Raw genomic sequence first — 70,806 nt, forward strand, 5'->3', positions numbered from 1 at the left:
CTGATCAAGTCATGGGCACCAAGCATGTCTTGCAGAATGGGCACTATGTATAACTCTGCCTGTCCCCAGGAGACCCCTGGCTCTCAAGGGCTAGGTGCACTCACGAGTGCTTGAATTTGGGGGATTTGAGAGAAATGCTTCTTCATGACACTGGTGAGGCCATCTGTCTGATTTCAGATGTGATCGGGTAGCATTGCTCGTCGATACAGGTGTATCTTGAGGAGCCAGAACTGATGACTTGAGGGGTTAAATATGTGACGTTATTTTTGAGACCATCAGTGTGACAAGATAATATTTTTGGAATAATAACGACCCTTTTATGTTGTTCCTGGATCTCCCCTTACCCTTTGGCTCAAGCCTGGTCATTGTGTGCTGATGACAGCAAACAGCAGAGTATGTTTTGCCTTTTGAGATTCAAAAACCCGGGTCATAGGGTGAACAGAAGCGACTTGACCTGGTCTGTCAGTATAAGATCAGAGGTTCTCCGTAGACAGGGGATGTGTTGGTGACTCAAGAAATGGACAAGAAGGTCAGCAGGGCTCAGAGTGGCCTGGCTGGGCCTGAAGGGACGTTACGAGAAGTTGAGAGGAAGCCTGATGCAGCCCTGGGGAGCTCTCCAGGACCCTGTTTGAGTTGAGTTTCTGGAGCTACCAATGTTTGCTCCTGTTCCTGATACTCTATGAGTCAAAATTTTATGTCTTTTTTTTTTTTAAGACTTAGGTCCTCTAGTGATTTCATATAAATGTACAGTAAAAAAAAAGGTGCAACAAATCTGAATAATTTTAATTTGTGTATTAAAAATCATGTCAATTAAAGCATGCTTACTTTATATTGAACTTTATTTCAATATATCTGTTCTCTAGTCTTGGGATTTTATGACAATCTGCTTAGTCCTGGCAATTTAAAAGCTTTGGTTACTTAGATTTTAAATTACTTTGTATTAGATACTGCATACTTTTTAAGGAACTCAGCATCTTTCCATTTATGAGTAATCTGATTTAATTAAGAAATATAACTGAACTGGTGTGTTCTATATTGATTATAAGCATTTATATTCTTCATTTTAAAGGCTTTATTGATAATAGCCTAAATAATTGGTTCATTAATAGTGCTGAACTATTTTTTAAGCTATAATATTTGCTGGGAGAAAAACCAATACACTAACTTTCAAAAATTTGTTATACAGGATTAGCTGAACCATCCATTCTTGCAAAATATGAAGATAATTTGTTTAAGGATTTATTTCAAAACTATGAAAGATGGGTTCGTCCTGTGGAACACCTTAATGACAAGATAAAAATAAAGTTTGGTCTTGCAATATCTCAGTTAGTGGATGTGGTAAGTGTGCTTAACATTAATATTCAATTTCACAAGGATTTATTTATTTAATTTTTAAAGTTTTATTTATTTTTTTATGCATAGAATAACTGGGATATAGGCCAGAGGTGCAGGGGGTTAGAGGATTCACCAGAAACATAGTGGGGAGCAGAACAGGCAGATTTACTGATACACACTGCTGAGGAGAGCAGCGTGTGAGACAAGAAAGGTCTGCTGCACCATGTGGGTTAGGTCTCTGGCCTGGGATTGAACTCAGGCCGGCCGCAGGGGTGATAGCATGATAGCACTGAGACTTAACCTGTAGGCCACCAGGGAGGCCCCCATGGATTTATTGAGAGTATATTAAATGTGCCAAAGATTACAAAAATGAATGAGACACAGCTCTTTACTCAAAGAATTCACCAGAGAAAATTGATTATTATGCCACAGGCAGGAATATACCATGTTTACATATAGTATCATGTAGTTTACAAATGCTTTTATCTGGTAATTATAATAGGTCTATCTATTTTTACCAAATTCAAAGATATTAAACATTCTATAAGGAAATTTCTTCTTAAATGTGTAAAAAATACAATCAAGATTTTTAAAAAATTAAGATTAAAGAGTTCAAGAATAGAGTCATAGATTATTGGGACGAAAAAGTTTCTCAACAGATCACTGCCCAGTATGACACTTAAAATATTTCAGCTGTTTGTTCATATGACATTCACCAGGGAGTATAAATCCCCATGATAACTCATGCAAAAGAATATTTATATTTAAACTAAGAAGTTCACACTCATTTTCAAACCCAGTTTCTTCTTGTTCTAATCATGTCAATCAATAATTAATTCTTTGCTATGTTCCCAGAAGAGTTGAGAATACGAAGAGTGGGTGTGTATTTATATATACATATATTTAAATAACATCTATAGACATGCTTGATTAGAGAAGTAATGAATATTTTTATAGAGAATTTAGAAAGTACAAAAAAATTTCAACTAGGAAAGTAAATTTTATTACACTTATACCACCCGGAGATGACCAATAATAACAATGTTATATTTCTTACAATTTTTTCTTTGCGTGTATATTACAAAATTTTAAACATAATTTTGATTACTGCTTATTTTCCTACTGTTACATGATGAACACTTTCCTATGTCATTAATAATCTTCAAATGTAATTATTAATGGCTATATAATAGTCCATTTATAATTTATTTAAACCCTCTTCTACTGTTGGCAGTTGTCCCAGTATTTTTCTTATTATAAATGGCAGTGATGAATGTATTTGTCTACAGATGTCTGAATTTCTTCATTCCTAAAGAAAGGCAGTTATCAAAAGACACACTTTTTTTTAAAAGTCTATTGATATGTCATGTAATTGCTTCCACAAAGGTCAATGAATATAGACCATGAACTGGTTCTTTTCTAGAAAAAAAAAGAGAGATTTGAAATATAAATAAAAATGGCAAAGTGGGAAATAAGTGGCGCTTGCTCTCAAAGACCTTTCTTTGTAGTTGGAAATATTGGCACATGAGTGGAACAGCCACGGAACAATGTGGCACTAAATGTGATTCTACAAAGATCTGGGAATTGAGATTATCAAAGAAGGCAGGAGAGGTGAAACTTGAGCCAGTTTTTTTTTTTTTTTCATGTCTGTGATATATTTTTTCAGACAAAACCTCACTATTTACAAACTGGCATTTCCTATTTAATTGTCAAAACTAAGATAGTCATAATGAAACATAATGTTCAGTCCTCATATCAACATCATCCCAATCTTCTTGAAATATTGACTTCTTTGATTTTTTTCCCACTAGAATATTATTATTTAATATTATAACCTATTCTTTTAAACCATAATTGGAGTACAACACTTTTCAGTTAATTTATGATTAATATTTGAAGCAGCCTGACATGTATTCCTAATTTAAAGGGTGCTGGGAAAACTGGGTCGCTACATGCAAAAGAGTGAAGCTTGACGACTACCTCACACTATGCACAAAAACCAACTCAAAATGGATTAAAGAACTAGACATAAAACCTGAAACCATAAAATATATTGAGCAGGTTTTTGAGTGTAAGAACTGACATTCAGACAGGAAAATAATGAATAATGCAAACATAGTGCATGAGTGTTGGGTACAGAAGCTACTGAGCTTTTCATTCAGCTGTTTAGGCCAAAGGCTAAGGGCAGACGCCCCACTGCACAGCAGGGGTACAACCGGGTGGTGGAGGAGGGATTGGTGAGAAGGGAGCCTGTGAACCACTGTGCCTTTTTCCTGCTGTGCCTTCTACTTGGAGAACTTTCCTTCTCAGCACAGGCTGTTTATCCATTGAGACCCACTTCATTTGTCAGACAGACCCTTTGTGAAATCGTTTTGGATTTCCTCAGCCAGCCTGTTGCCTGCTCCAACAGCTTTTGCACTTTAACATGGTGTCCCTCACACTGGCACTGGTGCTCTGCTGTGGCTTCAGCAGAGCTGGGTTAGCTCATGTGTGCCTGTCCTGGAGCCTAGCGTGGTATCTGGCACAGAGTGATGCCAGTAGGTTCTGAGGAGTGAAGGAGAATGGAAATCTGAGAGGCAAGGCAGAAGACAACAGAGAGAAAGGAGCAGAACTTGAATACCCCATATAAAGGGGGCGTCAAATTTTGGTGCCTCGGTGATGAGGAGTAACACATTTGAAAGATAAAATTAGTTGTTACAGAAGAAGAGCAGAAAGAAGAAGCCAAGCAGACAGCTGGGGAAGAGCTGCTTCTTCAGGAAATGTGATGTCAGTGACTCTGGGAGGGCAGAGGCCTGGAGTGGAGGGAGGTGAGGCCATGGACACTGGACACTGAGAACAGAAGTCTCGCTGACTTGCTTCTAAGCTCCTATGTTCCTTTGATTGCTGAGTTCCTTCCCCCTGCATGAGTTCCCCCAACATGAGTTTGACAGCTCTTCTTGAAGTTTTGTCATATTTTTACCTTATTTCCTATTGTCTCTCTTTAAAAATCAGAGGATTGCCTTTTTGTTTTGATTTTATTTTTCACACCAGATTAAAAAAGTTAATGCCCCTAAAACTTTCCTGTGCTATTGTGCGTTGTTGTTAACATTTCTCCACTATTTGTGCTTCCTCTTGCTCAGTTTGCTTTTGTTTTCCCGCATTATGCACCTCACAGATTCCCAGGAGATACTTGAGGTCATCTTCAGTTAGGCAGTACACCTAAGGTAATGCCTGACCCCCACATTTTGGGGCCTAGCTGTGAGTTTATGGATTACTCTTTCGTGTATGTTACTATTTAAGATGCTAAGTATTGGGTATGTGTGTTCACATTTTCTGGGGAAAAGATTTTTAATTTTTATTAGATTTGCAAAGATGACCTGCCATACAACATCACAGGTAGTATGTTTGCCAGAACCTTCCCAATAGTTTCGAACTTTTGCCTAATAAGCATATTCTGTTACAGGATCTGCAGTTACTCTGAGTTGTATGTCACTTTGGGGTGGATAGTGGAGCTGGTGGGATAAGAGTGATATTTCACAGTTTTGTGTTATAATTGGTAGTACGATTTTAGGCAGGTTGCCCATTGGGCCAGTTTCTGTAACTGCAGAGTAGAGGGAATACAGTAGAGAATATATCAAGGCCCTTTCCAGCATGACTGTAAAATTTAATGGAAGAGATGTCACTTTAATTAGGCCACGATAATTCAATGAAAGGCTGGCAAAGCAAAGCTATTACAACAGGAAGGTCATGTAAATGGAAAGTACCAAGAATCCCTGATTTTCTAGAAAAGGAGGATATTAAAGCTCTATGAAATTACTATTTAAAGTTATGACCACAGTTTTTATTTTTTTTCCTTTACATAGCAACTCCACAGAGAGATGCAAATTCTTGCCTCAGTGAAGGAAAATGACTAGAAGTTATAGTCCCTCAGGGATACACGGGGACAATAATGTCCCTGGTTCTAAATGTTCACTTCATCACATTTTTGCACTTCTAAAATCAAGATGTATCTTGCAATTAACAGCAGCTTACAATTCATTGTCATCCTTTTCCTTTAAATCTTAGTACCAAGTACATAAAATAGTGCTGCTTATTTCTTAAATTGCATCTTAGACTTGAGAAAACATAGTACATAAAACTATCAATATTAATTCTTAAAAATAACATACTCTGTATTTCTAAACTGCTGTATTTTTTCATATTTTTCATATGCCTGTTGGCCATTTGAATTTCCTCTTTGGAGAAGTATCTTTTAAGTTCTTCTGCCCATTTCTTGACTGGATATTTACTTTGTTTTTGTTGAGCCGTGTGAGTTGAGCACAGTGCTGTGAAGCTTTCGCAGCCTCTGCAGCATGGATTTGATTGTATTTCAGGTTAGAAATACAGAGTATGTTGTAAGGGATAATGTAAAATCAGGCTGGAATAAAGATGTGCCCTTCTAGAGAACTGGACAGATCAGCAGAATACAGGTACTATATATGGAGAGAAGTATTTGCATAAAAATGAGAAAATTCTTTTGAATCAATGTTTTTGTGTGCTTTGGGTAGATCCCTACGAGTGGAATTGCCAGGTCTCATGGTAGCTCCATTTTTAGTAGACTGAGGAACCTCCAGACAGCTCTCCACAGTGGTGGGACCAGTTTGCACTCCCACCAGCAGTGCAGGAGAGTTCCTTTTTCACCGCATCCTCTCCAACATTTGTTGTTGCTTGTTTTTTTGATATGTGCCATTCTTACTGGTGGTAACCTTACAGTGTGGTTTTGATTTGCATTTCCCTGATTATCAGGGATGTTGAACATTTTTTAATATGCTTGTTGCCATTTGCATTTCCTCTTTGGAGAAGTATCTTTTAAGTTCTTCTGCCCATTTCTTGACTGGATGTTTACTTTGTTTTTGTTGAGTAGTGTGAGTTCTTTGTATATCTTTGTGATCAGTCCCTTATCAGTTGTATGGAGTGCAAAGATTTTTCCCAATCAGTAGGGTGTCTCTTTGTTTTGCTTATGTTTATTGCAGCACTATTTACAATAGGTAAAACTTGGAAACAACCCAAATGCCCAAAAATAGATGACTGGATCAAGAAGATGTGGTGTATATATATATATATACACACACATACATACACACACAATGGAATATTACTCAGCATTCAAAAAAGATAAACTCATGACATTTGCAGCAACGTGGATGGAGCTAGAAGGAATTATGCTCAGTGAAATGTCAGAAGGGAAAAGAAAAATATTGCATGGTTTTACTTATAGCAGGAATATAGGGGAACCCAATAAGACATCAGTGTAAAAAAATAATCACAGTACAAAACACAACAAAGCAAAAACAGACAATTATAAATCAGAGACATCCTGCAGGGGAGGAGGAGGGAGAGGGATCAGAGGGAGAGAGGGAGGAACACAGGGACTGAGGTGATGGTGCACGGGTGCCTTGGAGAAGGAAACTCTATGGGGGCTACACCTGAGGGGGTGGGGGGAAGCAAATATTGTTTAAAATGAACAATGATGTGGGCCTCCCCACTGGCGCAGCAGGTTGAGCACAGCGCTGTGAAGCTGTCCGCAGCCTCTGCAGTGTGGGTTCGATTCCCACATGGCGTGGCAGACCTCTCCTGTCTTGCCCACTGCTCCCCTCAGCAGTGTATTTCTATCGTCTGCCTGTTCTGTTCCCCACTCTGTCTCTGGTGAATCCTCTCACCTTCCTGCGCCTCTGGCCTGTGCCCCAGCTTTTGTATAAATCTATAAAGAAAAAAAGAAAACAAAAGGACAATGATATAAAAAATTTTTAAAATTATAAATTTAAAAAAAGAAAAAAATGAGAAAACTCTTATCTCAAGAAATCAGTTTCTGCAAAGGAAATAATCAGTCTTAACTTTTAATTTTATAGGACGAGAAAAATCAGTTAATGACTACAAATGTCTGGTTGAAACAGGTATGTATAAATTTCAAAGGCCACCCTACTGGTGACTGGTACCACTCTATTATAAGGTTTGTAGCACAAAGGAACATAAGTATGCAGTCTCGATGGATGGGATGGATGCAGAATGCTGAGGGCAGGTGGAGTTCTCGTGTTCATTCAGTGAATGTTACTTGGGCGCCTGCTCTATTACTGGGAGAGAGCAGTGAACAGTCAAAAGGCCCTGTCAGCAAGGAACTTTATTCTAGTGGAGAAAAGTGAACAACATGTGTGTGCTGTTCCTTAGAAGTACTTAAATTGGGAAGTTGGTAGGGAGCATTGGGGCTTGTGCTTTTAAATTGAATGGTTGGGGAATTCATCACTGAGGAGGTAATGTTTGAACAGAGACGTGAAGAAGGCAGGCCTGTGAGTATCTAGGGGGAGAAGTATTTTAGGCAGCAGAATCTGAAAGTGCAAAGTCCCTGAGGCGGGGGTGCACCTGGCAGCAAGGAAGCCGGTGTGGCCAGAGGTGAGTAAGCACAGGAGGGGTGCAGGAGATGAGTTCAACAAAGAAACAGGAGGCCAGTGGTTGACGTTGCATATACCAGTGGTGGCTCACAGGTCACTGTGAGGATTCTGACTTTCATTCTGAGATAATGATGGGCAGGAATATAATAACTTCTTTTTATGTACATAAAGGAGTTCCTTTTTTTCTGGGCCATCATACATAAGTCCTCACCTCTTGTTGTTTCCTCTTGTTCTTTCTTAGCCCTAAATTTTAATGTCTATGACATTAAACTCCTAAAGGGTGTTTATGCTTTTTTGTTGGGGTACAAGGCATCATAGAACTGCTACTCTATAGAGGTTGGACAAGATGTTTAAATATGGGGCACGTGTGTTAAATCCAACTCCCCCTGGGATAAGCCAGTGTGGCCCGTGACAACAACACCTGGGAAACTGTTTTCTTTGTGTCTGGGTCTTAGAGGCCCATGGCTGCAGCTCCTGGGCCCAGTCACTTGGTGGGGGAAGAAGTGCTGGGCTGCTGTGGTCATGCCCAGTTCTGGTGTTCACCTGTTGGGCACAGGCCCTTGGCTAGTGCCCTTCCCAGGGACAGAGCTCTGCTGTAGTAGCCATAGGAAGGCCTTGGAGGTGAGTTTTCTCTGCCAGGAGTAGAGATGATTTCATGCTTAAAGTTTCTAGGTTTGTACAACAGAGTACAGTTTTCACTATTAATTTTATTGAAACTGAGGCATATTTCTTTGTTTTCAAGGAATGGGTAGATGTAAAGTTAAGATGGAATCCTGATGACTATGGTGGAATAAAAGTCATCCGTGTCCCTTCAGACTCTCTCTGGACCCCAGATATTGTTTTGTTCGATAAGTAAGTTCTATTTGAAGCACCGTTTTATGTTTTCAAAAGAAAGTACTTGTTTGATTACTATTGACACTAGTAATTTTTTCTCCCTTTTGGGAATTATTTAGCTATAAAATCAAATGTCTTCATCATACGCTCTTTTGCTTCATGAAACTACAGGTAGGTAGGTTCTGTGGATCTTCTTCCTTTGTTGGTGTATTGTCTTCTCATCACAAAAGTCCTTGATTTCTAAGATTTGTATGACTTTTGGGAAATCAGAAATGTGTAAGGAGGGGGAGAGGCATTGCCAATAATCAGTCCCATTATCCAGTCACTTAGAGGCAGCCACGTTATCAGCTCGCACCCGTGAGGCTGCTCTGCACAGCCATGCGCTCAGCACCTTCTGGATGTCATGCTATTTGGCTTTCAGGATAAGCTCATGACCTTGTGACCTCAGCCTAACGGATGAGGAGACAGAGGCTGAAGGAGGGTATACCTGGTCCAAGAGGACACAGCTCACTAGGTCACATATATGAGGGGGGATTCACACCAAGGCCGCCCGCACGCCTCATTCCCCTCTCACTTACTAGGCTGCATATTTAGTAGACCGCCTTCCAGATTTTGGTTTTGGTGTGTTTTTTAAATAGTTGAGGTCATTATACTTTATGTTCAAATGTGCATCCTTCTAATTGGCAACAATACTGGCAACACTTTTCCCACAATGAGGAACATTGGGTCAATAATGAACTCATACCATGTGTCTCTATCACACATATATTGTGTTGAAGATGGTTTTTAACTTTCAGGAAGAATAATTCTAGATATGACATTCATTTTTTTCTAGGACCACTTCGGGGCACGTGTGGGAATTTTTATTTATCCTGAAGCACTTTGTGTTACTTGCAAGAAGGCACTCGGCTTGAGAAAAGAGCAAATATTAAGCAAAAATGCCTTATTCTTTTAAAATCTTTGCCTCCGTACTTCTCCATGTGTGAGGAGTAAGCCAAGCTGTAAGGGGCACGATGCAGCTTCCTGGAGCATCATCACTCTTAAGTCATTAGAAATGATTTTCATGTTAGACTTGGATATACTACAAAGTAGTGTGCAAAGTTCACATAAATCTTAAGAACAGTATTTCAGAGAACTCTGAATTCTCAGGATTCTGTAAAATTGGGAGCAGAAGTGAAAAACAGGTTCAGTTTTACTGGAGTTAGATATTCAGTGAGTCTCCTATGGGGTCAAGTATAAACATTCCAAAGGTATTTCACATTCTAGGAAAGGCTTTCTTTCATACTAGACTTATAGAACGCACGTTTGGGCCGTTTAATCTCTGCATTGCTATTTCAGTGCTGATGGACATTTTGAGGGCGCCGGTACAAAAACAGTCGTCCGGTTCGACGGCTCTGTGACCTGGACTCCGCCGGCAAACTACAAAAGTTCCTGCACCATAGATGTCACGTTCTTCCCATTCGATCTCCAAAACTGTTCCATGAAATTTGGCTCTTGGACTTACGATGGGTCCCAGGTTGACATCATTTTAGAGGACCAAGATGTAGACAAGAGAGATTTTTTTGATAACGGAGAGTGGGAAATTGTGAGTGCAACTGGAAGCAAAGGAAACAGAACCGACAGCTGCTGCTGGTATCCGCATGTCACTTACTCCTTTGTCATCAAGCGCCTGCCCCTGTTCTACACCTTGTTCCTTATCGTGCCCTGCATCGGCCTCTCACTGTTGACTGTCCTCGTGTTCTATCTTCCTTCAAGTGAAGGCGAAAAGATTTGTCTCTGCACTTCAGTCCTTGTGTCCTTGACTGTATTCCTTCTTGTCATTGAAGAGATCATACCCTCATCCTCCAAGGTGATCCCGCTGATCGGAGAGTATCTGGTGTTCACCATGATCTTCGTGACCCTGTCCATTATGGTGACTGTCTTCGCCATCAACATCCACCATCGCTCTTCTTCAACACACAACGCCATGGCTCCATGGGTTCGCAGGATATTTCTCCACAAGCTTCCAAAATTGCTCTGCATGAGAAGTCATGTCGACAGGTACTTCCCTGAGGAAGAGGAAACTGAGAGCAACAGTCGGCCAGAATCTTCGAGAAACACTTTGGAAGCTGCACTTGATTCTATTCGTTACATCACCAGCCATGTCAGGAAGGAGAGCGATGTCCGTGAGGTGTGTGTGTGTGTTATAGACGCTGGCTGGCTCGATGCACCTAGGCAGACAGCACTGCCCTTCTGCGCATGCATAGATTAAGGGCCAGAAATGTTGACATATTGCTCTATAAAAGATCTTTACTGCAAGTTGATGCAGTTAAAATGTCTGTAAAATGGGGCTCCTACACAAATCTTACTTCTCTGTTTCCTGATGGTGTCTTGGATAACTTTTTTTTAAATTTTATTTTATATATTTTTTACATCATTTTTCATTTTTGCACAATATATGCATTTTCATCTTGGTTATAGTCCCCGTACAATTCCCACCACCTTTGTTTTGATCCTACTCCCCGCGCCCCCCTAGTGTGTCCCTGGTTCATAGTTGCTTGTTGATTTTGATTTTTACTTTATTATAATTAGTCTTCTTCCTAGTCCTTTATTTAGGTTTTCTAAATTCCTGCTATGAATGAGACCATCCAGTATTTTTCTTTTTCTTTCTGGCTTATTTCACTGAGCACAATCCCTTCTAGCTCCATCCATGTTGCTGCAAATGGCATGAGTTTATCTTTTTTGATTGCTGAGTAATATTCCATTGTGTATACATGCTACATCTTCTTGATCCAGTCATCTATTTTTGGGCATTGGGGTTGTTTCCATAGCTTAGCTATTGTAAATAGTGCTGCTATAAGAAAATGTAGTGTTATGCTGACTGGTCTCTTTTAAGGAATGGTAATTCTGACGTGTGGTTTTTGACTCGGACATGATTAACTTTTATCTTCAGCGACTTTGTTTCTGAGTTCTGTGGTGATCTACTGGCACAACTGCATTATCATTTAGCAGATGATAAAAGATTTAACATTTATCTTTTATTTTTTAAAGAATGAATCTAATGCAAACTTTATAAGCAGAGCCAAAATATTTGTCTATGTTTTTGTTCACTTATTTACAAGAGAATGTTAGTCAAATTAAAGACAGTGAGACCTTCTCATATCTTATATATCAAAGTAGTCATATAATGCTTAGTAATGGTGCTTAATGATATGATTGATTTGCATAAAATATGTTTAAGATTTTATTATAGAAAAGTAACTTTCATTGACTCCTTATCTAAGTTTAATAGTTAAAAATGCAAGAATTGAATATGAGCACACATTATGTGATCATACTGGACCAGGTTTTCTTTCAAAACAAAATTTCAATCTTGTCACTATTTTATTGTGTAATATTTTTAAATATTTATAGTATTAATCTAGTAATATCTTTAGAATGGAATTTAATTTGAATAGTTTAATTAAAATTATATGAATTTCTAGAGCTTTTTTAAAATAGAAACATTTCCAGGAGATGTCATAGCAGATGAAATGAATCTAGTAAATTAACAGAACTTCCACCAACATATTTGTATATAGGAAAAATAAAAGACTTTAAAAGGTTTATTATAGGGCCTCCCTGGTGGCACAGAGGTTAAGACACAACCTGTGATGCTATCTGCAGCCTCTGCAGCACGAGTTCAGTCCCCTGGCCAGGGAGATACCCACATGGTGCAGCAGACCTCTCCTGTCTCGCCTGCTGCTCCTCAGCAGTGTACTTCGGTCAATCTGCCTGTTCTGCTCCCCACTCTGTCTCCAGTGAATCCTCTCACCCCCCTACACCTCTGGCCTATACCCCAGCTCTTGTATGCATAAATAATCTTTTTAAAAAGGTTTATTATAAAATATCCAAGCACTATATTTTTTAATTTTATGAAAAACCTATTAAAATAAACCTCTTGTTATGTATTACAAATCAATGGTGTATAAATTGTGTAGTGTGTTTAACAGCTGGAAGGAGACTACCTTGGAGGTCATCAGGGTTGTCCCTAGCCCTGAGCTGAGAGTATAGGGTCACTTACTGCTTCAAGGCAGTGATGGGAGACTGAAACTGATGTAGCCGCTGTCTGTGTTATATCTTAATTACATAATTTTTCATTATGTGTTCAATGCCTTTTTATTAATTTTTTTCTTTTTTTTTGTAACAGGTTGTTGAAGATTGGAAATTCATAGCCCAGGTTCTTGATCGCATGTTTCTGTGGACTTTTCTTCTGGTGTCAGTTATTGGATCTCTTGGGCTTTTTGTTCCTGTGATTTATAAATGGGCAAGTATAATAGTACCCGTTCATATTGGAAATGCAAATAAATGATATAAAGATATATATTTTATGGCACCAGTAAAATTATGAAAATGTAAACTGTGTTTAAAATTTGACACAATCGGGCCTCCCCGGTGGCGCAGCGGTTGAGCGCTGGGTTGCGAAGCTGCCCGCGGCCTCTGCGGCGCCGGTTCGATCCCCGGCTGCTCCCCGGCCACCGGAGGAGGATCCCACATGGTGCGCAGACCTCTCCTGCCACCCGCTGCTCCCCTCAGCAGTGTACTTCAGTCCTTCTGCCTGCTCTGCTCCCCGCTCTGGCTCTGGTGAATTCTCTCACCCTCCCGCGCTTCTGACTGTACCCAGTGCATGTATAAACAAAACAAACAAATATAATAAATAAATAAATAAAAACATGCCTCTATAAAAAAAAAAAAAATAAAAAAATAAAATTTGACACAATCTTTAACAGATTAACAGCTGCTGGCACTCGTTTATCTGAACGAATTACCCATTAGAACCTCTTACCTGCATGACCAAAGTAGTGACCGTAAGTTGATCTTCTAATAATAGCAAAATATTAACTCTACTAGTAAATATCGAATGTTTGTATCTTGGCAAATACTACTAATTTGTAATCAACAGTGAAGTTCATCTTTTGATTGGGCTGGAAAATTAGTATTGTATTTGAAAACTGATTTCAACTTTTTCTGCATTTGGTAAAAGTACATTTTAAAATTCGGTCATGTATTCACTGGGAATCTTGAGTCTGTTATACTGCTGTATTAAATAAGCTGACTACTTGGTATGATAACAATTTAATGTGAGGCTGCTTATTTATAACTGACACTTAAAAAATGGAAAGTGGAAATTGGGGATCCTTTAAGGCTTACTTTTTTCTTTAGATGCTTAAACAATTATTGTATTAACTGTTTTAACTGTTTTTAACCGTTTTAGCTTACTTTCCATTATAAAGCCATGTAATAGGTAAGTCCTAGGGGCATTTAATAGCATATCTTTAACATTAACTTCAACCTCCCTTTCTACAATAGAACCACCGTCTATATAATTTATGGTAGCAGCTCTTTTTCCTTTATCTTAGAAGAGTCCACAACAATCAAGTGAATATCATTTTTAAAACATGTCTACGGATTCTTTGAGAAAACCATCTTCCAAGACTGAAGATGGTATTCTCATTAGGTATAAGCACATTGTTACCTACCTGTAATGTTTCCATGTTTCTTTCTCTCATTCCAGCAATCAGAATATAAGAATCTTAGAAATGCAAGGGACTTTAGACATACTTATCTGCAGTTTGACTTTCCATGGTTTCAGTTACCTATGATCAATCATGGTCTGAAAATACTCTGCAGAGTAATATATTTTAAGAGGGAGATCACTGTCACATAACTTTTATTATAGCATTTTGTTATAGTTGTTCTATTTTATTATTAGTTATTGTTAATCTCCTATTGTGCCAAATTTTTAACTTTATCATAGGTATGTATGTATAGGAAAAAATGTAATACTGTGTTTGGTACTATTCACAGTTTCAGGCATCCACTTGGAGTCATAGAACATACCCCTGATGAATAGAGGGGATGAGGAGACTACTGTCATCTAGTTTTAGCCTATTTTTACTTTTTCAGTGGAGTACCATGTATGAAAGGGAAATAAGTTAAAATTTATCTCTACATTTTCCTGATTCAGGTATGACCAAAAAAAAAGCACTGATAGAAATCTTGCGTTTAATTTAGAACTGTTAGCTCTTGTAAGAACACATGCCTTATTTATTTACAGTAAACAGTCCATGTAAGTTCAAGTCAAAACTCTGGTAGGCAAAGAGGATCCTTTCTAATTTGCATTTTATTGTAGGTCAGTGTTTAATGCTATTTAATGAGTGGAAGTCTGGCTTGAGAATCTAAATTGCCTATAAGCAACCTTAATGTGTATATATCCCCATCCTTCTTATATCTCTATTACTGTTAAAATTTTTACATGTAAATAATTTTTATTGAAATCTTCCTTTTGATTTATTGAAACATGACTTACATTGGGCCGCAATTTTATTAGTTTTATTTTTGCATAGGGAAATATCTTTGACTAGTGAGAAGACTGAAAAGGTCTCTGTAAGTCATCCCTTGCCAGTGGTTATTTAGACTCAGGAGTGTAGTATGGGATACTCTCTTCTTGAAAAATTTTCTAAAGCACTGGTTCTCAGCAAGGGGAAGTTTTGCTTCTCGGGGAACATTTAAAAATTTTTAGATACAATCTTGCTTTTCATAATTGACAGAGCTATAGGCATATAGTGGGTAGAGGCCAGGGTGTTTATAAAGTCTCCTAACACAGAATTATCATCCTCTCCAAAACGCTAGTAGTGCTAAGCTTGAGAAACCTTATTCTAGATGTTCATGAACAGTGTGTGACTAGGCATAATGCTGATTGTATAATAATTTAGAGTTATACAAAATAAATATTTGCATGGTCCTTAGACTCTTGAAAATGGTAAAGAACAAGAATTACATGGGAAGAAATGGTAGTAATAGAATATTGCAGAAACAGCATAAAACTTCAAGGAAATTTTTGACTAAATATGAAAAACTGTTGGGAAATCTGTTGTGATACTGAACCAAGGGGATGTTCACATTTCTGAAGAGCAAGTTTTTCTATCCAGCAATTCAACCATTGAAAAAAAAAGAAACAGTTTCCTTAGTTAACCCATTTTTACACACTGTTTTTCATAGCATACTACTTATCACAATAGAAAAATTATATTTTGACATTTTTTTAACCTTACCAAAAAGGCTAGTTAAATGTTCATTTATTCATGATAAATGCTCTTGAAATTTTCTTGCATGAATATTTTTTGACAAAATCAAACAACTAGAAAATAAGTAAACTTTAAAATGCCCAAAAAAAGCCCAAACTTGATGATATAAGGTGCATTACAGTTTATTAGTAATGAGTCTAGATGTTTAAGATCTAGAACAATAAAACTCTTAGAATAAAATGACAAAATCTTCATGACATCAGGTGTGACAGTGATTTCTGGGATATGACACAAAAGAAACAGGTTCCAAAATGACAAAATGGACCTCAATGATTTTGCTTTTTAAGTTTGTGCCTCTAATGACACTAGCAACAGAATAAAAAGGCAACCCACAAAATGGGATAAAATGTAACTCATGTATCTGATAAAGGATTAATATTTACATTATATAGAAACCCCTTAATTCATCAACAACAAAAATAATCTGATTCAACAAATGGGCAAGGCAGGAAAAACAAAATTCACAAACCTTTAGCTAGACTCACCAAGAAAAAGAAGACTGAAATAAATCAGAAATGAAAGGAGATGTCACAACTGATACTACAGAAATACAAAAGATCATAAAAGACTACTATGAAAATTTATATCATAACAATTGGACAACCTCAAAGGAATAAATTTCTAGAAACATATAATGTGCCAAGACTGAGTCATGAAGAAATGAAAAATCTAAACAGACCAATTATTAGCAAGGAGATTGAGTCAGTAATCAAAAATCTCCCAACAAACAAAAGTCCAGGACCAGATGGCTTCACTGGTGAATTCTGTTAATATTCAAAGAAGAATTAATATCTATCCTTTTAAAACTCTTCCCTAAATACAAGAGGGAAACTTCCAAGCTCATTATATGAGGTCAGCATTACCCTGACACAAAAGCCATATGACACCATGCATAAAAAAATAAATTACAGACCTGATGAATGTAAATGCAAAAATTCTGAACAAATTTATTAGCAATATTGCAAAACAAATTCCAGAATACATTAAAAGAGTTACATACCATGGCCAAGAGGGTTTTATTCCTGGCATGCAAGAATGGCTCAACATGTAAACACCACAAATGTAACCACCACATCAAGAAAATGAAGGATGAAAATAAAACAATCATCTCAATAGATGCAAAAAAGCATACGAAAAAATTCAAAACCCATTTAAGATAAAAACAGTGAATAAAGTAGGAACAGAAGAAAGATACCCCAAGTAATGACAAACCCACAGCTAACATGGTACTCAGCAGTAAAAAGCTTTCATGTTTGCTTTAAGATCAGGAATAGGACAAGGATGCCAAGTCTTGCTACTGATTTATGCAACATAGTTTTGTAAGCCCTAGCCAAACAGAACAAGGAGGTAAGAAAAAGAAATTAAAGGCATCTAATTGTATAGGAAGAACTAAAACTTGTAAAGAACTAAAACTTGTAGATAACATGATATTATACATATAGAAAACCCAAAAGACTCTATTAAAAAAAAATTGGAATCAATAGATGAATTCAGTAAAGTTGCTGGACACAAAATCAACACACAAAAACCTGTTTCATATTTATACACTAAGAATGAACCATCAGAAAGTAAAATTAAGAAAACAATCTCATTTACAATTCCACGTAAAGTGCACGATACTTACAATGCAGTGTATACCTAGGAACAGATGTAATCAAGAAGGTGAAAGACTTGTACAATGAAAACTCTATGCCATAGATGAGAGAAACGGAAAACACAGATAAATGGAAAGAGATTGCATGCTCATAGACTGAAGAATTCAAATTGTTAAATGTCAATAATAGCCAAAACATCTACAGACTTATTGGAACCTCTATCAAATGACCAGTGGCATTTTGCACAGAAATAAAACAACCCAAAAGTTTGTATGAAGTCACAAAAGACCTCCAATAACCAAAGCAATCTTGAGAAAGAAGACAAAGCTAGAGGTATCATATGGCCTGAATACAAGCTGTATTACAAAGCCAAAGTAATCAAAACAATATGGTACTGGTATTAAAACAGACACATAGATCAAAGGGATGGGATGGAGAGCCCAGAAATATACCCATACTATATGGTCAATTTATGACAAAGAGCTAAGAATATATAATGGAGAAAGGACAGTTTCTTAATAAATGGTGTTGAAAAAACTGGACTGTACATGCAAAAATGTGGGCCACATAAAAGTGGGCCCTACACACCAAGCACAAAAATTAACTTAAAATGTATTAAAGACTTGATTGTAAGACCTGAAGTCATATCACTTCTTGAAGAAAACAGGTGTTAAGTTTCTTGACATTAGTCTTGGTTATGAGGCTTCTGACATGACATCAAAACATAGGCAACAAAAGCAAAGAAAAACATGTCAGACTACAGCTAACTAAGGAGCTCTACATAGCAAAGGAAACCATCTCTAAAATGAAAAGGAAGAAAATATTTGCAAACCATATATCTGATAAGGGTAGTGAGAACTGAAAAGACATTTTTCCAAAGATGGCTAACAGGTACATGAAAAGATCAACATCACTAAAAATCAGGGCAATATAAATCAAAAACCACAATGAAGATAGCTAGTATCAAAAAAAAAAAAAAAAAAAAAAACAAAAACAAAAACAAATAAGTGTTGGCCAGAATATGGAGAAGCGGGAACTCTTGTGCAGTGTTAGTGGGAATGTAAATTGGTGCAGCCACTGTGGAAAACAGCAAAAATTAAAAGTACAATTACCATATAATCCAGAAATTCCATTTCTAGGTATTTACTCAAAAGAATGGACAGCAAGAGATATTTGAAGAGATATTTGCATACACATGTTCATAGCAGCATTATTCACAATAGCTAAAAGCATGAAAGCAAACCAGGGGTTCATTGAAGGATTAATAGTTGGCAAAGAGTCATCTAGACATACAATAGGATATTATTCTGCCTTAAGAAGAAAGAAAACTCTGCAACCTGGATGAACCTTGAACATGTGCTAAATGAAACACAAAAAACAAACATATAAATCCACTTACATGAGGTACATAGAGTCAAAATTATAAAGACAGAAAGTAGAAAAAGGGTTGCCAATGGCTGGGTGGAAAGGAGTAATGGATAGTTATTCTTTAATGAGTATACAATTTTATAAGATTTACAAGAGTTATGAGAATGGATGGTAGTGATAGTTAAAATAACAATTAAGCTTATTTAAACCATTGCATTGTGCACTTAAAAATGGTTTGGATGATACATTTTTTTGCTCAGTGAATTAATACAATAAAAAAATAATTAAAAGAAACAGCCCCCTCCTTCCACACACACACAAGTACCCCTCAGAAAAACACACTGTGAAGTGCTTATGCATCATCCCTGGCCATTAGGGGTTGGAGAAACAGTCCTGTTGTTCCCAAAATGCACACCAGGATGAAAACCCACAAAAAAATACGATCAATAACCATGGCAACATACTTCCAATCGTCTTGAATCTGAAAAACAAACAAAAAAAAAATCGTGAAAAAAGGAAACACAAAATATGAAGGAAAAGCAGAGCGAACACAAGTTTGATATTGAATATTCATAAAAATGTTGCAAGTAATAAAAGACACGACATTCTATCTCCATAATAAGACATCTCTTTTCCCTAATTGTTGTAATCTGAGAAAATCTACATTCTTTTTGTTTTTTAATGGGAAGGAACTTTAATACAATCAGGAAATAATACACAAAAGGCAAAGAATATAGTTCCTAAATCAACCACCCAAAGTTACCCGTCCCCTCGTGGGTAAAAGTCCACCCAAGCAGGATTGGCCCCAGAGCCTGTCACAACAAGGCCCCAAAGCCTGTCACAAGTCAAAAGCATCTACATTCTTAAATTTATCTTTATGCACTAGAGAAATAAGTGTATTTGTCATGTTAAATGTCATAAATCAGAAATTTCTCAATGTGTGTATAATCTATATTTCCTAATTGAATTCCAGTTCAGAAAGTTAGTAACCATTTCTTTGACTTACACATCTGTGGGAGGATGTAAAATGTAGGCCACTGTTAGAAAAATGAGTACAATTCAACATCATTTAGCATTACTCTTTCTTATACAGCTTTAGATACTAATTTCCTTTTAACATCTGTTTCCAAAATGAAATAAGCACATCAGAGAAAGCCCCTGACTATTTTCTTTCCCACTACCCCTTTCCACAATGTCCAAAATATCATGCAATAAGTACTGTACCATTATTGAAAAGGTTGAAAATAAGAAATAATTGCTAACAAAATAAAAGGTGGAAGAAGGAACAAGAATAATTGTATACTAATACAGCTTCAATGCAGGCTTAAAATAGGAAGGAGGATTATATGTTAATTATACCCCTAGACAACTCTGAAAGCAAGGAAACCATAATTGAATTGAAAAAGAGAGAACCCATGAATCAACTGGTTTTGATGAAATAATCCCATAATAAAGGGCAGCATGTGATTTGGTAATTTAATGCAGTGCATTGAAAAGGGACTGGGAGACAAGGATTTTATTTCATCAATATGAGCTTGAGTAAATGTGATTTCTTGATGACATTGAGTCAGAGCTAACATGAGAATTATAATGCCAAATTTGCCGTGAGGTACTTCATTTGAATTCCTGAGACTCTGGTGTGGGTTTCAAGTATACGACAGACCCTGTGATTCCTGCCCACTTCCTGCCCGCTAAAATTCCCAAGGGTCTTGGAGGAATGTGGGTAGAAAAGCAGATTTGGAGACAAATGTAATCTCACCTCTTTCCTTTCTTGTAAAAATGTGGGTAAATGATGCGACCTCTTTTGGCACCAATTTCCTCATTTGTAAAAGGGGATAAGAACAGTACCTGCCTCAGAGGGCTGTAATGAGGATTAAATGAAATAATGTGCCTGGCTCCTTACTGAACAACACCTGCTGATATTAATGATGATTTAAAAATGATCCTCATCTAGTATAAATCTCACTCTGACAGTAATTTACATGGTGAAGAAAGACAGAACTGAGGTCTTACACATGAATCCAGAGAGTGCCGCCAGAAGATCTGGATGATTAATTTTAGGTCTAACTCATTCTTTAAGGCATAATGACACTGGCCAGTCTCTGGAAACTTTGAAACTAATGATGAGTATTTGGGTAGATGAGTTGTAGGTAAAATGGTGGGCGAGGCCTGGTGAGAGTAGCATGGGGTGTCAGAGGAGGGTCTTGGTAGAAGGCAGGACAGGGAGAGCTTTGGAGTTGTGCTCTTTTCTCCTCTACCACTTGGTGTGTTCTTAGTCCATCCCCAGCCCGGAGATTCAGGTGGGGTAACTTGTGAGTAAAGCCGAGTCTGGCTGAGGGGAAGAGTTGAGAACAGAAGGTTCTCACGGACAGAGGCTTCCCTCCCCCACTTTCCCCATCAAAAGTGGAGCAATTTCAGTCAAGAGAAAGGGAATTGGAAAGTATTAGACCAGTTGGGAGTGGAGAGAAATCTTCCAGGGATAACGCCACGTGGAAGGGAAGCAGCTGGAAAGAGCAACCTAGCCCACACTGCTGGGGCAGTCCCCTGCCTGGTGGAGCCTGGGTGGCTCCCTCCCCAAAACAAGTCAGCAAGCATGGCTGACACCCTCAGAAAATGTGAGCTAGCAGGTCCCAAATACATCAACTGAGCTGTTCATTCAAAGATAATTCATGGAGCTGATTGGTGAAGGACTTAAACATGATCTCCTCAGAGATGACACAATACTGGAAACAAGCAGTTTTGAAAGAGCAAAGAGGAAATACAGTGTGAAAATAGACAAGTTGCAAAGAAGAACTCAAGGGATGTGATAGCTGGCAGGGGTTGATACAGCCCAGAAAAGAAAACAGGCAGGTGGCAGATGAGAATGAGGAACTCTTCCAGGGGGTTGGCAGAAGGAATGATGTGGGAACTGTAAAAGAAAAGCTAAGAGATATAGAGACCAGAAGCAGATGTGTCCAGGTCTGTGCAACAGGAGCTTGGGGGAGGTGAGGAAGAAATCTTCACAGAAATAACTGATTCCCTTAGAATTAAAGATGAAAAATCTCAGAATAAAATGGTGCACAGGCATGTACACAGGGACTCTGGAAAGATGACAGCATAGGGAATATGCCATCCTGGTCCATTTACTCAAGTGAACTGCAGCAGAACAGTCAATGACCCCTGAAACATAACAGGATGACTACAGCATGTGTCAGGAGCAATGGTCCGGTAACTATAAATGAAAAACTGTAATTGGAAAACTGTGTGGAGGTTCCTCAACCTGCTAAAGATGGAGCATCCATATGATCCAGCAATTCCACTCCTAGGTATTTAACCAAAGGACACAGAATCGTTAATTCAAAAGGGCACCTGCACCCCTATGTTTATAGCAGCACTGTTTATAATAGCTAAGCTATGGAAACAACCCAAATAGATGACTGGATCAAGAAGATGTGGTACATGTACACAGTGGAATATTACTCAGCAATCAAAAAAGATAAACTCTTGTCATTTGCAGCAACATGGATAGAGCTGGAAGGGATCATGCTCAGTTAAATAAGCCAGAAAGAAAAAGAAAAATACCGGAAGGTCTCACTCATAGCAGGAATTTAGAAAACCCAAATAAGGGATCAGGAAAAGGACTAATTATAATAAAGTAAAAATCAAAATCAACAAGCAACTATAAACCAGAAACACAGTACGGGGTCGGAAAGGGTGGCGAGAAGGGATTAGGATCAAAACAAGGTGGGTGGGAATTGTACGGGGACTATAACCAAGACGAAAATGCAGACATTGTACAAATACGAAAAATGATGTACAAACTATATAAAAGAAAAAAAAGAAAAACTGTCTTTAATTGAACTGTGTTTGCAGTGGTACTGGGGTATCACCACCCACAGGAGGGGAGGGTGCCTGGCAAATGGAGCCCCTATGGTTGTTGAATCAGGGGCTGTAAGGAAAATGGAGTTAATTAGGCCCTTTTTTTGCCTTCCCGCCTTTAGCCTTGACAGCCGCCACCTGTGGCCTGTTTTCTCTTAGGTTATGTTGCCCACATTGATAACATGTTATTGCAAAAGGTGCTTGGGAGTGTGAGCACGGGGCACCTGTACTTATAAGTACAGATGCCCAGGGCAAGGAGTGTGAGCATGGATACCTGAGCTAAGATGCAATCATTATGAGATTAAAGAGAGAGAGAAAAGAAGTCCGAGGGAATATGAAGATCAAGGAAGGAGGGAGCTCAGAGGCTTGGCTGCTGCCTGCCTCCCAGCCTCCTTGCCTCCCTAACTCCCTACCTCTCTGCTTGCTGTTCTAACTGTATCTGGTCCCCTGCTTCAGCATTAAAGAGCTGTCAAATCTACAGAGGGTTCCAAAATTTCTTTTTTCATTTGCCCAAATCAACAAGGAACCTGGCCTGCCCTGCAACTGGTTGCCCTACTACAAGGGCACATACCCACAGTGAGGACTCTGGAGACCTGTGTAGGGTAAGTAAAGTATCGGGCTTTTCTGCCCTCCCGCCGTTAGGATTAATGATGAATTCTGCGGTCCTGAATGCATGCCTGATGGCGGGCACCTGGAGTGGGGTGTGGGCATGTGTAGGTGGGTACACCTGGGCTGAGAGACTGGGCTTATAAGAGCGGCGTCACCGGGATGCCAGCGGAGAGTGAAAGGAGCAGAGAAGCAAAGGCCATGAGTGTCGGAGAGCCCAGGAAGAATGAAGACTCGCCTGGGGCTGGGAGGCCTGCCAGCCTCCCCCCCACCCCCCCAGCACCCCTGCCTGCCGTGTACCTGGTAAAAGATCAATAAAATCCTGAAAAGCCACTGAGGGCTCCAGGACTCTCTGTTACCCATCTGCTCCAGTCATAGAGATCCTGCTCTGGCCCATCCTGCCACTACACCTGGTACTGTGTTGCTTAAGGGGGTGCACAGAGTTGGATGCAGGACAGAGGTTGCACTATTGGAGAACTAGAGGAGCAGGGCATGGAGTAATGATGACTGGTTTGAGCCTGTGCTTCCAGTAGGGCACAGCTGGGGCTTGAATCAGCAGAGAAAACCAGGTTAGATCACTTGTGTCTCCTTCTAGAAAAGGTATTTTTGCAGCCTGAAGCTACGATATTCGAAACACCTGCTTAACCTAACTTGTGGGGGAGGGGTAGAGGGCAAACCTGAACCAATGCTGGAATGCTTTCACTAACCAAAAATTTAAGGATCTTGGGGCCTCCCCGGTGGCGCAGCGGTTGAGCGCTGGGTTGTGAAGCTGCCCGCAGCCTCTGCAGTGCCGGTTCGATCCCCGGCTGCTCCCCGGCCACCGGAGGAGGGTCCCGCATGGCGCGCAGACCTCTCCTGCCGCCCGCTGCTCCCCTCAGCAGTGTGCTTCGGTCCTTCTGCCTGCTCTGCTCCCCGCTCTGGCTCTGGTGAATTCTCTCACCCTCCTGCACTTCTGACTGTACCCAGTGCTTGTATGAATAAATAATAAATAAATAAATAAATCTTTAAAAAAAAAAAAAAAAAAATTTAAGGATCTTAACAACAGGAGCAAGCACCCTGGGGTAAAAATGCTCTGTACCGAAAAAGGAGATATAAGAGGTGGTGGTAGGGAGGAAATTTTAAAAAGAAATATAGACAGATTCTTATATAACTACCATGCCATTATCACACATTTAAAAATCAAAAGTAGTTTCTTGGATGCAACATCCATTCCATAGTCAAATTTCCCCAACTGTCAACAACAACAAAAAAAGTCAGATAGCTTAGACACACACCGGACATTTAGTGTTTGATGGTATCAGATGTTTCTACAAATAGAGAGTTAGGATATGTAGGGTAAAGAAAATATCAGGCTTTTCTGCCCTTCCGCCATCAGGATAGATGATGGATCCTTGTCCTGAATGCATGCCTGATGGCGGGCACCTGGAGTAGGGTGTGGGCCTAGGTGGATGGGATTCAGCTGAGCTAAGACCGTGCTTTTAAGGGCGGCGTCACGGGGACGCCAGCAGCAGCAGCAGCAGCAGCAGAACCTGAAGGAGAAGCCGAAGCAGAAGCAGAGAACGCCAGAGAGCCCAGATAGAGTGAAGATTTGCTGGGGGCTGGGAGGTCTCCCAGCCCCCCAACCAGCACCCCTGCCTGTCATATGCCTGGTGAACCCCAAATAAAAGACCTGCAAAAACCCACTAAGGACTCTGACTCCTCCTTTACCCGGTCTGCATGGGATCAGAAAACCTGCACTGTGCCGGTTCCTGCCCTTACAGGATAGCTTCTAGATAAAATCAAATACTCACAAAGGAACGATACCCAGCTTAAACTTAAAACTTCAAAATTGACACTGATGCAAAAAAGTCATGGGAGTAATATTTTCCAAGTATTTAAGGAAAAGAACTTTAACCTTAGAATTTTGTATACAGCTAAACTTACATAAAACGGAGGGCACAATATATTTTATTTTATTTATTTATTTATTTTTTTTTTAATAGAGGCATGCTTTATTTATTTATTTGTTTGTTTGTTTGTTTTATACATGCACTGGGTACAGTCAGAAGCACGGGAGGGTGAGAGAATTCACCAGAGCCAGAGCGGGGAGCAGAGCAGGCAGAAGGACCGAAGTACACTGCTGAGGGGAGCAGCGGGCGGCAGGAGAGGTCTGCGCGCCATGTGGGACCCTCCTCCGGTGGCCGGGGAGCAGCCGGGGATCGAACCGGCTCCTCGGGCGCGGGCAGCTTCGCAACCCAGCGCTCAACCGCTGCGCCACCGGGGAGAAAACGGAGGGCACAATATATTTTAAGTCTATTAGGCTTGCCCCAAAACAAAATGAATTCAATGGCACTGTAAAAGGATACCATGATCAAGTGGACTTTAGTCTAGGCATGCAAGGATAGCTAAGCATATACAAACTGTCAATGTGAATACCACATTAACAAAATGAAGAATAAAAATCATCTCAATGATCATCTCCATAGATGTAGGAAAAGCATTTGACAAAATTCAACATTCATTTAACACAATAAAGTAGGAATAGAGGAAACACACCTCAATTTAATAAAGGCCATATAGGACAAGTCCACAGATAACATCATACTTAACAGTGGAAAGATTTCATCTTTTCTCTAAGATCAAGGGTGCCTACTTAGGTTGCTTTTGCTCAAGTTAATACTTGAAATCCTAGTCATAGCCTTATGCAAGAAAAAGAAATAACAGATGTGTAAATTGGAAAAAAAGTGAAACTGTCACTACTTGCAGATGACCTACTTCATACACACACACATATCTGGAAAGAACAAACTCCACAGAAACAAATGCCACCAAGAAAAAAACTTAGAACCAACAGACAAATTCAGCAAAAGATACAAAATCAATATGTAAAATTTGTTGCACTTCTGTATATTAATGAACCACAGGAAAGAGAAATTAAAACAATCCCATTTACAACTGCATCAAGAAGAATAAAATACCTTAAATAAGTGCAACCAAGGAGGCAAAAAGACCTGTACACTGAAAACTTCCACAGGCTGGAATAATTCATACTGTTAAAATGTCCCAGTACCCAAAACAATCTATAGACTTAATGCTATCCCTAGCAAAATGCCAATGTCATTTTTCACAGATATAAATCAAACAACCCAGAAGTTTACATGAAGTCACAAAAAAAAACCCCAATAACCAAAAAAATCTTGAGAAAGAAGAAAAAGCTAGAGAAAATGCATCATGTGGCCTGAATACAAAGCATATTACAAAGCTGTAGTAATCAGATCAGTATGATATTGGCATAAAACAGACATAAAGATCAATGGGATGGGATGGAGAGCACAGAAATAAACCCATACAGACATGGTCAATTAATTATGACAAAGAAGCTAAGAATATACAATGGAGAAAGGACACTTTTTTCAATAAATGGTGTTGGAAACACTGGACAGATTGGTAACCCAATCTCAACCCTAACTCTGAACTTATGTTAGGGGGAAAGGATGTCCTTAGCAAACGCCATATAGACTTTGTGGACTCCACCCCCATACCATCAAGACACTGGGAACTACAAATCCCATGATCCCCAAAGGGAGTGTCACGAGGACCTGAGGGCAGAGTTAAGAGGCCATGTTCTTTGTTTGAATATATAACCAGTCATGTGGCTGCGGGTCAGCCTCTTGGCCACATGGCACTTGGCTTTTTGCCAGCTCACTGGGTCATTGGGATTCCAGGTCAGCAGAATGGGTAGGATGCATTTACGAATTTATCTCCCTCTTTTTCCCCCTGAGTTATTCATTTCTTCATTTCCCCTTCCCTTGTAAATAAACATTTTAGTAACCTTTTGTGTGCACATGCAGTTTAGCATTAATAAGTCCCTTTTAAGGGCCTGGGTGAAGACCCACAGTCAGGCAACCCGTTTCATATCGGGGTTGTCCTGTTAACACTTAGAGTACTGATACCAAGTAATTTCCTTACTCATTAGACCAGGTGTGAGCAAATGGGGGTTACCAACATGAACAACTTGAAAAACAGGACAGTTGAGGCAGGCTGGCCACCATGACATTCTGGTATCTTTCAGACCCAGGACAGTCACTCACAGGCTCAGGTGCCCTCAGGAGATAGCTCTGGGAGCCATGCTAGACTAGAGAGTCAGCCTAGGTTCCTAGGAGCCAAGGGCACTTCAAACCAGCTAAGCAGGAGCCAGAGATTTAGGGGATGAACATATGTCTGGAAAACTCTGTGAAAAGCAGATTGTCAGTTACACAGTAAGAGGGAAAGAAAGAATCCCTCAGACAGTTTGACTCTCCTCAGAGCACTAAGTTGGCTCCTGTTTAAAAAAATGGTGCAATCTGTTAGCCTGGCCTGCTTTCATTAGAAAAACGGCAGGATCTAGTACTAAATGACCATGTTTCTGTGGTAACAGGTGACCAGAAGTGAGCAATGGGTGCTCACGGAGATGAACCACGGGCTCTGCATTTGTCACAGACCCCATGGCTCCCGATTGCCACCTTGTGGTTATTTCACTAATTCATCTTCCTGGCATTTCAGTTTGTGAATTCCCTTTGAGTACCTTTTTTGTCTGTTTTATCCTTGTGAAACTCTTAACACTGTGGTTCTGAGTGGAAAATTTTTGGAATAAAGATCATTTCTACTAGACTAGGCTAGATTTTGGGTACTTAGATTTCCATATTTAGTAAATTACTGCTAACTTCAAAGAAATTATTAATTTAAAATTGGATAAAAAAGGTCAAGAATGTCTGCATTCTCGTGTTGAACAACAGATTTTCACTGATCATTTATTTCAGCTGAACTTAAATTGAACCAAATTTAAAGGAGTAACTGATTTTTTTTGGTTAAATTACTGAGGTCAGTGGAGATTTAGCTTTTTGAGGGTTGCAAGGCATGCTCAGACCAGCGGGGCTGAGGAGCTGTCTTCTGTCCTATTTTATATAATATGCCATTCACAGCTGAAAAGAGGCTCCAGACATTCGCCATCAACAGTAATTGTCTTGAGTGAATCAGGAGCTGACGTTATCTAGTAATTAACTCTTTGCTAAAAATCAACTTACGGCTGGGCCAATTAATTCTAAAGCAGAGCTTCTTATAAAATTACTGCACATGATTCTATTAACTTGAGAGTAAATATAGGCTCAAGAGCAGCCAGAAGTGAGTATGAAACTTCCCTGTTTTTAATACTTGACATTACTTTTAAAGCAAGATTTTTGGAGGTAATATTTTATGCACTTGAGAAACGGGCAAAAGAATTTAAATATTTAATTGACAAAAGAAAATATCCAGGGGCCTCCCCGGTGGCGCAGCGGTTGAGCGCTGGGCTGTGAAGCTGCGCAGGGCCTCTGCAGCGCCAGTTCGATCCCCTGCTGCTCCCCGGCAGCTGGAAGCGGGTCCCACATGGTGCGCAGACCTCTCCTGCCCCGCCCGCCCGCTGCTCCCCTCAGCAGTGTACTTCAGTCCTTCTGCCTGCTCTGCTCCCCGCTCTGGCTCTGGTGAATTCTCTCACCCTCCCGCGCTTCTGACTGTACCCAGTGCTTGTATAAATAAATAAATAAATAAATCTTTAGAATTGTTAGTTTAAGAAAAAAAAAGAAAGAAAATATCCAAATGGCCAAAAAGCGTATGAAAAAGAACCCTAATCATTACTCAACAGGGAAATGCTAATTAAAACAGCAACAAGATTCCTCTTCATATGTGTTAGCCAGGACAGCTGCCCTGGAATTCTCAGACATTGCAAGGGGAGCAGCAATTAATTCAAACACTTTGAAAACCTTACAGTATTCACTAAAGTTAAACACACGTTCTATCCAGTGACCCAGAAATTCTAATCCTAGGTATACATCCAAGAGAAATGAGTGCATATGTTCGCCAAAAGACCTGGAAAAAAATGTTTATAGTAGCTTTATTCACAGTGGCCCAAACTGGAAATCACCAAATGTCCAACAACTGCAGAATAAACAAACAGAAGATGCAGAATGTTACACATCAACAGAAACAAACAAGAGGATGAACCTCAAAGACATTTTGCTGAACAAAGGAAGTCAGACATGAAAGAGTTTGTACTACAGGATTCCATTTATTTGAAGTTCAAGAACTGGTAAAACTAGTCAATGTAAAAGAATCAGGATCAGTGTGGGGAGGGAGATACGGACAGGGAGGGAGAACGAGGGAACTTTCTGGGACACTGGAATTGCTCTTTGTCTTTACCTGGGTCGTGGTTACATGGGTGTGCACAGTATACATAATATAAATGAGCTGTACACTTAAGAGGCATGTGGTTTTGTAAATAATAGCTAAATGGGAAAGAAAACAATTAGTAAAATTTTAAATGTAAGCTCAGCTGATCATTACTAATTGGAGAGCATCTGGCTTCTGTCCTTTCCTTGCCTACCTCCTAATTCACTCCTTCTTGACGTCAGAGTTCTAACCAGCCCAGCCTGTTGTCAGCCCAGTGGCTAATTTCTGGGCACTAGATCCTCATAAGCTTTATCATCCCATTTTACAGATGAGAATAGAGACTCAGAGAGGTCAGGCAACATATCCAAGGACACATGATTGGTAAGTGGAGGAAATGACCTGAACACAGATTAATGGTGACAGAATTTAGTTCCTTAACTCCCACCCTAATGCCTTTTCCCACAGGAAACCAACAAATGTTTGTTGAATGAATGAATGAATGACTTAATAATAAACATATCCTTACCTCTTTGGCTTCATCTTGTGCTTTCATGTTTTCAGCAATATACTTGACACTCTGGATAGCTTCTTTGATTTCCGGTGACAAAACAGAGAGAGACAGCACAGCAGCATCCACAGATTCTGAACTGGAGCTTCTTGTGAGATTGGCACTGAAATTTGAGATTTTTATTCTGTGGTGGTGGCAGTAGCCACACATCCCATCCTGGCACGGATAGCCGGCCTTGCAGGCTTTGGTCTCTGTGCGGCTAAAGCAATTCAGATTTGAGAGCTCAGAGCTGTAGCAGGATTTTGGCTTTTGAGTACAGCCCTCGTTGGCTGGCCTGGTCATGAACATCACCCTGGGAAGCAAGCTTAGGAACACAGTCTTCACCCACGTGGGCATCGTGTGTGTGGTCGGAGTTCGGTAATGCACGTTGAGTACAAAGACAGTGATGACAATGGACAAGGTTACAAAAATCATGGTGAACAGGAGGTACTCACCGATGAGGGGAATCACTAGTGAGGTGGATGGGATGGTCTCAGTGATCACCAGGAGAAACACAGTCAGGGAGAGGAGAACTGAGATGCAGAGGGTCACTTTCTCCCCACAGTCTGAGGGCAAGTAGAAAACCAGCACGGTCAGGAAGGAGATGAGCAGGCAGGGGATGATGAGGTTGATGGTGTAGAACAAGGGCAGGCGCCGGATGTACAGTGAGTATGTGATGTCGGTGTAGATCTCCTCACAGCAGTTGTATTTGATGTCGTGTTTGTAGCCCGGGGCTTTGATGATGGCCCACTCGCCACTCTCCCAGTAATCCTTGAGGTTCATGGAAGAGCCTATCATAACCAGGTCAATTTTTGCCTTGTCATAGGACCAGGAACCAAACTTCATGGTGCAGTTTTGATAATCAAATGGGAAATAGGTTACATCGATTTTGCATGAGCTCTTAAAAATGGCTGGAGGAATCCACGTCACTTCCCCTGTATACTTGAGTAAAGCTTTGGTCTTGTCATCCACCTGGAAGTCCCCAACTGCACTGTGAAGACAAGAGGAGGTGTGACAACACACAGTTATCACCACATGGTCGTCTTATGCAGCCTCTCAAGTCCCCAGCAGGTAGATGCCAAGTAATGATTGTAAAACTGCAGAATATGAGCTCAAAGTGCCATAAAGTTTACCCAGTTCACCACCCTATTTCCAATAGGGACAATGAGGCCTAGAACCTCCCTCTCATCAATTAGACATACACATCACCCCCACATCCCACCACGTATATCATTGGTTTGTTCTACATGCACTCAGTATTTATTGAGTCCTTCCAAATGCCAGGAAGAGATTTTTTTTCCTCTTTAAAAAATGTGAGAAACTGATGAAAGTTGTCATCTCAGAGGCAGGTGTTTAGGGGATCTTTGGCAATATTGCCACTTGCTGTGCCTATGGTTTGGTCTTCTAAGGTCTCTTCATTAAGTTTCCACTGGGAAGCCAATGTGTGTGAAGCCAGACTGTGGAGTGAAGGGGCTGCAGAGATCACCCTGTTCCCTCATGCCCAGGAAACTGAGCCCTGTTAGGTGGGCTATTGCCAGACCTGATATCTGGATCCTGTTCTTTTTTTTTTTTTTTAAGATTATTTATTTATTTATTTATTATTTAATTTATTTATTTACACAAGCACTGGGTACAGTCAGAAGCACGGGAGGGTGAGAGAATTCACCAGAGCGGGGAGCAGAGCAGGCAGAAGGACCGAAGTACACTGCTGAGGGGAGCAGCAGACACGGCAGGAGAGGTCTGCGTGCCATGTGGGACCCTCCTCCAGTGGCCAGGGAGCAGCCAGGGATCGAACTGGCACTGCAGAGGCTGCGGGCAGCTTCGCAACCCAGCATTCAACCGCTGCGCCACCAGGGAGGCCCTGGATCTTGTTCTGCCACTCACCACATTCCCCATGACTCCCAGCACTGTTTTAGAATGAATAATCATATTTTCTGATTCCTTATGTTTCAAATCCAGCATAACAGGTTCTTTTGCCTTCTGTTTCCCAAGCTTTCCCTATTTTGCCCCAAGTTTCTTTTCCCTTCCTTTTTGGCTATGTACAATCTGATTTTCTTTTATACAGATATGTACATTTTTCTTAGAATCATCTTATTGGAATCTGTAAATTGCTCTGCTCAACAGGAGACTGCTGATGACCAACTCAGTATCCTGCTGAGTCTTACACCTGGGAGGGAGGCTGCCTGCACACCTCAGTGGCCTTGTCCAGAGAAGTGCCTGTCATTTCCAGGCAGTGGAGATCACTGCATCCTCAGTGAGTGGAAAGTGAATCAAATAAGACTCCGCAGCTTCTAATTTGTGGAGAGAACAGAACACAAGGTGGGAGCACATTGAACGCCAGCAGAGAGTCTATCAGGACTGTGTGGGTGCTGAAGGACCTCAGAAATACCTTTCCAAACTCCCAGAATAACTTGGAAAAGGGAATAAGGATGGTGGGGGGTGAGAAGAGACTGTGCATGTGGCTGCATGGAGGGGCAGCCTTTTAATGCTCCAAGTTCACTATATGAGCAAGGAACTCAAACAGGTAAGACAAGAGACCTGCCTTGACTTGCATCCCTTCTGGGAACTTGTCCTAAAAGCTCAACAAAGACCACCTATATAAGCAAGAACAACAGAAAAGGATTGGATTGAACAGCATATAAACAAGTTATAAGAAAATTATAAAAACAAATAACTGAGTAGCACACAAGCAGATAATTGCACACCAGAAATGCAGACACAGAGCAAACTGAAAATCTGATATTACTAATTGAGCTGAAAGAAACTAATTAAATCTTTAGAAACTGTGGAAGGTTGGCATAAACCAGAAATAGAAATGTAAGAAACAAGTTTGTTGCACAATAGGAGGCTGTATAAAGAACTGACAGAATGCAGGAAAGAACTAGGGTGGAAAAAGAATCATTTTAGAAATAAGAACTAAACTAGAAGAAACATAAGGACAAGAAGACACCATGGAAAGCATAGGCATGGAAATGAAAAGTAAAAAAAGAAATAAAATTTTTTTAACTCAAACAGAAATAAAGAAAAAGAATTTGAGAGAAAATAATATAGAGAGGATAGAGGTAAAGATGTTCCAACATATGTAAAAGTGGAATTCCTAGAGAGAAAATCAAAGCAATGGAACAGAAAAATCTTAAAAACTATACAGAAATAAAACTTTCCTGGAGTAAAAAAAGATTTATTATGTACACAATATGAAGAAAAACAGCCAAATTCTTGAGACAAAGGGAAAATACCTTTTGGTTACCTAAGCAAGAAGAACAAGCCATTTATAATTATTCATCCCAATGAGCCCTGGACAGTCTTGGCTTACTCCTGTGGTCTCAGCACACTTAATAATAATGTCTCCTTTTTCTCCCAAATGTCACCCCATTTTACAAGAAAAAGAAAATTAGATTGGCATAAGATTTTTGACAGCCATACTTGATACCAGAACAGTCAGTATTTTTAAGATTTTCGTGGAAGGAGAATATGAGCCACAAATAAGTGACATGAAAGTATTAATAGGATACAATGAGTTATGAACTTGTAAAAACTCATGATATATGCCATCCATGAGCATTTTCTGAGAATTTTATTAGTAGATGAACTACAGAAAACAAAGAATCATAGAGGAAACTTTGGCATAAGAAGGTGAAAGGTGTTTCTAGCCTGCTGAAATGAAGAAAACCCTTAACAGAGGACCAAACTGAAGTTTTGAGAAACTGAAGTTCTAACTTAGAGAAATTAGATGATTTTCTGTAAATGTTATTGATATTTTCAGCTTCAGATTCCAAGGAAATTCCTTATGTATGATATGTGCTCCTCTCCACACACAACTGAAAGCTTTTCACTGTCTCTCAATTTTGTTAAAAATCACACATCCAAAAATAGTCCAGCTGTTCACCCAAGATTATAGCTATAAAACAGCTATGACATTCCAATCATAAGATTATAAATTTTGCTCCGTTTCTTAATTCTAATTTAACAAAACTTCTCAACACCCTGCACAGTTCTCTATGAGTCTTTGGGACAGGATACTTCTAGAACAACACACATTCTATAAAGCAGGTGGGTTTACCTGTGTCCCAGTTCTTTAAAGACCAATTTACAAATAAGAATTGTATGAAAGAAATATCTTTATGAATGTTTACTTCCTTGGGAAATGGCAAATAAAACACAGACTGTCTTTGGAGTGGTTAAAGACCTCTCTGCTTGCCAGTGACCAGAAATTCAGATTCAGCAGATAACATATCTTCTCTAGTTCTAATCCTGAACATATTAGTTTCACCTACTATACATAAAACCTAAACACAGAATGCTCTTACTCATTAAAATCAGAGTAGCCTAATTCCATATGAAATGTTTTGCTAAAAAATGCTTAATGATTGAAATGAGAGAAAGCACAGGTTGAAAAATGGGAATTTTTAATACCTGAAGGACAAACTAGTTCATACTGTAAAATATCCACTGAAATGCATGTTTGCCTAATAAAAGAGCTTAAACATGAAAAGTGGCAGCTTCAAGCTTAGGTAGGATGGGCAGGTCTTAGAGTTGCTCTAATGGGCAGGGTCTGACTGGCAGAGGAAGAACCTTTGGAAGTTCTTCCTTCCAAAGAGGTGTGTGCAAGGGGTCAGCAGGGACACTAAGCACATGTACAGGATCGGGGAGGCGGGGAGCAGGGACAATTCATCATATGAAAAACAAAACCTCCTGTTCTAACATCATCGGGCCTGCGTAGGACCTCAGGCAGAGCTGTGGTGAAGGCCTTGGTAACAGATGGCCTCTCTGCCCAGTGTTGTCCTTCCTCCAGTCAGTGACTGCACGCGGGAACGTTAGGACTCGTGCCTGTCTTTCCTGGGGTGTGCTAGACGCCGAGAGGCAGCGGAGTTATCTGCGCTGTGTGTCCCTCTAGCTCCAGCTCCTGATTTACAATAGATGTGCAATTACTAGCCGCAGAATGAATTCACAAATGAAGACCTCTTGGAAAAGGTCTGAGGAAGGTCATCACCAGTGGGCAGATCAGGCCCCACAGTCGAGGCTGCAGCACCTGGCATCTTACTTGTTATAGAGCACAATGTCCGGCTTCCAGATCTTCTGCGCAGGGACACGCATGAACTCAGCCCCATCGTAGTCAGAGGGGTTCCACTTCAGCTTGTAATCATTCCAGATCTAGAGGGAAGTGGCAGCAAAAGGACCTGACGTGAATTCTGCTGCCAGCACCCACTGTGCCAACTCCCCGTCTTGCTTTCACTGAGCTGCATGCCACACTCACCCGTTTTCCCAAGTGGGTGGCAGTGGGGGAGCTGGCTCTGACTAAGCGTGGCGGTACCTCCTGGCTCCATGGGAGTCACTGCCCCATGATGGCTGGCGAGCCCAGCTCCCTGGTCAAACAAGGGCCATTGTTCTTTTCCCGTTCTGATGCCAGCGCCAGGCCCATGCCTTCACACCTGCTGTTTACCCCCTACAAAGGCTCTCCAGGAGCTTTCTCAGACATGTTCCTCACCAAGCCCCAGGCAGAGGATGCTTATCACACACAGAGCCCTCCTCCACTCCAAGTGAAGCAGGGTTGACCTCTGAAGGGTTCTGGGGAAGACACAATGACCCCATGGATCCCAAGATGTGTCTGGCTGCAGAGGCAGGGAGCTCTGTCCCAAGGAAAGAGGGATATGGCTGTAGTAAGTGCCCAGAGGATTGTGTGCTCAGGAAGTTGAACGGCGCTGTGCTGTCCAGCTTCCCGGGAAGGAGGCTGCATGAGCAGAGAGCCTGGTCAGTGGGTCACCATTAGGCTGCTGAGATAATTGTCTAGATCTGGACAAAACCTCCCTGGGGAGGTCACATGGAGGCTGAATTCTTTGGCCTCGATCTGAACAGAACAATCCAGAACCTCTGCTTCTTCCCTACCAACATGGACAACGGGCAATTTGGGCTCAAAGTTGAATGTTGACTCTTTGGTAAGGGAAGGGAAGGACATATATTCTTAGGCACCACTCTAGAAGCAGGGGCCAGGCCTGGAATTCAGGCCCCATTTGCTGTATGACTGTGGAGAAGGGCTCTCCCTCTAGGCTGCAGTCTTTCCAGGGGACCCAAATCCAGCAAGAGACAGGCCAGCCATCAGTGGACCCCAACCTTGAACCCAACTAGTGAAGTCAGGGCCTTTCTTGGGTCAGGGACAGCAAAATAAGTAGCGACCGGCAGGGGGCAGCAGCGTGCAGTGCCTGCTCGCTTACTTGCTTGAGCCACAGGTTGGTCTCCATGATCTGGTTTACTTCATCCTAGAAAGAAACATTAAGGCGGACTCGTGAATTACAAAACAAGGTTGGTTCTGGGAAAGGCTGTTCTGGCAATCCCGCACCCCGGGGCTGCAGCTTGTGGCTCTGGCACTCACCACTTTCACCAGCTGAGACATGGACACCTCAAACTGGATGATGACCGGGTGAGACACGTTGGCCACAGGTCGGATGAGCTCGTTGTAATCTTCAAACAGCCGCTCAAACAGGCGGTACTCAGCGTCGGAGGCGCAGGCCACTGAGGAAACAGCCCTGTCATAAGCTGGGGGCAGCATTGCTTCTCCCCTCACTAGGGACCCTCCCCACCTCCCTTCCGTTCATTAGGGGGACTCTACAGAGCTCCAAACTTTCAGACTAGTCTTACCCCTCCAAGCTACAGGCTTGGAGAGACTGGTTCCCCCAGGTCACACACATTCAGTAAGCAGTACTGTGGGCACGAGCCTCAGCTCTGCACTAGGGTAGATCTGGTGCAAATCCTGACAAACTACTTGTGAGTGGTAGGAGCTTGAAGCAAGTGGCTTACCTGCTCTGAACCGCCTGTCTTTATCTGTAAAAATAAAGTTGACAAATGCACCCACCTCACAGGGTTATGAGTGAAGTGCTCAGCTGGGTGCTGGCACAGGGTCACCTTCCTGGTTAGACAGGGCAGGGCCCTGTGCCTGGGCTGGCACCAGGCCTCCATCTCCTGTCTGCCCAGGGCTAGGGCCACCCAGGGCCGGCCAAGCCAGGCGTCCTGCCTCCTAGCTTGTGGGAGACACAGCCCAGGACCGGGACACGCCTCCACCCCACTTGGGACCCTGCAAGGGCGTGGCCACCCAGCCATACCCAGCCTGGCATCCACACAGCACTCATGACCTGCGAGCTCTTCACATCTTATCAAAGGGGCTTTTTTCTCGAAACCCTTTGTTCATAAGCCACAGCCCCTCCCCCCGCCATCTACTCCCCCATCAGGCGTCAGCTACTTCCCACTTACAGATAAGGGCACCGTCTGGTGAGGGGATGAGAGGACTCCCTGCTGAAGTCCACCCCAACTTGGCCAGGTATTGAAATGAGACTTGCCTCTCCCTGGCCCGCCAGAACATGGGAGAGGCCCGGGGAGGAGCCCGCGGGAGTGCAAGGCTGCTGTGCAGTCAGGTCTCTGCACAAAGGACAGGGAAGGTGCGCTGCGCGCACGGGTGCAAGGTCTTCGTCCAACAGTTACAGGCCAGCACCGGGCCAAAGCCCACACAGTCCCTGGGCATCTACCAGGTCTCCCAGGCCCCCCAAGAGCCTCTGGCGACGGCTCAGGGCCGGCTCCTTCCTGACTCGCTTTTCTTAGAGACCCCGCAGGCTTTGGGAGGCGCGCTGGGCGGTCAGGGAGCGCAAAGACGCAGAGGAGCACCCAGGACAGGCTGGCGCTTTGGCCTCCAGCTCGGAGACGATCCCCGTGCACCCCCGGTGGCCTTGCACAAGTTTCGAAGCATATCTTGCCTCAATTTCCCCACCTACTGGTAAACAAGGAGGTGAGCTGGAGGCAGGCCGTGGGGACGGCAGTCTGGCGCCCGGCGGGTCCGGGGCGCGAACCAGTCTCTCCAGGATCCGGGCGGGCGGGTCTCCACGCGCGCGCCCCCAGCCCGCGCCCCCAGCCCGCGCACACCTGCTTCTGGGCGAGCGCACAGGGAAACTCGCCGGTGAGCCCGGCGGCGGGGGGCATCCCTCACCTCCGCCGCCGCCGGGCAGGAGCGAAGCTCACTGGCTCCGCGCCCCCGGGGCCGCCTCTCCGCCCCGCGCGCTGCGCTCCCGGCCGCCGCCCCTTCGGACCTCGCGTCCCCACCCCGGGCGCCCGGTTCTCGCGTCCGGTCCCCCAGCTCCTACCCGGCAGCAGCAGCAGCAGCAGCGCCGATGGCGGCGGGAGCCGAGCCCCGAGGGCTGGAACCCCGCGGGCGCCCATGCCTCTGCGCGCGGGCCCGAGACCCCGGGCGGCGGCAGGTCCAACGGGCCCAAAGAGCAACAAGCGGACTCGGACGCCCGCCCGGCTCGCAGCGCCGCCGCCTTCTCCGAGCTGCGCCCAGGGCGCGGCGCCCCGCGGCTCCTCCCGGTTCTCTCGGCTCCTCCCGACCCCGCCTCCGCCCACCTCCCGCCCAGCCCGGCCCCCCGGCCTCCCCTCCCACTTGGGGCGCCCGCGGGCACCGCCGGACGCGAGGCCCTCGCGGGGGAAGCTGCGCGCGCGGCCCAGGGTCCCGGCTCAGCCTCATGGGCCGGAGCCGCACCGGCCGGTGCCTGCGGGGCCAGCGGGCGCTGCCCGGCCGGGAGGAGGAGTTGTGGGGCCTGCGGGGACGGGACGGGCGGCCTCTCCGGGTGGGGCCATTAGGGAGCCCGTCTGGTGGAGAGGCTCAAACACGACCACAAAACATGGCTTAGAGTTTTTGTTAAATATTTAAATAATTTTAAATGCACTTATTAATTTTAACTATTTAAATAATAATTAATGTATCTAAGTTGATGGTAAGTGATTGTTAAGTATTTTAGGTGTGATCATGTTTTTGTGTTTTTAAGAGTCCCCTTAGAAACATTATTTTAGTGAGGCCAGGGCATGGAGACATTGACACGGTACTACCCTGCCTTTCCCTGAACCTCTTTTGCACCCACCGTCTACACCCCAGGCAGACCCTGGGTTTCTATGGGGTGCAGTGGGGGCACCTCACAGGCTTTCTTGGGGTCCCTTTATCACAGGTGAGTTCCCTTTATTATTTCCAGTATGGGCCTCCCGTTCCCATCAAATGTCTCCAAACAGAAGGGTCATTTTGTGGAACCCCGAAAATGTAAGAAATGGGGTTTATCTTTTCAGGTCTCCATTTATGTTTTTATTTTTGTTTTTAAACATCCTTGTTTATTTTTTTCACAACATAGGATTTCTCCCCTCCGGTGTGGTCATCATAGTTTTTCCACCACCCAAGCGCTCACAGTCCTCCACTCTCCTCCACCAGGCTTTCCTTCCTGTCTGTTCTCTGCTCTCTGCCTTCTCTCCCTCCTCCCCTCCTGAATGTGTCAGATCTACAGTCTGTTTTCAAGGATCAGTCTTACATTTAGTCTTTGTCTAACCCTTTTGTTAGATTTCTGTAGAGTCCATGTAAGTAAAGCCATACAGTATCCATCTTTCTCCTTCTGGCTCACTTCGTTTAGAATAATCCCTTCCAGCTCCATCCATGTTGCCACAAATGGCATGAGTTTATCTTTTTGATGACTGAGTAGTATTCCATCGTGTATAGAATGATCCACACACCTATTCTGGGGCATTTAGGTGGTGTCCATATATTGGCTGTTGTAACTGTAGCTACTGTAAACACAGGCGTGCAGGTTTCCTTTCGAATTAGTATTTTTATGTTCTTTGGATACCTAGGAGTAAAACTGCTGGGTCATATGGGAAAATCCATTTTTAGTCTTTTGAGGAAACTCCACACTGCTTTCCATGGGGCTGGACCAGTCTATGTTTCCACCAACAGTATATCAGAGTTACTTTTTCTCCATACATTTTTCCTCCAGCATATGTGTGTGTGTGTGTGTGTGTGTGTGTATGCCATTCTCACAGGTGTGAGGTGGTATCTCATTGTGGTTTTGATTTGCATTTCCCTGATGATAAGTGATGATGAGCATTTTTTCACGTGTCTGGTGGCCATCTGTATGTCTTCTTGGGAGAAGTCCCTATTTCGTTCTTCTGTCCATTTTTTGATTGGGTTGTTTTCTTTTTGTTGAGTTGTGTGCACTCTTTGTAGATCTTCAATATCAGTCCCTTGGCAGATATAAGGCATGCAAATATTTTCCCCCAGTCAGTAGGGTCTCACTTTATTTTGGCCGTTGTACAGAATCTTTTTATTCTGATATAGTCCCAGTTATTTTCTCACTTGTTTTCCTTGCTGATGAGTTCACAAAGGTGTTTCTGAGGTTTATGTAATGGAGTGTTTTGCCTATAATTTCTTCAGCGTTTTATGGTTTCAGGTCTTACATCCAAGTCTTTTATCCATTTTGAGTTGATTTTCATGTATGGTGTGAGATAATGGTCTAGTTTCATTCTTTTGCATGCAGCAGTTCAATTTTCCCAGCATTACTAATTGAAGAGGCTTTCCTTGTTCCAATGTATATTCTTTGCTCTGTTGTCATATATTAATTGTTTATAAATGTGTGGTTTTACTTCTACTCTCAATTCTATTCCATTGGCCTGTGTGTCTGTTTTTATTCCAGTACCATGCTGTTTTAATTATTATGGCTTTATAGTATAGTTTGAAGTCTGGGAGTGTGATAACCTTCATTGGTCCCCTTTTTAGTCAGGAGAGCTTTGGCTATTTTTTTTGTGTGTGGTTCCATATGAATTTCAATAATCTTTCTTCTACCTTTTTGAAGAATGCCATTGGGATTTTTATTGGGTTAGCATTGAATCTATAAATTGTTTTGGGTAGGATGTCAGGACCCCATTTAAAGCATTCTCATTCTCCTGGCAATATATTGGAAGCATATATTGGGAATCTTGAAAAATATTGGAAATCTCATATACAACAAATGAAGAGATATTTAACATCATCAGTCATCAGAGAAAAGCATATGAAAACCAGGATGATATACCACTTCACCTCCACTGGGATGGCTAAAATAAAAGTGCTGACAATCCCAAATGCAGACATGGAGACAGAGCAGCGGATGTCTCATATTTTGCTGGTGGGAAGGCAAAGCTACTGCAGAAAACAATGTGACAGTTTCACTCCCCAGATTACCCAGCAGCATACTCCTGATTTGTCTAGAGAAATGAAAAATTTGTTCCCACAAAATCCTATACTGGATATATACAGCAGTTGCCAGAAACTGTTGGCAACCCAAATGTTCTTTAATATCCACATAACAGAATACTGCGCTGGAAGGCAATGAGCAAACTCTCAGTATCCACAACGACCTGGGTGGCTCTCATTATGATTCCACTTAACGGCATTCTTGAAAAGATGAAAAAAGATCAGGGATTACAAATGGGGAGATATATGACCATAAATGGGTAGCAGGAGAGAGTTGTTTTGGGTGATGGGTCTCTCTTATATCCTGATTACATGAATCTGTACATGTATTAAAATTCATAGGACAAGACATCAAAAGTCAATTTTATTGTAGAATAATTTAAAAAATGGAATGCCTCCATTCCACAATATTTTCAGTGACTATTCCTTGTTAGGCACTGTGCACAAATAGTATGTGAGGGCCCATCTGGGAGGAAGCCTCTGTGACGGGGGCCGTGGAGGAACCCGGCTGGGCCACAGAACTGCAACAGGGCTGTGGAGAGTGGCTGTTCCCTTCTGGGTGGAAACAGGGACAACTGCTTAGAGGAATTCAAAGGAGGAATAAAAGCTATTCATTCATTCAGCCAGCATTTATTGAGCACCTGTTGTGTGCCAAGCCCTGTGCAGGCACCAGGGCTACTGCAGAGATGAAGGGCCAGGTCCCTGTGCCAAAGAGGCTCCACTAGAGGGGAGATGTGGGGAGTAAACACGCCACCAAATAAGAGCTTCAGGCAAGGAGCAGTTCAGGGAAGGGGCTGTGGGGAGAATGCTTTAGAATGGGTGAGTGGGCAGGCCTCTCGGAGGAGGTGACAATGAAACAAAGGACGAATGGGAGCGGCACCCTGAGTGATGCAGCCATAGAGCCTGGGGGGGGCGCTGTGTCAGAAGGCTTGGGTAGAAGGTAGAGCAGATGCCAATGTTCTGAGCTGGAAGGATCTTGAAGTATATGAAGGACTGAAAAAAGGCCAGTGGACGGGCGGGTGGGGGGGGGGGAGGTGGGTGACAGGCAGGCATCACACACACAGCAGTATGATGGTTCTTGTTGCCAGCGCCAGCCACAGGGAAGACAGGCTAGAATGAAACTATCTGAAGCCCTGAAGCTGGGGTTTTCTGGGGCTCCTGTAGGGATTTTCCAGAAGCCAGCCTGAATCCTCCATGTTTGTTCCTCCCGTGGATGTCTGATGGGGTTGGTGGCTGCTGTCTCATTCATTTAGTACTTCGTTGACCCTGGGCCAGAGGAAGCAGCAAACTACCCACCTGCCCACTCACATCACCTCACCCCATACCCTGGGGACCGCAGGACACACACGGAAGCCTAGGGCCCCTCAGGAGGTGTGTAGGTCTGGAAGAGGGGGGGCAGGAAGAGCCCCACGGTGCCGAGCACACACACTACCACGAACACCCACAGGAACAGCCGGTCGACCACCAGGGCCACGTACTTCCAATCCTCAATAACCTGTGGGCAGACAGAGAGGGGCCAGTTATGGGGGACCCTGCTGGGACTTTGGTGCTTCTCTGCCTCCCCTAATCTGGGCCCACCAGCCACCCAGGACTTGAGAGGGGTGAGTTCTGAGCACCAGGCTGGTCCACAGGTGGCATCTCTGTGCCCTCAGTCCATCCCTCCCTGCTCCCGAAAGTCAAGGCAGAGCCAGTGGGCTCAAACTTAAGGAAAAGATTAGGAACCTGGGGGTTTGTAACCACATATTGTAATCTGAAGCCACGCCTGCCCCTTTTTCTCATGTTCACCCCAAATCCCCTTCCTGAGCTGGCTCCACCAGAAGGAAGGTTTGAGATCCTCAGAGCTCAGTGGGGCAGGAAGTGGAGTCTATAGGACCTCTGCAAATTCTGCTGTTTGCTCAATACTGTGCAATTCAGCCCCTGGAATGAGGACTTCCTGCTGCACTTTCTGAGTGACCCCTCTCTCTCCTCAAAGCAGTAGTAAGATGCCTGCTTGCTTCCTCTGCTGAGGGAGACCCAGCGTCCAGGCCCCTCTGTGCACTTCCCCTGCAGGATCTGAGGGAGAAAGCAGAGGCTCCGGAGTTGGGTGTTCAGCAGCAGTGACATCAGGGCCCCTCACTGGTGTGCATCTACCCTCCTGGTCACCCTGTGTCACCGCCCTGCTGGTAGGTCCTGGGATGCAGGAGGGCACTGCACCACTCTCTACTCTGGATTTCTTGGGGTTCTTTTCAATTTCAAGTGACTTATTTTGGTTTGTGTATGCACATGCCTTTTCCACCTTTTACATTTTTGTGCTATTTATAGTGGCCAGTTAACCACTAGCGAGGATAAAAGTGCTGAAGATGAGAAACACAGCCACAAGGTGGACTTAGGAGGGGCAAGTTCTGGAAGGGGAGAAGGTCTCTTTCCTATAGCTACACATGACAAAGAGGATATATTCATAGGTCCACCATTTGCTGGTGCCAGGCAAGGCACTGGAAGGGCAAAAAAGATTAAGGACACCAGAAAGATCTGGGTATGGAGCTTGCTCTGCCCAGTGCCAGCTGTGTGAGCCGGGGCAAGTCAGTAAGCCTCTCTGAGCCTCGTGTGAAATGCGGATTTGAGAAAATCCCATATCAAGGGTCCCTGCAAGGGTTAGCAGTATAGAGGTCAGGTCCTGGGAGAGCCCACTGGTCACTATAGTAATGGTGGGTCCTGCCTGGCGCTTTCCCTCAAGGACCTCTGAATTACTTGAGTTAGAGATAGCAGGAGGCCTGTGAGTGAGTGCCAAGGGGGTGGCGAGTCTTCTAGAAGAGAGAGCCCAGGATGCATGCTTCTCAGCCAGGATGCAGGAGACCAGCCCTTCTCAACCGGGATGCAATTTACAAACACCCCCCAACCCTGATATCCCGGCTCAGCCACACGGGTGGCCCACCCCAGAGCTGTGTTTTGAAAAGCTGTCCAAGTGGTTCTTATTCAGCCAGCTGGGCCCCAGGCTGCAGATTAACATTGGGGGATCAATGAATTTAGTGAGGCGGGGTTACTGACTGGCTTAAAGAAAGCATCAAATTCATCTTTTACAGCGTGAAATCTGATAGTCCGGTAGAGACGTGCTTCTTGAACTGGCATGTGCCTGGAATTGCCTGGAATTTGGTGAATGCAGAGCCTTAGTCAGCAGGGCTGGGGCAGGGTCCGGGTGCTGCACTTCTAGCCAGCTCCCGGGCCATGCATGTGAGGGCTTGAGAATACATTCTGAGGAGCCAGAGGGTAGAAGGAGCGCTCACGTCCTATATTCCCCTTGCTAGCAATCCTCTTCTTTCTTTCAACAGCATAATTCCAGAGGGTTCCTAGCCTGCTCTTTCCTCTCACTGTTAACTAATGGAATCCCAGCATGCCCCTGAGACCACGACTGGGGAAGGCGAATCACAGAAAGATTGGAACCAGGAAACGCTCTCTTGCCTGGAAGCTATGAGGATGTAAGAACCGTTCAAAGACACGAACATCCTCCTCTGAAAGGGGTTAAAACGAGAACATTCACAGGGCTCTGAAGCCTGTTCTCCTGCCTGGTACGGAGATGTGTGTGAACGTCTCTAGCTGTTCTATCACACACTGTGCTCTGTGACTATCAAAGTGTGCTTTGAAGTGTTATTTGTTCAAAGTCATTCGAGACCCTGAATTCTAACACTCATTGCTGTGTTCTGTAAAAATAAACCTGACCTCTTTTTAAAAAATCTGTTATTGTAGTCACCCTACTTGAGAATTTATTACACTGATAACCGTTACTTTAATCAATGTCTCTCCGTACCTAAAACTCGTGAATGGCATTCTGGCTTCCCGACAAGACCCATCCGGATGGGGGCGCCCAGGATGGGTGCCAGCCCACCTGTTCCCTTGAGGCTGCAGAAGGCATTTCCGCCCCAACAGCCTCTGCTTCCAGGGCACCTGCACCCCCTCTTCTCCCCCCTGAGGATTTCTACCCTGGACAGAACCTGGAAGGGCCAGGGAGCAAGTGCCTAGGGAGGACCGTCAATCCCCATGGGCTGAGAGGACAGATAGCAGCTCCTCCCAGAGGCTGATTCTGAGGTTTGTCCCTAGGTGTCCTCAGAGGGCGGCAGGGATTGAGCCCGAGCACCCTCGTGTGCTCTGTTCACCAACACCCATGCCGCTTTCCTCCTTTTTCTGTTTCACACCCCCTACTTCAGGGTGCCCTTTTGAGAAGTGCCCCCAGGTCCTCATTCCAGGGTGTGCCTTGGGGGAGCAAGAGATAACCAACCCAAACCACTCACACCCCCTTCTCTCCCCTCTGCACAAAGCTAACATAAACCCCATTTTAGTGCTGGATTCCTTATTCACACAAAGTTTGCACGCTCTCGTCTCACTGAGATGACCTGCAGGAAACGGGAGCTGCTGCGCCGTCAGAGCCCCTGCGCAGGGTGGGGCCTGGGCTCAACTTACACTCTGGTCTTCATCGTCACTTTGCATGTGCTGGGCGATGAAGCTGACACCCTCAAGAGCCTCCTGCACGTGCTGCTGGAACCTCCCTGAAGACCTCAGCCGGAAATCCTTGGGGACCCCTTCTGAATCGGAGCCCTGTGGAGATTTGGGGGCTGCAGAGGCTGGGTTCACGAAGTACATGGAATTCCCATAGAGGTGGGCAGAGCTGGGGGCTCCGATGGCCGAGCTGGTGGTGGCCTCAGACCCCACCGTGCAAGGCTGGAGGGGTGGGGGAACCTTAGCGGCACTGCTGTTGGGGCGCTTCATGAAGAGGAAGGTGGGCAGCTGGTGGAGGAAGCAGCGCTTGACCCAGGGCGCCATGGTGTGCGTGCTGGGGGAGCGGTGGTGCACGTTGAGCACACAGACGCTCGTGATGATGGAGAAGGTGACGAGCACCATGGTGAACATGAGGTACTTGCCGATGAGCGGCACGTCCAGGGAGGTGGGCGGCACTATCTTGGAGATGAGCAGCAGGAAGACAGTGAGCGCCAGCAGCACGGAGATGCACAGTGTCATCTTCTCGCCGCAGTCGGATGGCAGGTAGAAGACCAGGATGGCCAGAGAGGTGATGAGCACGCAGGGGATGATGAGGTTGATGGTGTAGAAGAGGGGCTTGCGCTTGATGATGAAATCATAGGTAATGTCCACATACCTGGGGTCCTGGGGGTTCACAGTCCTCCGCCCTGGGAGGTCCACGATGTCCCACTCACCACTGGGAGTGAAATCATCCATGCTGGCCATGGGCGACTTAAGCACCATGTCGATCTCCGTGTGGTCATAGGTCCAGGAGCGGAACTTGAGGGTGCAGTTCTGCTGGTCAAAGGGGAAGTGCTTCACCTCAATCTTGCAGGCGCTCTTGTAGATGGCGGGGGGCAGCCACGCGATGCTGCCATTGGAGCGGACCACTACGTTGGCGTAGAATGAGACCTCATAGGTGCCATCGGCGCTGGGGCAGGTCAGGGCATGGAGGAGAAATCAGGAAATCCATGGACAAGACCTGGCCTGCTCACAGAACTCTCTGAAGAGCCCTTAGGATCATTTCTATGAATCACCCTGCCAATCCCTCACCCCCACCTCCCTAAGCAGCCCCGGCTTACATGACGGTTACAGAGAGCCCTACCATGACGCAGGCCAAGGCTCTCGCGTGGTATAGCTGATTTAAGCTTCATAAGGGTGCGGTGAGGTTTATTACTACCCCCAATTTACGATGGAAAAACCAAGGCTCAGAGAATTTAAGCGACTTTCAAGGGCAGAAAACTACTAAGCAGTACATCTAAGATTGGAACGTGGGTCTTTCCGTGCCTAGACGGCTCACTGGTGATCATTCCTGCTTCTGCTGCTCTAACTCCCATGGCCTTGCTCCTTCCCCTTCGCTCAGGGAAATCAATACTATAACATGGACAAAGCAACTGAGGGTTAGCGAGACGGACCGTGTGGAGGACAGAACGAGCACTGGGCTAGAGTCGGGACGTTGGCCCTGGTCCCGGCGGTACTGATCACCGATGCCTCCCCACCCTCCCCGGGCTGTGGTTCAGCTCAGCTCTAATTCCTCTTCTGGCCTGATGGCTCAAAGATGGGTGACACGCAGCCCGGCCCAGGATGGAGTCAGGACTGGAGGGCCCCGAAGGCTGGGCCTGCTGCTCTGCCCGAGCCCTCACCACCTTGGTCAGCCCGCTACTTACTTGTTGTAAAGCACGATGTCAGGCAGCCAGACGCGCTTGGCCGGGATCCTAAGAATGTTCACGCCCTCATAGTGGGAGCTGTTCCATGCCAGGCGGTGGTCGGTCCATTCCTGAGCAGACAGGCAATGGCAGACCGCTCTCCAGTAAGGGGTGGCCCTGCAGGAGATGCCCTCCGGGGCTGGGGGCTCTGCAGGGCACTTACCTGTTTCAACCAAACGTTGGTGGTCATGATCTGTTCTCGCTCATTCTGGGAAGGGAAATGAGACTCTCAGTTCACCGAGTTGGAGGAGCCTCACGCACGAACCTGCACGGTCACGCAAATGCTCCAGCTCCAGCCCGTGTGCCCAACAGCTCTTGCACGGCATCTACTTGTGTATGGCCTGCCCCCTCCTACCAGAATCTGAGTTCCTTGAGGGCAGAGAGCACCTAGAAGAGTATCTAAGATGTGTCAGGAACTTGGTAAATGCTTTCTGGAGAATAAAAGAATCCTACCACAGAACTCACCGGAACCACTGCAAGACACACCCTACAGGTCATGTACATTCTGCATGTGCTCATTATGCACACACATACACACACACACCCCTCTTATCTTCCTGTGAAACCAGAACAGACTTTCCAAAGTTCCTGCCACTCTCCCTCTTAATCCTATTCCTACTTATGTCAGCTCTATGGTTTTCTTCATATAGTGCAAAGATCTAACTCCTTCACATGGTCTGGAAGGCTTGCCAGTCTCCCACCTTCCCATGCCCCTTAATTCACCACCTGACCCTCTCCAGTTCTCTGCTTGTGCCTGGTGCTCTTGATAGGTACCATTTTCCTGCCGCTTCTCCACCAACTCTTCCTGACATCCTGACCTCAGTTTGGGAGTCATTTCCTCAAGGAACCTGTCCTGAACCCTCAAGCATCAGCTGCCAGTGACAGGAAGCCAAGTTACACTGGAGTAAATAAAGCCTATCTCTCTCTCATATTACATTTTGGACATATATGATGGCTTTGCTCCATAAAGTCGATGGGGACCTGGCAGCTTTCTTCTCTACAGGGGCCTAGAATGTGACCCACACCTGCATAACTGCTGGAGCTCCAGCCACTGCATCCACATTCCAGGCTGCTGAGGTGTGGGTGGGAAGAGGACAGAGAAGGATGTTATTAGTCTTGTTTTAATTAGAGTTGTTAGGCCATTTACACTTAATATAGTTACTGATACACTTGGGTTTAAAACTCCTATTGACCTGTTTTCTATCCCCTTTTCTCTCTTTTCTTGCCTTGTTTTGGATTATTTTGTTACTCCTTTTTGCCCCATATTAATGTGATTCTTCTTTCAGTCATTACCCTATGCATATACATAAGATTGTAATATACATATAATTGCCTTTTTAGACTCTAATACCAACAAGTATTTTTCCCAGTTCCAGAACAAGACAAACATTTCAACTCCATCTTTCCCCTCCTGGCCTTGGGGCTATTGTTGTCATGTATTTAATTCTACATACAACGAAATCTTGTAAGATAATTTATTGCTTCAGACTGCCAATATAAATTCCATTGCACTCATGTTTGTTGTTAGTATGTGCTTCATTTTGTCCTACATTCTGTTTCCATCCGGGATCATTGTCCTAATGGTTAAAGAACATCCCTAGCACTGGGTCTTCTTATCTTAACTTCTCTATTTTTGCCTGAAATCATATTTATTTAACCTTCACTTTGAAGTACATTTGTACTGTTTATCTATTACTAGGTTCTCAGGTTGAAGCACTTTAAAAAAGGTGATTCACTTTTCTAACTTCCATTTTCAACTGTTAGTTTTATTGTTGCTCCTGCCATTCCCCCCCCCATATACTCCCCTCCCTCCCAGCAACTCGGCCCTCCACCCCATTTCTGGCTGTTTTCATAGCAGCACTATTTACAGTAGCCAAGATGTGGAAACAACCTAAATGCACCAGAACAAATGACTGGATCAAGAAGACATGGTAGATACACACACGATGGAACACTACTCAATAATCAAAAAAGATAAACTCGTGCTATTTGTGGTGACTTGGATGGACCTGGAAGGGGTTATTACCCTGTATGAAATGCTGGGTGGTTTCACTTATAGGTGAATACAGAGAAATCAAAAAAAGGGTCAGACAAAGACAATTTTTTAATCTCATCCTTGAAAGCTGACCACAGATCTGAGCATCCAGGATAAGAGAGGGAGAGCTCAAGGAGCAGAGAATGGGAGAAAACGGGGAGCACAGTGGACTGCAGTGGAGGATCACGGGTGCTCTGGTGCTGGAAGAGCTAAGGTGACTACACCTGAGGGGACAGATCCTACCTTGTGAAAAAATTAACAAGGATGTAAAATTACGGTGCTTCATTTCATATGTAATTATATATGTAAAAACAAAAAGAGAAAACAATAAGATGTTCTCTTTGTCTTTGGCTGTCAAGATCCGAGCAGGGTACACCTGGGTGTGACTTTCTTTTCATTTATCCCCCAAGGGGTCATCGAGCCTCTTTTATTTATAGCTTAGTGTCTTTGGTTAGTTTTAGAAAGTTCTAAGCCAATATAACTTCGAATATAGCTTCTGTCTTATTCTTTATTTCCATTCCTTCTGGAAACCCATGGACTTACTCCAAGGCCTGACCTTTTCATCATGTACCATTTAATCTCTTCTGTGTTTCCATCCTTTTTTCTTGCTATCACTGTTTGGATAGTCTCTGATGTCCTGTTTTCCGGTTGTTGACTTTCTCTTATACTATAATCAGTCTGGTATTAAACTGAGCCATGAATCTGACCTTTTCCATTGTTATGATTTTTAAAGACTGGAATGGCTGTTAAAGAAAATTTATTTATTTGTTTCTTTTTAATAGTGGTAAAGTCTACTTAACAAAAAATGTGCTCTCTTGATGACACTTATTTTAAAGCCTATGCCTGATGACTAAACTGAGTCATTTGTGTCTCTATTATTGACTTTTTCTCTTGGTCTTACTTTGTCTTGTCTTATTGTGAACTTAGTAGAATTTTTTATGACTTCACTGCCTCCAGTGAATACTGACCGCTTTATGCAGGCAGTTAGCAGACAGGCGATCTCTCTAATCTACGTTGTAACTGCATTGGTTCAAAGCAGGCTTCAGGTTTTGGGAGGGAGACTAGTCTGGTTTTGGTTAATTTTCACTCTTTTTTTTTTAAGATCTATTTATTTATGCATACAAGAACTGGGGTGTAGGCCAGAGGTGTGGGGTAAGAGGATTCACCAGAGACAGAGTGGGGAGCAGAACAAATGGACTGACTGAAATACACTGCTGAGGGGAGCAGCGGGTGAGACTGGAGAGGTCTGCTGTGCCAGGTGGGTAGCTCCCTGGCCGGGGATGGAACTCGTGCTGCAGTGGCTGGGGACAGCTTGATAGCACTGTGTCTTTAACCCCTGCACCACCAAGGAGGCCCCCATTTTCACTCTTACGGGTGGTTGTTTTAAGGACTTCACCAAAACTTTATCTCCTAAGTGGAGCTCATGCTCCCAGCTCATGACACCAGGCCTATGAGGTTGCCAAGTTTCCACTAGGCGTGCAGCTTCTGAGCCCCCACTAAGTGTTCTTCTTCTCAGCCTCTTGCCCTGTGCTGTTCACCGATTATCACACGGGGGAACACACCACAGGTGGTGAGGGCACCTCTTGTTATACCTTCCAACAAATTGGGGTGGGGATTTTTGTCTAACTTTCCTAATCATTCATGTGGAAAGGCGAATCCACAAGCTACTCTGCTACGGTGAAGGCTGAAAGCCTTCACCTGTCTTTGAATTTTTTAATTACATACAGTGAAATGCACATATCTTAAATATACAGTTTGATGAGGTTTTTTTAAGATTTATTTTTATTTATACATATAATAACTGGGGTGTAGGCCAGAGGTGTGGTGAGGGGTTGAGATGATTCATCAGGGAGCAGAATAGGCAGATCTACTGAAATACACTGCTGAGGGGAGCAGAGGGTGAGGCAGGGGATTGATAGTTTGATAACGCTGAGACTTTAACCCCTGCACCACCAGGGAGGCCCCAGTTTGATGAGTTTAACGAATACTTTACCCTTATAACCCTCCTTGTGACCTTTCAAGATATAGAGCATCTCTATCACCCAAAAAGTTCTCCTGTTCCTGAGTCCTGACCCTTACTCCCCTTTACTCCCCCAGCAGCTGCTGACTATTCTTGAAGCTGCTGCTTCAGGACTCCAACCTCCCCAGAGCGCTACTCCCAGCCCTTCCAGGCTCTACTCATAGTGCTGCAGAGATCCCCAAGGAGGAGAAGAGGGGGTGCAGGTGCCCTGCAAGCAGAGACTGTTGGGGGTGGAAATGCCTTCTGCAGCCTCAAAGGAACAGGTGGGCTGGCACCCAGGATGGGGCTTGTCAAGCCATACAAACACTTATAAATTTTAGGAATGGAGAAACATTGATTAAAGTAATCGTTACCAATGTAATAAATCCAAGTAGGGTGACCATAATAACAGATTTAAAAAAGAGGTTAGGTTTATTCTAAGGGTCAGCTTGCTTTACCCAGCAACTGCCTACTCCCTAGAAACCTTCATCTTTAAACAGGTTATGCCCTTAAATAGAACTCCTCAAAAACCTAAACCCTGAAACATAGAAGGAAAAAAAACCCCTAGTACTTGTTCTCTATACAGCTTTCAGGATTATGACAGTCCTGCTGAGGACCATGGGCAAGGAAGCTGGTGGCTGTGTCCCCTCCTGGCAACTATTATCTCGTGAACAGCCCTGGCAGGCGCAGCCTGAGCCTGAGTGCGGCGGAGGGGCCTGCCAGTCCACCCCCAGCAGCTGGGCTCACCCCATTAGGCAAGAAGCCCTTGGCTGCCAGTACCGCTCATGCACAGGTGGGGGCCAGGACTGGCCGGAAGCCCTTATCCCTGCCAGCCGAGCAGTGGAAGGACAGGGCCACAGGGATCCCCCTCCCCCATTCTTAGCCTGTGCTTCCGCCCAAGAGAGGAAAACTACCATGAATTTGACCAAGGCCTTCTTGAGAGCCCTGGAGGAGCTGGGCCGCGGGCCAGTTGTGGTAGGGACAGAGGCTGGGGTGTGGAAAGCATGTCTCCCCTCACCTCTCTCCTTCCCTGGCCTGGACACAGCTCCCCAACTGCTCCTCCTGTGACTGCTCCCCTCAGAGAGACTTCCAAGGCCGAGCCCCAGCCCTGGCGGTGGGGACAGGGTAGGTTTGCAATGAGCTGTGCTTTCCTCAGGCGCTCCCAACACTGAGACAGCAGAGGGGACTCCCCGACACCTCAGCATCCTCGGCATGCCCTCCCTGCCCGCACCCACACATCAGGCCCTGGCAACCCCACGTGTGAACTCTGCTCTCCTCCCTCTCTCCTGACCCGCAGCCGCCCTCGCGTGTCCAGACTCCAGCCCGTGCCGCGCCACGAGAGCAGCGGCTGCCTCCGGTCCGGTGCTGCACCCGGGCCCCACACCCATCCGTTCCCCACCTCCTTCCTAGGTACCCCAACAAGGAGGGAGCGTGTGAAGTCAGCCGTTGAGCAGGCTGGGGACTAACAAGGTGGCTCACGGGGACAAGAAGGAGAGCTGCCGTGCTGGAGGCGCCGCGGGCTGCGGCAGGCCCCGGGCTCCCCGGCCCCTCTCACTGCTTCTGTGCTAGCGAAACCAGGGCCTTGTTGGGTGCCGGTGCCTCAAGGACTGCACGGGCCCTTCTCCCGCTTACTTGCCATGTTTTGGTAAGTCTCAGTCCACCATGGCGGGGAAGCCCATTCCTCCAGCCAACGACCGCGGAAGGCTCCAGCACGAGCTGTGGCCCTGGTTCCAGGACAGGGAGCTGCAGAGGGCAGGTCTCAAGGAAGTTTCCTCCTCCCCCAAGAGTGTGTTGCAAGAAAGATTTGCCATTTCCTGCCACTGATGCTGTCAGGGGAGGGTGGCGGTTTTGGAGCTTATGACCATAAGGGAAAAACAAGAGAATCACAGAGCCCACAGAGGACTGGCGACCACCTCGGATCCCGGCATCATCGCATTCCTGCGTCCTCCAGCACTGAAATGATCACCCGTGCTCTCATTAGGAGATGGAATGGAGGACCCTGTTGCTTGAGCAACTTGTAATTGGACACTCTGTGACTGGAAGCCAAAGCATTCAAACCATACGGAGGTGGTGACTGCAGGTGGCTCCAGCTGCGGCACAGGGCGCACAGGGGCCAGGCGCTCCAAGCGGGGCAGAGCACGTGCCAAGGCAGGCAGCATTTTTGGAATAAAAGAATTGTAACTTGATTTAGAGCCAGGATCCCAAAGTTTAGGCAGATTTCTTAATTTATGAGTATGGAAAAAGATCAGATGAACAATCTGGTACCTTCATCCAGAAGTCTGGGTGACACCAGCAGTGAGACCCAAGGTGCCTGACTCCCAGCCCTTCACGCTGAATGGCTACCCCTTTTTCCAAAACCTGGCCAGGCCAGGCACCTACCACGCTGATGAGTTGGGCCAGGATGAGCTGCAGCTTGATGGAGATGAGCTGGCCGGAGCCGGTGGCCGGGCGGATCAGGTTGTTGTAGCGGGTTTTGTTGAGAAGGTCGTCCATGAGCTTCTCCTCAGCATTGGCCAGGCGGCAGGCCCCTGGGAAAACACAGGCCACCCTGCTGGGCCCCATCCAGCTGATCCCGCTGCAGCCGATGATGATGAAGGGGAATGCAGGGGGTCCTCAGGGCCTCTGACGCAGCTCAAGTGCTGGCCAGTGGGCCACTCCTCGGGGCCCTCAATTTGAATAAAATCTAAGACAGAGCTCTCTTGGCCTCCCCCTCACTGTCCCTTGTTCTCCCCCTGTCCTTTCCAGCAATGGATAGCACCCCGCACTCTAGACATTTAGTCCAAAAACCTGGTACCTTCAAATTGGCACCGGGTCCTGTCTGTTCTCTGTCCAGGTTTCTCCATTTGACTTCCCATCTCTACCCTCCAGCCTTGGTCTGGGCTCTGCACCCTGCTCTTCCAGCTCCCTGCCTCCCGACCTTCATGGACCACAAGGTGGTCTTCCCATGGGAGACCGGCCCACAGCCCTCTCCGGCCACAGCCTCGCAGAGGTGGAGGCAGAGTCCAGGCCCAAGGTGCTGGCGGGGCCTCCTCTGCCCTGTGCCCCTGGCACCGACTCACCTTCATCTGACCTTCCATGTCTCTCCAGCCCCACCCCCAGGCGCCACACTCTGGCAGACCATCCTGCTTCCTCTCCCAGAGCCTCCTGGCTCACTTCACACTCTTTCTTCCCCAGCCCTGCTCCCAGGTCACTGGCCATGAGTGTCCAGTGTCTGCTTGCGTCAGGCTCCAGGGCAGATGCACTTCTGCCCTCAGGAGCTGGTGGTGATGGGGGGAGAGACTAGTCCATGTGTGCATAACTGAGTGGATGGAAGCGTTTTCCCAGGATCAGGCTGGGAATTTCCTGGGCTGAGACTTGGGCCTGTGGTGTGCAAGATGCCTGGCGGACATCACGTGGGGGGTCCAGCTGCCAGAGGACTCCCACCCTGGAGCTGAACAGAGGCCTTGGCTCAGAACCATGCTGCCGTCCCAGCAAATACAGGCTTTCAGGGAGCCTGACCTGCTTGCTGTGAACCACCCTCTCCTTGTCATACCGTATTTAAATCTCTGTCCCCTCTCCCTCACAGATTTTGGGGTGAAGGGGAGGTTCAGAGAACTCTTATTTACTCAGGAGTCTTCAGGAAGAGCGTGTCAGCTGTGAGCAGCAGGGAAGCACTCAGAGGAGGGCAGGGGTACCCGGACAGCAAGAGTAGGGAAAGAGATGGGGGCACAGAGGAAACAATGTGGGAGCAGGAGAGCAGAGGGGAAGTGGATAGGAATAAGGTGGGAAGAGGATCCTGGGCTCCCAAAGTCTTTACAGAACTCTGATCCCGTCCTCCTGAAGGGTGCTCAGTGCAGCTTCCCCACCCTCCCACTCGGTGGGGCCACAGAGCCCAGAGCAGGAACTGGCCAGACCGATCAGATGGACTCCCGGGTGCGTGCTGGGAGGGGCAGAGGCTCCAGGAGCAGCCTGCTCCAGGCACCTGCCAACTCGTTTGCCCATCTGGAGCAGACGCAGTATTTAGTGCCTTGTGAGGATGCTGCCTGCTGTCCCTTCCCCAGACTGCCCCGGGCTGCCAGAGGGGTCTTGTGGCTGCTTGGCCTAGGTTGTGAGCCCTTCCCAGACCCACCTCTCTGGGCCCTGCCCAGTCGCCAAATGCTGGAATACTATGAAAGCCAGCCCGGGGCCTGCCTAGGTCCCTTTCAGCACCCCCCTTTAGTGTATGCATGCACATACACACGCATGCACACACACACACACACACACACACACACGGGCTGATCCGTCACACCATGAAAGGGGTGTCTCTTGCCCAAGCCCATTTGGCAAATCTAAGGCAGCTCTGGGGTCACAATCTGCAGCTCCTGGCTCCAGTCCCATGGCACTGGGGGAGACTGATTCACCGGGGGTTCCACGAGGCCAAAAGCTTGTGTTCAGTTCTGCACCCACAGGGGCTGCTCACCTTTGGGTGTGTCCTGCCTCTCAGGCATTTAGCAGGCTCCCAAAGACCCTCCTCAACCTCGAGGTTGGGAGTGCTAGTCAGAGGTTCTGCAAACTTTGGATATTTATACCAACCCTCTGTTTTCCAAAACAGAGGGGAAGAAACTTACTCACGGACCTCCCAGCAGCTCAGAGGCACAGATCTAGGTGGCTCCTTCAGACAGAAGCACTCCCCGGGCCCTGTGCCTTCTTCGGAGCCCTTGCTGACCTCCTGAGACTAGACAAGCCAGCCACAGTGGTGCCCAGAGCCCAGTGGGTATACGGTTCGTACTTGGGGTGTGGGGTGAAGGGGTTATTGACCAGCAGAGCTGCTGCAGGCTGGAAAGCCCCAAAAAACACATGTGTAGACTTTCCAATCTGTGGCTTTTTGCCCGTGAGGTGGCTGGGTTCAGAAGACAAGGGCAGGCTACTCACCCCCAGATAACAGGGAAATCCCAGGGCCGGGTTAGGGGTCAGACATCCCAGCCAGGGGCTGACACGGTTAGGGAGGCCACCGCTAGGGGTCAGTGATGACCCAATGATTCTCCTGAGGAGTGGGCCCCAGGTGGACAGGACCTGGCATTCATTTCCTCCCTGGCATTCATTCCTGCAGAAATGGGGTAAAGCTGGGAGGCAGCTATGGCTGGAATTCCAAACCGTGTGAGTGTGTGGCCAGTTTGAAATGGCACTTTGGAGTTCAGAATCTACACTGGAGAAATGAAAAGGTCATTCCAGTTGTCTGGAATACAAACTACAGAAAGTCAAAAGAAACAGAATCTTCTTGGCAAGTGGCGTGCACAGGCAGAGAGATTTGCAGTTAAAGACTCCCCACTGGGGAGTCTTAACCCAGGAAGGGCACAGGATATTTGTATTTATTAAAAGGCAGCTATGGAGCTTGTGAGAAGTGGAAGTTTTACCCTTTACAAAGAGCTCACCAAATACTACCAGTAGCTTCTCGGCGTGTGTGCAAGAATCAGCAGGTAAATGCAGACTCCCAGGCTCCCATTTCCAGAGATTTTGTTGAGGCAAGCCCTGGCCAGGGCCCAGGAATGTGTACAGGGTGATTCTGAAGCGAGGGACCCCAGGACCACTCCCCCAGAGGACCCTCCGCTTGCCTCCAGCCCTCTGTGGTATCTCTGTCCAGGGCAGATGGAGACCCGGAGTTCCAGGCTGACTGGGGGTCAGAGAACAAGCTTGTGCCAGGGAGGAAGAGCTAAAAGAGCCCTTGGAAGTCACGGGGGAAACTGAGATCCGGAGAGCAGGCCTCACACCCGCTGGCTCTGCCTGGAAAGGGCTGGTTGGCTTCTTTCCCAGCCCTCACACTGCAAGTTCCCAAATGGCAGGCTCCACCTCACCAGCCTAATCCTCAGACTGTCCGGGTCAGCCAGCTTCGGGGTGGGAGGGGTGGGGGCCAGAGAAAGTGGTGCAGAGAAGTATGTTTCCTAGGCTATCCCCCCAAACTCCCACTCATTGGGGGGCTGGTGCTCGGGGCCATTTTCCCTCGAGACGGTTCTTGCGTCTCCAGCAGCGCGCGGCCTCACTCGGAGGCTGAGCAGCGCCTCCCAGACAGCGGCACCCCCTGGACGACCCCGAGTCCGTGCCTGGCCAGGCATCCGCACCGGGCACCCACGCCTCCCCCTGGGGCGCGCGAAGCTGCCAGCGGAGTCAAGCGAACCCGGCCCCAAGGCGCGGGCGACCCGCGAGGTCCCCCCACCGCTCCAGCCTCGGGGACCCGCGCCCCAGCCCCGCCCCCGCGCTCAGCCCCGCCCCGCCCGGTCCCGTCGGGACACCCGAGACACTCCCGCGCGCGGGGCACCCCCTTCCCTGCACCTGCGACCCGTCCAGAGGCTCCCGCGGACCCAGGGCCCCTCCCTCCTTCCCCGAAAAGGACTCACCGCGCCCGCACAGGGTCAGCAGCAAGAAAAGCACGGAGGGGCCCGCGCTCCCCATGGCGCCGGGGACCGGGACGCAGCCTGGGCGAGCGCACGGATGGCCAGGGGACCCTGGCGGGGAGCGAGCCGGTGCCCGCCTCGAGGTGGGCAGGCGCGTCCGCAGTGGGCACCAGGACGCGGGGGACGCGCCCGCCCCGCCCGGCTGCAGCCTGGAGCTCCGCCCGCGGGGGACGGGGCGGGGCCGGCGGGGCGGGCGGGGCTGGAGCCCAGCGACCCGGGCCGGGGACTGCAGGTCAGGCTGGCCCGGTCCTTCCCGACCCACGCGGGCCTCCTGCCTTCCCGAAGGGAGGCTCGCAGGACAGCACCTGCGCCCTCTGTGCACTGGGGAGACTGAGGCAGCCCTTGCACAGGATCTGCCACTGCCTGGGGCAAGTGGTCATGCGCCAGCGGGGAGGGGAGGTCCGTGGCCTAACCCAGAGGGCTGAACTCAGGGGTTCACTGAGAGAAAGGAGCGCTGCAGGTGACAGGGAGTAAGCCAGATGGAGTGGGGTGTAGCTGTCTGCAAATATTGAGGGAAAGAGCTTAGGAAAAATTTGGGGAGGGTGAAATTTGGGGTTGTGACATAGCTTAGGGTCTCTTTACCTAACTAGAAGTATTGGGAAGCCAGGGAGAGTGATGCCAGAGCTGGCTGGCCATGTCCTCTCCTGGGATCTTCGAGTTGGGGTGACCAGAGGTGGACTCAAGGGAGCAAGCATCTCCCCTCTCCAGCCAGGGGATGTTCCCTAAGTTCTGGAATCAGTGCCATTACATTGGCGTTTGGGGACTTCATAGGACAGGCATCCACACCAGGACAGCCTCTCCTCTGGACGGCGTCAGAGCTGGTGTCTCCATCCAGGATCTGAAAGGGCCCTAGCAGAGTCCCATGCCCAGGGGACACTTCCTCTTTCTCCAGCCTCTCCCCCTCCTCTTCCAGTGGGTCCCCACAGGCAAATCAAAGAAGTGGAGGAGCAAGGTGGGCAGGGTGCGTGTGGAGGGGGAGGAGGTGTATGTGAAGACACATTCACCTGAAAACACAGCTTTGCCACCTGCTCTCCAGACTCTTTAATCTTGCTCTCACATTGCTTCCCCTCCGTCTTTTTGCCACGATCTCACGGAGATCAGGATTGGTACAGGAACTGGTATAGGGACTTTTACAAAGAACACTGCTAAAATGGGTCTGTCTTCTTCTTTGGGATGGCTTGGAGAAGATAGGCTTGAGTGCATCCTTCCTTCCCCAAACTACAGCAACAAATAGGTAAAATAGAGAAAGTAAATTTAAAAAGACATGGATTGAAAAATGAGATCTCCGAGAACCAAAATCAGAAAAGAAATGCAAAGTGGTGGGGGACCGAAGCCTGGGACCAGCTGGGCCCTGGCAGCCAAAGGCAGAGGCAGGTGCTTTGAGATAAAAGAGGGCTCATCCCTGAAGGGATGCTGGGGTGGGAAACCTGCGGCTGATCTGTGGCCTGCAACCCTAACTTATAGGAGTGCATGAATTCCAATGGACCACAGGCTGGGAGAGTGAAAATACCATAAAACCTGGCAATTGCAAAACTAAGTTAGGTGAGCAATGGTGGGTGGGTACAAAGAGAGAGGACATTCAAAATGGTTTGACTTGTGCCAGAAAGTAAGAGAAGTGCGCAGAGAATGATGGGGCATGTCAAAGGAAAACCTGGGGCAGTTTGAGCATTGAAATGAAGTAATGAGTACTTATTGAATAAAATAAGCTACCTCCCTATTTTGCGGTAAGTACATGATTGAAATTTTGATGAGATAATGGGATACTTACATGGTTTCCCCGTAAAAGCCTTGCTAATTATGAGGGGGAAAGAGTTAACTTTACAGAGAAACCCAGCGGATGCCACCAGGAGTAGCTGAATAATGTCTCCTGAAGATGTTCTTGTCCTAATTCCGGAACCGTGAATGTTACCCTATTGGGCGTATAGGACATTGAAAATGTGATTAAGAATTTTAAGATGGGGAGAACATATTGGCCTCTCCTGATTGGCCCCTTCTACTCACAGGCGTCCTGGGGAAAGGGAGGTGGGGAGCAGAGCAGGAGGATGACACACAAAAGGGGAAGCAGCTGTGACTTAGGAATGCCAAGGCAACCTCCAGAAGCTGCCCAAGGCAGGCAATGGCTTCTCCCTTGAAACCTTCAGAAGGACTCAGTCCTATGAATGCCTCGATTTTAACCCTCTAAGTCTGATTTTAGACTTTTGACCTCCAGGCCTATATAAAAAAAATTATGTTGTTTCAAGGCACTTCATTTGTGATAGTTTTTTTAAAAAAAGATTTACTTATTTATGCATGCAAGAACTGGGATGTCCATGGCACAGCAGACCTCTCCTGTCTTGCCCGCTGCTCCCCTCAGCAGTGCTTTCGGTCATCTGCCTGTTCTGCTCCCCACTCTGTCTCTGGTGAATCCTCTCACCCTCCCACACCTCTGGCCCGTACCCCAACTCTTGTATAAATAAAAATAAATCTTTAAAAAAAAAGAATTGGGGTGTAAGCCAGAGGTGTGAGGCAGGGGGCTGGTGAGAGGATTCACCAGAGTAGGGAGCAGAACAGGCAGATCTACTGAAATGCACTGCTGAGAGGGCTAGCAGGCAAGGTAGGAGAGGTCTTTTGCACCATGTGGGTGGCTCCCTGGATGGCCCAGGGATCAAAATCGGGCTGCAGTACCTGGAGATGGCTTGATACCGCTGTCTTTAACCCCTGAGCCACAAGGGAGGCCCAGTTTGTGAAATTTTGTCATAGGATCAATAGGAAACAAAAAATACCATTTTAGGATGCAAATGGAAGAGCAATGAGATCGAACTTCATATGATCTGGAAAACCCTGACGTAGCAAGTGCTAGTGAAGGTGTATGACGACAGGAACGCCCCAGCTGCTGCAGGGATGTAGGTTGGCACTGCCAGTTGGTAGAGAAATTGGTGCTGTATCCTGAAGCCCAAGATGAAGCCCAGTGGCCAGCCCTGCCTCTTTTCGGCAACTCCTCTAAAGGACTAGCACACTCACATGGTGCTGCTCAAAGTCACCCTGTGTGTGGAAACAACTGAAATATCCACCACTAGGGACACGGAGGAATGAATGGCAGGACACACACAACAGACTATGACCTCAATCCAAATCTGGCCACTTTCTGGAGCCCAGAGCTAAGAATAGTTCTTTCAGGTATTAAAGGGATGTAAAAACCTAAATCAAAACACAAAACAAAGTAGATGCAACAGAAACCATCTGAGGCCTGCAAAGCCTAAAATATGAACTGTTCTGGCTTTTGCCCAAAACGTGTTTTGACCCCTGATCTAGAGCCATGTTAATTAGCATAAATAAATCTTTAGAAACAGCAGCATTAAGCAAAAAAGTTTTGAATAATCTGAACAAATTCCATGTGAATATATTATAATATGGACACAAACCTATTAACTAGCATTTAAAAACACATTTGAAGCAGCAAAACTATAAAAAGGGCAGAGGGGTGAGAAACTAAATACAGAGTAGTACTTGCTTCTGGTAATGGGGAGGTGGAGACAGGTTCTAGGGGTTTTACTTGTATCTAAAATGTTTTATTTCTGGGCTTTCCTGATGGCGCAATGGGTTAAGCACAGCACTATGAAGCTATCCACAGCGTCTGCAGCACAAGTTCCATTCCCTATCAGGGAGCTACCCACATGGCGCTGCAGACCTCTCCTGTCTCTCCCGCTGCTCCCCTCAGCAGTGTATTTCAGTCAGTCTGCCTGTTCTGCTCCCCACTCTGTCCCTGGTGAATCCTCTCACCCCCCACATCTCTGGCCTGTACCCCAGTTCTTGTATGCATAAATAGATATATCTTTTAAAAAATGCTTTATTTCTCAAGGCAGGAAAAGAAGATCTGAAGCAAATATGGCTAAGTGTTAATAAGTCTTGATACCTGGAGAGAGGTCTCCAGGTGTTCATTATATGACTTCCCATAGATTTATGTATGCTTGAGATTTTATAATTTAAAAGAAAAACTTTTTTTTTTTTTAAAGAAATGTGTTTTGGTGGGTGGGCCCAAGAGGAAGGTGACTGTAGAGTCTGTTGTGTTTCTGGCCCCAGCTGCAGGCTGAGCTATTGTCCAAAGGCCAATCTGGCCTGGGGCTCTGCCTGGGCCTGCCACCTGCTCCTATTGTAGTTGCCTTGGCTGTGGCTAAGGTCAGTTGGTTTACCAGCTGAGCCCAGCCTATAGTAGTTCTGGCCAGATATAGGAGGTAGTGTTAGCAGGGAAAATTGAGGGGCACCCCAGGACCCAAACCTGCCTGCTCTAAATGGGTTCTGCCATCTGCTGCATCAAGACAAACATACTCTCAGCGTGTAAGGCCTTCAATAGAAAAGAACTTTAATACAACTAGTGTGCAGTTAAGAGAAGAGAAAGAAGCACCCCAAATTACTCATCCCCTCATGAGTAAATGCTTAGCCAAATAGGCTTGGCCCAAAGCAGGGCAGCTGAGGCCCCAAAGCCTGCCAGAAGTCTAAGGCACCTTCTCATGGAAACCCATCAGAAAGGGACAGAAGGGGCCAGACAAGTCTGGAAGGAAAAGAGCAAAATCCAAATCTAAATTAAGGTAAAGGCTGCCAATGTCAGCCTCCCCACAGGTCTCTCACCCACGTCTCTGTCTCTTTCAAATGTCTCCTTCCATGTCTCCTACATCCCTAGTACAAGTCCAAGGCCAAAATGCAGGCGTGGCTTCTTCACAAGTCTCTCTGCTCGGTGTGTCTCCTCCAGGCTTCTTCCTCCATCTCCTTCCACTGCTGCTCCTTTCCCAGGTCTTCTCTCTCTTCCCCTTCCTGCCCAGTGCCACCCTTTCTTAGGATGGCCAGGAACTTACACCCTTACAGTAGTAGCCTGGGATCTGCCACAGACCGGACTCAGGGCCCCAGTGGTAGATTTTGTGGCCTCCAGGGACACATCCAGTTCTGTTTTCCTGGATCCCGGTTTAGTCATGAGACCTGTGGCTGATGCTCTGGGTTCAGCTCTCTTTCGCCAAGGTAAGAGGGGTGAGAACAGGTTGGTCTCCAAATGCCTGGTGTTTAACCCTCATTCTACACTGCCTCTCCCTGTCAGCATTTCTTCTAAAGAACAAACACTGGTTCCCCTCCCTCTCTCTCTCTCTCTCTCCCCCCCCCTCACTCTCTGGCATCATCCAGTCACAAAATGCTTGTCTCCCCACTTAGTCCTCCCCAAGGAACCAGAATCTGCCTATGGCGCTGCAGGCCAGCATTGCTGCTGAGTGTTCAGGTTTGATCACTGCGCATGTGAGCAGAAGTTTGCCGCTGACTTTGAAATGTACAGAAACGGTGCTGAGTCACGGATGGACAGATGGACACGTGAGGAAGTGAGCATAGGAAGACGTTAATTGCAGAATCTAGATGAGGGGTAGTTTGGAGTTGACTAAGTCTTGTAACTTTTTGCTATTTCATTGGTTTCCAGGATGCTTGTAATTGCTGTTAAACATTTTTATAACGGTTGCTCTAAGTACTTGGTGATGGTGTCTCTTGATTGACTTTCTGTCATTCAGCTAGAGATGTGCCTGGTTCTTGGTGTGAGGAGTGATGGAAGATGGTGTCCTAGGTGTTTTGAACATGCTGTTTTGAGACTCTGGGTCTTATTTCAATCTTGTGTTTTCATACCCGGCAGGGGTGGAAGTCCAAGGCCCTCTCAGTGATGGTTAACGCGGTTTGGTTGGGAAGGGCAGGGGGTTCTGATTACTGCTCCCCAGTGACCTCCACTAGTCTCTGGTGGGAGGGGAGGGAGCCCTTCACAGCCAGGCGAGGATGGAAATCTTTGAAGTAAGATGGTGATAGGGCCTCCGTTTTTCAGTGTCTGGCTAGAAGAGAACATTTATTGTCCACACTTTTCTGTCTTTCTGGGGTACCTTTCTCCATCCTGTGGTTTGAGAAAACAACCTCTGTAAAGGTTTTTTTTGTTTGTTTGTTTGTTTGTTTGGTGCCCATTGGTATTTCTGGCTGTTGGCTTCTTCAGTTCAATGTGTGCATTTATGTGGAAAGTAGAGGGGGGAAACCCAGCCATCACTCAGATCCTGAGCTCCTGCTGCCTTTTATTTCTACTTATGCCTTTTATTTCCACTTACAAAAGTTTTGTTATGGGGAAATCATGCTTACTGGTTTTTCTTATGTAGTTTTCTCTAGGGGTGATGAAAATGGTCTGGAACTAGATAGAGTTGGTGGGAACACAGCATTGTGATTGTGCTGCGTACCTCTGAATTGCCTAGTTCAAAATAATTAATTTTACGTTTTGTGAATCTTACCTCAATTAAAAATAGGGACAAGTTGTATTATTTTAGACAGTTATGGTTCCTATCGCTGAGGACCTCCCATCTGGTGGAGGCAGTGCTGCAATCCAAGAAGCACAGAGAGCCTGGGAGCACAAGGGAGAGGGATACCAACTTAGCATGAGGAATCAAGGAAGCCTTCCTGGGTGTGAATGGAGGCAAGAAGACCTATGCCATGTCTGGCGTGAGGTGGGGGCAGGTGTGGCTGAGGCTGGGGGAAGTGATCCTCAATCTGAGTCTGAAAGAAAAGGATCCAGTTACCAAACTTGGTGTATGGGGGCAGGTGTTGAGGGAGGTTCAGACAGTGAAAGTTGACAAAGCTGGGAGGATTGGCCTGGAGAAGTGACACAGTGAGGGACCAAGGAGTCACTGTGGCTTGACCTGGGGCATGAAGTGGGCTTGGGGAGAGCTGGAGGCTGAAGAGAATTAGTCACCTGGGAGCGGATGCTTGGTTCTGAAGCAATAGGGAGCCACAGAACTTCCGGGGTGGATATAGATTTGAACTTGGCACATTTGGAGTACAGCTTTGGAGACTGCGTGCCTTGGAGGTTAGGAAACCAGGTCAGAGTGAGGGTGGGGGATGGGACTGGGACTGGGATCCAGAGGACAGGAAGGAGGACTAAGATGGGAGGAGTGTGGGGATGGGGAAGTCCTCTTTCCAGATGCTTCTTTGAGTGTCGTTCTGCAGCCAGGCTGCTCAATACCCAGACACTCCAGGAACCAGGAGCTGTCTGGGTGAAGAATTTTGGTTTGGGATTTTTTTCACCCATGCATTCAAACCCTTTTGGCAAATGAGCTTCTGCAGCAAAGGCCTTCTCCTACCCTGCACTTCATTGTGTTTCTTGGGGAGGTCTCAGATTTTCAGGCTCCAGGGGGTAGTGGTTGTATCCTCTGGCCACAGCGCTGACTCCCTCCAAGATCTACTGTCACTGTCCTCAGCAGCCTCAGCCACACCTGCCCCCACCTCATGCCAGACATGGCATAGGTCTTCTTGCCTTCATTCACACCACAAACATCTATTGAGCATTCTAAGAGTTCAGTCTGGGCTTGACTTTGGAAAGAAATCTACTCTCTTGCATAGAAACTAAGGGTTGGCAATACAGGACTGGCAGGTTACTGCTTCACAAATTTCCAGAGGATACCCACTCCTTCCAGCTTTCTGCCCTATCGCCTTAAGGCAATATTCCTTGTCTGTAAGCTTCAGGATGGTTACTAGAGCTCCAGCCACCATGCGTGCATTTCAGGTAGCCAGAAGGAGGAAGGAGTCAGGAAGAAGGTGATAAGGGCACAGGTGACCTGTTTCCTGAAATACAGCCACTTAAATTTTCTGCTTCTATCCCACTGAGCTGGTGCATTCACATTTAGCTACTGAAAAGCCTGGGAAATATAGTCTTTTTTTTTTTTAATTTTTTTTTTTTAAAGATTCTTTTTTTTTTTTTTAAGATTTATTTATTTATTTATACAAGCACTGGGTACAGTCAGAAGCGCGGGAGGGTAAGAGAATTCACCAGAGCCAGAGCGGGGAGCAGAGCAGGCAGAAGGACCGAAGTACACTGCTGAGGGGAGCAGCGGGTGGCAGGAGAGGTCTGCACGCCATGCGGGACCCTCCTCCGGTGGCCGGGGAACAGCCGGGGATCGAACTGGTGCGGCAGAGGCCGCAGGCAGCTTCACAACCCAGCGCTCAACCGCTGCGCCACCGGGGAGGCCCGGGAAATATAGTCTTTATTCTGGTCTGTCAAATAATCAGAAATTCTACCATCAGGTTGAAGTAGGGAGAATGGATTTGGCAGACAGTAAAGACTGTGCCACAAACATAGTAGTTTTGTATTAGGTCTGTTCTGGGTGCTGGTAGCCAAACAGAATCCGTACCTGCATGGGACTAACAGTATAGGGAAGAAACAGATAAATAAATGGAGATTGATATGTTATGAGGAAAACTACTGAGCACTCCAAGAGGGAATAATAATAGGATCTGTGTATGGATGTAGGTGGGAACAGCTTAGAGTATACATGCCTCTCAGTCTTCACAAGTGCTGTTCCCTCTGCCTAGATGCTGTTCCTTGTCTTTGCTGGCCTGTACCCGGTGCCTCCCAGACCGTCACTCTGGTGCCTGATCCTCTGCTAGCTGCCTGCCCGTTGTGCTGACTGGCCTGTGCCCGGTCATCCCTCAGAGGCTGTCCCACCTTCCCTAAGAGCTGCCATTGCTTCTGATCCTCCAGCACCACCACTGTTGCTATCATCGCTGGTGCTCATTGCTCCAGTTCCTGGACAGGTGCTGCTGGCGGCTGCAGCGTCCCCTCAGCAGCACCACCTGTGACTACCTCCAGCTGCCACCGTGAGCTGGGTCCTGGTCTAGCACTTGTCAGTGTACCCCCAGGTCCAGGCTCTCATCGAAGGGACAATGCCATCCTGCATGATCACCCTTTGTTTGGACTAATAGACACGGCAGACCCTGTCTGGAGTAGGGTAGAGGCCACTTGCGACCTCAGAACTCTTTCTTTTCTCCTTCTCTCCACCTCTAGTAAATAAATGCTGCTGTTGTTACACTGTTTGTTTCAGTCTTGTAAGGGTGAGCACATCGGTGAGAACCCATGAACCATGACAGTCCCCATGTTTGCATGGCTTCAAATCTCAGCTACAAGGAGTCCGGTTAGCCAGCTGACTCTGTGGCCGGCATCTGTAGACATCCCCTCTGTCTTTGAGTAGAGGCCATGCTCTTCCCAGGCTGACCCCAGCATGAGCGTCCTGGAAATTGACCACTTTTGCCCAGCCGCGTCTCCAGAGCCACCACCCAGAGTCACACTGGGTGAGTGATGGAGACATCAGACCTGCATTGCACTCCGAAGGCCTGACGTGGGTTCCTAGCTGGCTTCCTCCCTGGCCCATCCTCCTCCTCATTTCCCCTCGCCCAGCCTTCTTAAGCGCCTAGTGCCTGCCTAATCTCAGCAATTGCTTTTCCCCCAGGCCGGCCCACCACCCAACTTCCCTTCTATCCCCAGCACAACACAAGGCCCACTGGTAATGGATGGGCTGCAATGACTTGGTGGGGAAGGCAATTTAAAGTACATGACCATCTATTAACTAGGTGCCAGACCCCAGCAATTAAGAGAAGCGCTCTCTCTCTCTCTCTCTCTCTCTCTCTCTCTCTCTCTCTCCCAAACCCCCCCACCTCAGAATCTTCCTTTCACTTGCCTTCCTGCTCCCAGAAGCTTCCCAAGGACATATCCCTGAGATACAATGTGTTGCTAAGATAATGTAGCTGGTACACATGATTAAACCTATGTAAAGCCTCTATATAAACTCTGAAATTGGGGGGTGGGGTTGGGGTCGGCGGAGGTGGGAAAATCTCTGGTTTTACAGCTACCCAGGCCAAAGACTGCAAGCAAGTTCCCCTGGATATTCAGACTGCCACCTACCAACCTATAAAGGCCCGCCATTTTCTTCAGCCCCTTTGACCTCCTTGTATGAAGGGGTTCGATCTCAGATAACACCTGGGTTTTGACCTGACAGCACCCAGGACAAGATATTGGTTAGAGAAGCTTGGGACTTCAGACCCTCATGGGTTAAACAGGAATCTGAGAATCTATCCCAATTTCCCTTCTACTCCTTCATTTAATGTGGAGAACTTCCGTGCCAGGCCCGTGACCCAGTGGTGCATCAAGTGCACTGCCGGAAAGCCCAGCCCTCAAGGGGGACATGGGCTAATGGTGGGAGGCAGGGGAGATGCAGGTCCTGACTTTCTTTTGTCTCCTTTGTTAGAAGCCTTTATAGTCAGACCTCTTAAGAATAATACAGTCACAATAAGGATCTTTTATTTAGTGCTTCCTATTTGCGGGGCACTATGCTAAGTGCGTCAGGGAAACCTTGATTAAGAGAGGCTGTGTAGGTTCATCAGAGTCAGGTTTCCTGGCTTTATCATCTATTATTTACTACCTGTGTGACTTTGGACTAGCTACTTAAATTCACTGTGCTTCATGCCTTTCATCTGTTAAATTGGGAAATCTAGAGAATCTTCCTTATACTTGCTGTGAAATATAAGTAAGATATTTTTGGGCATTTGGGTTATTTCCATATCTTAGCTATTATAAATAGTGCTGCTATAAACATAGGGGTGCAGGTGCTCTTTGGAATTGATGTTTCTGTGTCCTTTGGGTAAATACCTAGGAGTGGAATTGCCGGATTATATGGAAGCTCTATGTTTAGTAGGTCCAGAAATCTCCACACAGCTCTCCATAGTGGTTGGACCAATTTGCACTCCCACCAGCAGTGCAGGAGAGTTCCTTTTTCTCCACACCCTCGCCAACATTTGTTGTTGCTAGATTTTTTAATATGTGCCATTCTCACTGGTGTAAGATGGTATCTCATTGTGGTTTTGATTTGTATTTCCCTGATTACAAGTGATGCTGAACATTTTTTCATATGCCTGTTGGCCATTCTCATTTCCTCTTTGGAGAAGTTCCTTTTTAGCTCTTCTGCCCATTTTGGGACTGGATTATTTGCTTTGTTTTTGTTGAGTCTCTTCAGCTCTTACATGGATGGAGCTGGAAGGGATCATGCTCAACGAAATAAGCCAGATAGAAAAAGAAAAATACCGGATGGTCTCACTCATAGCAGGAGTTTAGAAAACCTAAATAAGGGACCAGGAAAAAAAACTAAATATAATAAAATAAAAATAAAAATCAACAAGCAACTATAAACCAGAGACACACTATGGGGGGAGAGGGGGTAGGAGGGATTAGGGTCAAAATAAAGGGGGTGGGAATTGTATGGGGACTATAACCAAGATGAAAATGCATATATTGTGCAAAATTGAAAAATGATGTAAAAATATATATAAAATAAAAATAAAAAATTAAATCTTTATATTTTCTAAAATAAATATTTAAAGCTGTGCATCTCCCTCCAAGCACAGCTTTCACTGAATTCCACATAAAAAATAAATTTGCTTATAGCTGCCTTTCTTTGGTCATTTAAGTCCATTTTTATATGGCATTTGCTGGAGGTTGAGCGCTGGGCTGCAAAGCTGCCCGCAGCCTCTGCAGCACCCATTCAATCCCAGGCCACAGGGAAGGGTCCCACATGGCACTACAGACCTCTCTTGCCACGCCCGCAGCTCCCCTCAGTAGTGTATTTCATCGATCTGCCTGTTCTGTTTCCCGCCCTGGCTCTGGTGAATTCTCTCACCCTCCCCGCGCTTCTGACTGTACCCAGTGCTTGTATAAATAAATAAATAAATCTTTAAAAAAAACTAAATGATTCATTTTAAAAAAAAGGCGTTTGCTGGAAATTGAATGTGTGTCCAGTTTTTCATAATGTAAAAAAAAATAAGTAAGATGTATTTATAAAAGTACCCATAGAACCCCGATATACGAAATGCTTAATAATGTAAACTTTCTTATTCTTTTCATCTCCATTGGTCACAGAAAGATCTACAAGAAGTATATGATTATTACTTCCTTTTTTTCAGGAGTGGAAACTGAAGTCCAGAGAGACTTAAAAACTTGCTTAAGTTCACACAACTGCGGACATACGGGGTTATGGAAACCAGGCGTATTGATTCCAGAGTTTAGAGTTTTAAACCCTGGTTTGTGACTACATCTCTCATTGAAGACCTGGTAAAAAGCTGTTTTAGAAAAACTTTATTGAGATACAAAATACATGCAGGAAATTGCACAAACAATAAATATTCAGTTCAAAATTTTCACAAACCTAACACAATAGTGTAACCAGTACCCAGGTCAGGACGTGAAACATTACCAGCACCCCAAAAAATGTCCAGTGCCCCTTCCTGATGTGTACCCTCCCCAAATGGAGCCACTGTTCTGGCTTCTGATGGAATAACTTAGTTTCTTTCACCTGTTGTTAACAGCTTCCCCAACTTCATGGAAGTATACCCAAAGTATAATAAACTTCAAATATTTGAAATGCATAATTTGGTCAGTTTGATCCTATATATATATATATATACATATATATAAAATTTGCTCAGTTTGATCATATGTATATATAAATAAGCATGTCTTTGAACCGTTAGGATTTATCACTCCCTGTACTTCTGTCCCAGGCAACCACAGAGCTGCTTCCTGTCCCTCCAGATTAGTTTTCACTTTCTAGTGTTTTTATAAATGGAATTTATAAAATGGAATTTTTTTTAGTTCTAACATGTGGTTTCTTTGCCTCAGCACAGTGATTTTTGAATTTCGTCCATTTTGGAAAGAAACAGCTTGTTTCTTTCATTGCCAAATAGTATCCTTTGTATGTCTGTGACAGTTTATCTTTTCACTTGAGGATAGAAAATTGGGTTGTTTTCCATTTTTCACCATTGCAAATAAAGCTGTAAATTTCCATGAACAAGTATTTGTGTGGAAATATGTGTTTATTTCTCATGAGTAGATATCTGAGTGTAATCAGTGGGCCATATGGGAGGCATAGATTTAATTTAAGAGACTATCAGATAGTTTTCCAAAGTGATTGTACCATTTTACATTCCCATTAAAACAGTACTAAAATGATGCCAAAGGACAGTGCCAAGGTGGAGGTCAGGTTGCTGCCTGTGTGTTCTCACCTGGGAGTTAACAACTGCAAGACTGCTCAGGCTCAGGGAACAACAATAATGGGGTCTATTTAATTAAAAGGAGATTGGGGAAACAAAGCGTTTCTAAGGCCATAAGTGGCTGGTGATCTCACCTCAGATGGTGTCCACAGTGACCGGTTATCTCACCTCAGATGGTGTCCAAACAAAGGCTGTTCATACAACATGGTGCTGCTCTGTTAATGAGGCCTGCAGCTGGTGGTACAATAGTCAGCAATATATCAGGGTCCAACTCATGGTGGCAGCTGAAGGTGCTCACAAGTAGGGTCACTGAAGTGATGCTACCCAGCCCACAGCAGCAGTGTGGAGGCTGGACTGGATACCACCAGACACTGGACCAGGCAACAGCTCCGGGAAGTAGTGCCAGGTGGTCAAAAGTGATCAAAGGTGGCCAGGCTGTGTTCCAGTCACTGTCACCAGTGCTGGTCCGCGCTGGTCAGTGGTG

General features: G+C 45.4%; 3 protein-coding genes across 4 annotated transcripts; 1 reads left to right on the forward strand and 2 right to left on the reverse strand.

The window, feature by feature from the left end:
• The first annotated feature begins 1,192 nt into the window (after positions 1-1,192).
• CHRNA5 (cholinergic receptor nicotinic alpha 5 subunit) lies at positions 1,193-12,966 on the forward strand. Its single transcript, XM_037523179.2, has 5 exons — positions 1,193-1,338; positions 7,203-7,247; positions 8,482-8,591; positions 9,912-10,743; positions 12,742-12,966. The coding sequence occupies exons 2-5, from the start codon at positions 7,221-7,223 to the stop codon at positions 12,901-12,903; spliced, it is 1,131 nt and encodes a 376-aa protein (XP_037379076.1). The 5' UTR covers positions 1,193-1,338; positions 7,203-7,220; the 3' UTR covers positions 12,904-12,966.
• Positions 12,967-15,839: 2,873 nt separating this feature from the next.
• CHRNA3 (cholinergic receptor nicotinic alpha 3 subunit) lies at positions 15,840-38,014 on the reverse strand. Of its 2 annotated transcripts, XM_054699619.1 has the most exons (6): positions 37,944-38,014; positions 36,183-36,336; positions 36,025-36,069; positions 34,857-34,966; positions 29,795-30,806; positions 15,840-19,123 (listed from the first exon to the last, which is right to left on the reverse strand). In XM_054699619.1, the coding sequence occupies exons 1-6, from the start codon at positions 38,012-38,014 to the stop codon at positions 18,995-18,997; spliced, it is 1,521 nt and encodes a 506-aa protein (XP_054555594.1). In that variant the 3' UTR covers positions 15,840-18,994. The 2 variants fall into 2 exon arrangements, with proteins under 2 accessions (XP_054555594.1, XP_037379075.1); XM_037523178.2 differs by lacking the exon at positions 37,944-38,014 and having other exon boundaries at positions 36,183-36,360.
• Positions 38,015-42,029: 4,015 nt separating this feature from the next.
• On the reverse strand, positions 42,030-57,474 carry CHRNB4 (cholinergic receptor nicotinic beta 4 subunit). Its single transcript, XM_037521814.2, has 6 exons — positions 57,420-57,474; positions 53,446-53,594; positions 47,196-47,240; positions 46,994-47,103; positions 45,273-46,257; positions 42,030-42,336 (listed from the first exon to the last, which is right to left on the reverse strand). Exons 1-6 carry the CDS (start codon positions 57,472-57,474, stop codon positions 42,196-42,198), a joined length of 1,485 nt encoding a protein of 494 aa, XP_037377711.1. The 3' UTR covers positions 42,030-42,195.
• Between the last annotated feature and the right edge of the window lie 13,332 nt (positions 57,475-70,806).

Source organism: Talpa occidentalis, unplaced genomic scaffold (genome assembly GCF_014898055.3).
Source record: "Talpa occidentalis isolate TD23 unplaced genomic scaffold, MPIMG_talOcc4v2.1 talOcc4.3, whole genome shotgun sequence".
Lineage (NCBI taxonomy): Eukaryota > Metazoa > Chordata > Mammalia > Eulipotyphla > Talpidae > Talpa > Talpa occidentalis.

Coding starts and splice junctions, on each gene's coding strand:
- CHRNB4 (XM_037521814.2), bottom strand. CDS start 57,474: ATGGGGAGCGCGGGCCCCTCCGTGCTTTTCTTGCTGCTGACCCTGTGC. Junction 46,258..46,993: donor GACATCGTGCTTTACAACAA/GTAAGTAGCGGG, acceptor GACCTGCCCCAG/CGCCGATGGCACCTATGAGG. Junction 42,337..45,272: donor GTGACGATGAAGACCAGAGT/GTAAGTTGAGCC, acceptor GTCTGCCCACAG/GTTATTGAGGATTGGAAGTA.
- CHRNA5 (XM_037523179.2), top strand. CDS start 7,221: ATGACTACAAATGTCTGGTTGAAACAG. Junction 7,248..8,481: donor CAAATGTCTGGTTGAAACAG/GTATGTATAAAT, acceptor TTTGTTTTCAAG/GAATGGGTAGATGTAAAGTT. Junction 10,744..12,741: donor AGGAGAGCGATGTCCGTGAG/GTGTGTGTGTGT, acceptor TTTTTGTAACAG/GTTGTTGAAGATTGGAAATT.
- CHRNA3 (XM_054699619.1), bottom strand. CDS start 38,014: ATGGGCGCCCGCGGGGTTCCAGCCCTCGGGGCTCGGCTCCCGCCGCCA. Junction 36,337..37,943: donor GCGCTGCTGCTGCTGCTGCT/GCCGGGTAGGAG, acceptor AGCTTATGACAG/GGCTGTTTCCTCAGTGGCCT. Junction 30,807..34,856: donor GACATTGTGCTCTATAACAA/GTAAGATGCCAG, acceptor TTGTCTTCACAG/TGCAGTTGGGGACTTCCAGG.